We start from the raw sequence: 68,160 nt of genomic DNA, 5'->3' as shown, positions 1-68,160 counted from the left end.
GAGAAGTATCTCTCCCCTAATGAGTACTCTCAAAGTGCCCTGTCTTCTTCTAGCTTAGACATGGCTACATGGCCCAAACTAGGCCAGTCACACTTTCTTCTGGGACTTTGAATCTTGAATAAAACTCTGCAAGGATGGAGCTCATTAATTTCCTCATGAGAATACATAGTCCCTACCAACGAGATCTCTAAATGAACGTGGGTCCTTCCAAGTTCTCCAATTTATGCTATCCTGCCAAGAGATGGGAACTGTTAACTGCATTCAAAAGCCCTATGCTTGTTTACCTTCCCCTTCCCACAAATACTCTGACTTTTAATCATTTGTAATAATCCATTGTAATTCCCTAGCATACCTTGGGAGTCTTTCATGCCATGAAGACTTTGCAGATGCTCTCCTTTCTGTCTTGGAATGCCTCCCTCTCAAGCCAAGCAGTGCCTCAGACTCCGTGTTTCTTTTCTTTTTTTTTTTTTTTCTATTATACTTTAGGTTTTAGGGTACATGTGCACAATGTGCAGGTTTGTTACATATGCATCCATGTGCCATGTTGTTTTGCTGCACCCATTAACTCGTCATTTAGCATTAGGTATATCTCCTAATGCTGTCCCTCCCCCCTCCCCCCACCCCACAACAGTCCCCAGAGTGTGATGATCCCCTTCCTGTGTCCATGAGTTCTCACTGTTCAATTCCTACCTATGAGTGAGAACATGCGGTGTTTGGTTTTTTGTCCTTGTGATAGTTTACTGAGAATGATGGTTTCCAGTTTCATCCATGTCCCTACAAAGGACATGAAATCATCATTTTTTATGGCTGCGTAGTATTCCATGGTGTATATGTGCCACATTTTCTTAATCCAGTCTATCGTTGTTGGACATTTGGGTTGGTTCCAACTCTTTGCTGTTGTGAATAGTGCCTCAATAAACATACGTGTGCATGTGTCTTTATAGCAGCATGATTTATAGTCCTTTGGGTATATACCCAGTAATGGGATGGCTGGGTCAAATGGTATTTCTAGTTCGAGATCCCTGAGGAATCGCCACACTGACTTCCACAATGGTTGAATTAGTTTACAGTCCCACCAACAGTGTAAAAGTGTTCCTATTTCTCCACATCCTCTCCAGCACCTGTTGTTTCCTGATTTTTTAATGATGGCCATTCTAACTGGTGTGAGATGGTATCTCACTGTGGTTTTGATTTGCATTTCTCTGATGGCCAGTGATGATGAGCATTTCTTCGTGTGTTTTTTGGCTGCATAAATGTCTTCTTTTGAGAAGTGTCTGTTCATGTCCTTTGCCCACTTTTTGATGGGGTTTTTCTTATAAATTTGTTTGAGTTCATCGTAGATTCTAGATATTAGCCCTTTGTCAGATGAGTAGGTTGCGAAAATTTTCTCTTATTCTGTAGGCTGCCTGTTCACGCTGATGGTAGTTTCTTTTGCTGTGCAGAAGCTCTTTAGTTTAATTAGATCCCATTTGTCAATTTTGGCTTTTGTTGCCATTGCTTTTGGTGTTTTAGACATGAAGCTCTTGCCCACGCCTTTGTCCTGAATGGTATTGCCTAGGTTTTCTTGTAGGATTTTAATGGTTTTAGGTCTAACATTTAATAGCACAAGTTCCCTGATTGGGGTGGTTAGCCCATTCTAGTAATTACTGTCAGTCTTCTTTCCTAGATTGCAACCTCCTTTGTTTTATATGATGCCTGGCATGAAATAAACAAGATTTATTATTTATTTTTAATTTTTATTTTTTGAGACAGGGTCTCACTCTGTGTCCCAAGCTGGAGTGCAGTGGCATGATCTCTGCTCACTTCAACCTCTGCCTCCCAGGTTCAAGCGATTCTCATGCCTCAGCCTCTTGAGTAGCTGGGATTACACGTGTGAGCCACCATGCCCAGGCTACAAGAATTATTAGATGAATGAATAAATAAAATGACAGTATATTTTGTAGTTCATACATGGGAATTTATGTTATAGATAACAAATAAGGCACATCTCCAGAACTGAAGAAAAGGATAGAAGGTTTAAGATAATAGAATCAACATAAAATTCATGAGACTGACTATAGGAGAATTGCTGATGAAATCAGGGCAAATTTATTAAAATAGGAGTGATGATGATGGTAAAGTTACGTGACAAACACAGAGCATGTATGTTACTAGCTAAGTGGTTTCTAATTAGGTAAGTAGGTTTAACATATCATTTAAATTTATTTACTTATTTATTTTTAGAGTTGGTGGTCTTACTCTGTTGCTCAGGCTGGACTCAATCTTCTGAGCTTCAGGAATTTTCCTCCCTCAGCTTCCCAAGTAGCTGGGACTACAGGCATGTGCCACCACACTCAGTTCAAAATGTTATTTTTAATACAGCTTGGTTAAATAGTAGTGGTTGAGAGCACAGAATCCAGAGTCAGACAACCTGGGTTTAATCTCCATACCTATATTTTTTCATTTTTTGGATGGAATAAATTGTACCTACCTCATAAGTTTGTCATTATGAAAATAAAATAATATAGGTAAAGTACTTAGCACAGTGCCTGGTGGTTCTAGTCATTCTTCCTTTGCCAGCACCCCCCTACAATCCCAATCCAAATCTGCCTCTCTTAGACTCTCTGTTCCTGGGAAGCTGAACCCTTACGGGCAGCATTCCATTCTCCCTCAGTGCCTGCCTTCTGCTTGGGCTTGGCCAAGGGTAGGCACCACCAAGAGATCTGAGAGTAGAGAGAGAGGTGAAGGTATTGGCTCTACACCCATTCTGATGCCTTGTCTCTGGGAATAAACTATCTTCCTTCCCAATTCCAGCCCCCTTCGGGTGCTGCTAGCCCAGGCCCTGGGCACACGAGGTCTTCCCTTTGTCACTGAAGCCCCAGGAGCAGTAAAGGCTTCCCACTGTCCCTCAGCTTTGGGTGCCTCCTGTTTATTCTTTTGACTCTGCCCACATTGCTATAAAGTGTTTTTCCCTTAAGATTTCTTTGACTATCTGGGATGAATCCTGTTTCCTACCCAGACCCTAATATACTGTACATAGTAATTTCTTTAAAATGTGAGCTTTGGTTATTGTATTAAATTATTAATATTAAATACTTAAATTGTTAAATTATCAATTATTTGATAATTGTTAAATTATCAATTATTTGATAATTGTTAAATTATCAAATAATAAATATTTAAATTGTTAAACTATCAACTAAATTTTCATATAGTTTCATTAACTATGTAAAAACAAACATGGATATCGAGAAGGCAGGATTCAGAAGCATCTTCAAAATAAAGCAGGCCAGGCATGGTGGCTCACGCCAATAATCCCAGCACTTTGGGAGGCAGAGGCAGGAGGATCACTTGAGCCCTGGAGTTTGAGGTCAGCCTGGGCAATATAGTGAGACCCTGTCTACACATCCCCCAACACACACACAATTAGCTGAGTGTGATGCTGCCTGCCTGTAGTCCCAGCTACTTGGGAGGCAGAAAAGGGAGGATCGCTTGAGACCAAAAGGTTGAGGTTGCAGTGAACCAAAATCATGCCACTGCACTCCTGCCTGGGCAACAGAGACTCTGCCAAAAAAAAAAAAAAAAATCCGAACTAACCAACCAAACAAACAAAAAACATAAACCAGACGACACATTTCATATCTACAGCAAGTTGCTTGCCTATGGTTCGGAATAACTCCCAAGTACTTTGATGGAAAAGTGTAAGTAGCTCTGCAATGTGGTAGGTGGTAGGAACAGAGATGAGTAAACCATTCTATGTGAGCCCAGCCTGGGGTAGGGTAAGTAGAGGATAATTAATGTATCCTTTTAGATTGCTTCTGTCTGCATTGATTCCAGTCTATGTTCAAACTGTTATGAAACTGTTTGACTACATTTTTTTTCCTCAAGGGTATGTTTTTTCCTGTATAACTTTTACTTTCATGGATTAGTTACCATCTTCTAAATTACTCCCAAGAAATCAAAATTGCAGCCTGTTGAATAGATAGATCTAAGGTGACCATATTTGCCAAATAAACATTTTTACTTAGTGAACCAGTGGGCAAAGTCTTTGGACTACCTACAAATTTTAGGCAGGATGGACCCTGTACATAGAGTAAAAGTCATGCTCTTTCTCTTACATCATGTAATGAAGAGAAGAAGGCTAAAATGGAACACTTTGAGCTGAAAAACTGGTGCCGTCTGAAACTTTATGTAATACATCTAAATCAAATACTTACGCAAAACACATTAAAAAAATGGCACTGTTTCATAAAAAGATTTGATTCACTCATCTTGTGTTTATTTTTATATAGTATTAATCTACTCCACCTGTATTTTCACAAGAAGAAATTGGATCCATTGGTACATTTGAACTCCACACCCTGCCTTTAGTAGTAAGTCCTTCTTCCTTAATGATGACACTGTAGATCGTGTAAACTGAATTTGTAGCACATATGATTCTATGGGTGGATTTAAAATGTGGGAAATGACTTTAAAGTGTCTTGGACACATGCAGAAATTTTCTCTTCCTCTCCTTCAGTGCACTTTTGAGAACCTGCTACATGCCAAGCACTCTGCTGGAGCCTGGTATAAAGCTTGGTAAGCACAGCTGGAGGTCCTACGTTATGTGTAGACCCTGGACTCACATTGCCTGTGTCTGCCTCTGTCCCAGCCATTTTGGTGCCCTCCAACTTTAGGCACCTCTTTAACCTCAGGAGGCCTTAATTTTCCTTATACATAAGAATATGCACATTCTAGGCCAGGCACGGTGGCTCATGCTTGTAATCCCAGCACTTTGGGAGGCCGAGGCAGGCGGATCACGAGGTCAGGAGATCGAGACCACGGTGAAACCCCGTCTCTACTAAAAATACAAAAAATTAGCCGGGCGTGGTGGCGGGCGCCTGTAGTCCCAGCTACTCGGAGAGGCTGAGGCAGGAGAATGGTGTGAACCCGGGAGGCGGAGCTTGCAGTGAGCCGAGATTGCGCCATTGCACTCCAGCCTGGGCGACAGAGCAAGACTCTGTCTAAAAAAAAAAAAAAAAAAAAAAGAATATGCACATTCTGTATAATTTTATGTTTCTGATTTCCACTTTCATGAGAATTTAGAGTGATGGTTCAGAGCAGGGTTCTCTGTAGCCTGGTCACCAAGATTCAAACCTCAGCTTCACCTCTCACTATGTGATTGAGGGCAAATTATTCAGCTTCTCTCTAGTTCATTTTCATTATAGGCAAAAGGCAGGTGATAATAGTAGAACCTACTTCTTGGGTTTCTTGTGAAGCTTTAAATTAGCGTAAGAAGTCAGTCCTCAATGTTAGCTCTCCTCAGTCTTGAATCGTTTTTCTAAAGTAGATTGGGAAGAGCACAGGCTTAATAATCAGCCAGATCAGGCTCAGAATCCCACTCCATCACTGACCCATCGAGTGACTCAGCAAGTAACTTAACCATTCTGAACCCCACTGTCCTCATCTGTAAAGTAAAGATAACAATACTTAGCCAGGCTGGGCACAGTGGCTCATGCCTATAATCCCAACACTTTGGGAGGCTGAGAAGGGAGGATCGCTTGAGCCCAGGTGTTCGAGATCAGCTTGGGCAAGATGGCAAGACCAAGTCCCTACAAAAAATTTTTTTGAATTAGCTGGGTGTTGTGGTGCATGCCTGTAGTCCCAGCTACTCAGGTGGCTAAGGTGAAGGATCCCTTGAGCCCTGGAGTTCAAGGGTGAAGTGAACCGTGATCATGCCACTGCACTCCAGCCTGGATGACAGAGTAAGACCATGTCTCTAAAAAACAAAACAAAACAATACCATTGATTTATCTTCCCCATTTCCCCTAAATTAAAAATCACTTGAGCCAGATAATGTGATGAAAGATAAAGGCAGGAAAATATGAAATGATATTCTGGAGAATGCAAGTAAAAATACAATATAGTGTATCTTTAAGGTCACTTTTAACATTTGAAAATTTGTCCTTTTAAACAAAAGCTCTATAAGCATAAGAGAATGATTTATCCACTTTTATTATTTTCTGACCGTTTATCTGTTAGAGTGTGAGAGAATAAATTGGAATTAATAGAATGGTTTATAGACAGATCTCCAAGCCAACTGCTATAAAAACCACAAAATCAGTTCTCTTTAATTGTTTTTAATACAAAGTGTAGTGTCTTTGTAGCTATGCTGTCATTCATAACAGGAGAAGAACATCATGTCAAAAGAAAAGAAACCTGCATAGTGTGGTAAGTCAGGGAGGAAAATCTGGTCAGCCAGGCAAGCACTGGACCAGTGACTCAGGTGCTGGTCAAGTGTACCACCTTCCCCTGACCTGATGACACCTTGCTCTGCCCTCTGTGTTTCATGTTTCGGCTTCCATGCTGGGATAAGGACCAAAGAACAATTTTAGGTTAATTTCTCCATCTCATTCTCTAAAGGACTAAGGTGGCAAATAGCTTAAGAAAGGGAAACCTTAGAACATTTCACAAATTATGAAGTTCTTAATAAATGCTTAATAATAACAATGCAAAGCAAAAAATGAACTCTTTTATTTAGTTGACACCTCTGTATCAACTTTTCTTTAAAAGCATTTCTCAGGTTCCTTTTCTTCCAAAGCCGGGTTCATTTAAATCTGGCTTATGTAATAGCCTGCCTTTTTCCATCTTGTTGAAACTATTTCTGAGCCTGGAGAGTGACCCAAAAGGCAGATGCTGGCCAGAGCTGTAAAGCCAGCAATATCTAACTTATCTGATTCTCACTTTGCAAGCGCAGCTTGCATTTTTTTTGTCACTGGGTGAAGTGGGGGCATAGAGAGGTGGTTTTAGCCTTGTCTCTGCTGACTTATCTTCCTGCCTCACCCCCAGGGTGATCTGGAGCACATCTTGAGCTTCTCCCGGTCAAATTCCATTTGGAAGTAAAATGTCCCGGTCAAATTCCATTTGGAAGTAAAGTGTCAGGACTCAACTAGATTTCTGAGTTCTTTTACATGTCTTAATGCTCTCCTGCAGATGATGGGGACAATTTTCACATTCCAGCCTGGCAGCAGTCCCCTTAGCCAAGTGTCCACTGCCCCAGGGCCGATTCTAGCTCTCTGATTCCTCCAGGCTCCCTTCTAGCCACTTCATTCATTACATTAGAAGGCTGGCCCTGCAGCCATCTGAGTTTATGACCCCTGAGAACCAGTCTTTCTCTCTAAAGCTGGGAGCATGCCTGTGTGTGAGCACAAGCTCATTTTTGGTTCTTAGTTGATAGTCAAGGGCTGGCCTGAGTAGAAATAGAAGTGCTGGCTATATACTCTTCTAAAAGAAATCTGGGAAAACTTGGTGCAAGTGATAACAGGCATGTGTCAATTTCAGAAACCAGTTGCTGGATGTAGAATATTTTCCAGGCACAGTTTCCTTGTCCCCAAAACAAAAGTTCATATACGTTGATTGGTTTGAGCAACAATCAAGATAACGTGCTCTGGTGCTTAGGAAGTATTTGAATCGAAGACAGACTTTCTAAAATTACCTTTCATTGGCTGGGTGCAGTGGCTCACGCCTGTAATCTCAGCACTTTGGAGGCCAAGGCAGTGGATCACTTGAGGTCGGGAGTTCAAGACCAGGCCAACATGGTGAAACCCCGTGTCCCCTAAAAATACAAAAATTAACCAGGTGTAGTGCTGCATGCCTGTAATCCCAGCTACTCAGGAGGCTGAGGCAGGAGAATTGCTTGAACCTGGGAGGTGGAGGTTGCAATGAGCTGAGATCATGCCGCTGCACTCCAGCCTGGGCAACAAAGCAAGCCTCTATCTCAAAAAATATATATTTTATTGAAACATAGAGAAAAGAACACAAATTATCAGTGTATAGGTCAACGCATTACCACAAAGTGAACGCACTTGAGTAACCATAAACCAGGTAAAAAATACAGTCTAAGAATCCCCTATTTTGTTCCCTCGCCTCTTTAGAAGTAAGTTTTTTATGGTGTTGACAGTACAGTTTCTCCATTTTTCCTTCCAGAACTTATTCTTGGGACCACGTTGCTCTCATTCTCACTGTTACTTTCCCCCTCTTCTCTTTTTCCTTCTTAGAACAAAACAAAATACTATTGACTAGCAGTGGTCATTCTCTTCTCTCTAACCTGAAAGTCAGTAAATTGAGTAGAAAGGACTGATGGGGGCCAAAAGGGCTGAACCTCCACCACATGTGTGCTGTAAGAAAACATGACATGGTTGCCTAGGCTCCACAGGTTTTTTAAACTCTCATCTCACACAGACTCCATGATACAGGCAAGATTCTCGTAATTTCATAGACAAGGAACCGGAGGCTCAGCAGCTTGATCAGCACTTCTGAAACCAAGCCTTTGTCAGGTGTAGAGTCTTCATCTAGGCCAGGACCAGTCACTTTCAGTGTATTAAGCGAGTTCTCATCAAGGTGGTTGATGGCCCCAGTCCCCTTTGAGAAGTAGAAAGTGTGGTGCGGCTTCCCAGAAAAATGCATACACTGGGGAACACAAAAAATGCATATCACTTTGGAGGGTTCCCACGGCTGGCGAACCACTGGTACCTATGGACAGCCCCCAGCTGCTGCAGTGACTCTGAGGGATAAAACAGCCATCCATCTCTGCGCGCAAGCCCATTACCAAAGATAGTATTGCCAATGGTAGTATTGTTAGTGCAGTTCAACTGCGGGACAGACTGAACGTCCTTAGAAGCAGCCTCTGTGTGTGTGTGTGTGTGCACCGCGGGACGCCCTCCTCTCCCGCGGAGCTGTCACAAAGGACTGTATTTGGCATCCTCACTCCTCACTTCCCAGGATCACGGACTCCACAAAGTTCTGGTGCCCGTTTCTCCGGGACCACTGCCAGCTAAGCATACAGCTCCGGCCAGGAGGGCGCCAGCGGCCCCGGGAGCCAGGGAGACCAAGGACGACTCGCATTCATTTCTAGACCCCGGCTCCCCCAAAATGCGCACGGTCCTTGGCGGGCTCGGCCAGGGCACGTGGTGGGCGGAGGGGGCACAGCGGCGCCTGGGGATGCGCGTGTGTGCGCACCGAGAGGGCGCCTGGCCGACGGCGCCCACCTCTCTCGTGGCTTTGGTGGCTCCAGGCCTGGTAGGGCCGGGGCCGCGGCTCGGGCTGTGCCCTCCCTACGCCTGGCCGGGCCGGGAGCAGCGGGAGCAGGCGCAGCGCCCCTACCGCCCGCTTTTCCGCCTCCATCTCCTCCGCCTCCTCCTCCTCCTTCCCCCAACCACCCGCGCAGTCACAACCGGTTCAGACTGGCCGGGGTGCCCCGCAAAGAGAGACAAGGGAGAAAAAGACAACAGGGAAAACCCCGGGGAGGAGGAGGAGAAACAGAAGGTGGAGCCCAGAGAAGGGGGCCGGCTCCCCAACTCCATGTGGCCGCCGCCGCTGCAGGTCTGTGGGGGCAGAGGGCGGCGGCTCCCGGGGCAGCGCGTAGCGGGACCGATTGCCTAATACTCCGGCAGGGGCCGGGGCTGCAGCTGACTCGGGTAAATAGCCGCCCGGCTGGCCCGGAGCTGCAGGGGAGAGCGGCGGCCGCGAGCCCCACTACACCACCAGCCCGGCCGCCCGGGGCACTGCGCCGAGTGCTGAGCACCGGAGGCCCAGCCGAGGCCGGGACTCAGGTAAAGGGCTGGAGCTTGCGGGGAGGGTTCCAAGAGTGGGCAGCAGCCCCTGCTGCCCAGCGTCCTAGAGACAAGAAGTAACTCCGACTCCGAGCAGTAGGAGGGGGCGGTGGAGCAGCATGGAACCGGGCTTTTGTCTGGGGTGTATGCCGGGGGCTTCGAGTGTCCACGGTGCGCCCGCCCCTCACCGCCCCCTTTTCGATGGGGTGCTTCTACAAAGTGGGCAAGTTTTCCCGGGAATCTGAAGGCGGCATTTTGCACGAGTTTAAAGAGAGGGAGGGGGTCCTGGGGGTGGTACGGTGACCCCCCAGAGAGCCGCCTCTGGACTCCTGAGAGAGCTTCTAGGGTTACTGGTGGAAGAGCAGGGAGAGGTGCATGTGATGCAGGTGGGCCTCCATTTCCCAGAGGACCGAAAGGCCTCCAACTGCCTTGGTCGGGAGCGCGAGCAAGCAGGTGTCCCCGGAGGGTTGGGATTGGGGCGCCGGGGGTACTCCTGACCTACGTGGAGCGCAGCGCGCAGGGCCGGCGGATTCTTCACGGTGGCGCCAGGTTCAGCACCACCCGGCAGCCCTGGGCGAGCGCGGGAGCCCAGCCTTCGCCACCGCCGCTGGAGACACTGGCACCGCGGCCACCTGGACCCTCAGCCAGAACTTGGGAGGACTTGGCGCTTAATGCCCCATCTTTGGTTCTCCCTAGGTAACCTGCTCTGGCTTCAGCAGCGCCCAGAGGCTTTCCAGAAAGCTGATAACCACGAACAAACTTGGCCGTCAAAAGCAAATCAATGCTTTACCTTGTTTTCTGGGTGCCTAGCCTATCCAACACAAACTATCCTAGAAGTTTAGTCAGGATTTACACTAAATATATTACTTATATAGTAAGTTATTCGATATAACATTTTTGATCAATTTTCTAGGCTACATTTTTGATCAATTTTCTAGGCTACAATTTTGATGTGTTTTTTAAAAATCTTGAATTAACTGAGTAATAGTTCATATTGAAGGTGGATTCTCCCATTCCCTGCACCCAGAGTAGGATTTTCCGTTGTTCCATCAAATTCTGTAAATTGGTATGCCCTAACAGTTTCTTATATTTGAGTTGGCTTCAGCTTCGAGAAATTCTTCAGGCAGGTTTAGGCAGAGGGCTAAGGAAGCTAGAGAAGATTCCGAAAAGAAAGGATGATTATTTGTTGCATGATTATAGCGTCTTTTAAAACTTCTAATAGGAAAATACTTCCACTTTCCTGTACCAAATGCAGAGTAAAGCCATTTTCTATTATCTGTTGCAATAATTAATAATAAATATGTAAATGCAGAAAACATGGTTAATACCCATATCATTGCCAGAAACCAGTCCCGCTCTCCCCCCCCTCAAAAAAAAGTCCTCGGAAGTAGCAATTAGATAAAATAATTTAACCTGCAATTTTGCAGCAACTCAGACTTTCAGCACCACTGATCCTCTAATAAGATCCTTACTGGTTTCTTCCATTTTTTGTGTAGGCGAGTGGAATAACAGGTGTCCTTCATATCCATAGGATGAGCATTGGGAGGAGCCAAAGATATGGGGAGGTAGATCAAGACATTAGGAAATCTTTTCTGGCTTCTGACTTTGAGTCTGAAAAGGTGGTGTGAATTGGTTGGTGTCTGAATGTGTCAGGGCACATTATGGTGCTCTGGGGTGGATCTGGCCATGGAACTCAAGCTAGAGGATGACAACTATACAGATGTGGTCACATTTTCAAGTTTTGCTTCCTTACCCCAATCTTTCAAACCCCTAATTAATTAGGTAATAAAAATTGTATATATTTATGATGCACACAACACGATATTTTGAAATAGTAATATATTGTAGGATGGCCCAACCAACATAATTAACCTATGTATTACGTCACATTTTTATCCTTTTTTTTTTTTTTTTGGTGTGGTGAGAACACTTCAAATCTACCATCTTAACAATTTTCAAAATTGTGACTATAGTGACTATAGTCACTATGTTGCACAATAGATCTCTTAAACTTATTGCTCCTGTCTAACTGAAATTTTGTATCCTTTGATAAACATCTCTTCACCCCAACCCTAACTACTGGTAACCAGGGTTCTACTCTCTTCTCTGAGTTCAGCCATTTTAGATTCAAGTCTCCCTCCCCTCCCTCCCTCCCTCCCCTCCCCCTCCCCTCCCCTCCCCTCCCCCTCCCCCCCCCCCCCCCCCCCCCCCCCCCCCCTCCCCTCCCCTCCCTTCCCTCCCCTCTTTTCCTTCCCTCTTTTCTTCTCTCTCTTCCTTTCTTCTCACTGCAGCCTCGACTTCACCAAGCTCAGGTGATCCTCTCACCAGGCTCCCAAGTAGCTGGGACTACAAGCGTGTGCCACCACACCCAGCTAATTTCTGTGTTTTTTGTAGAGATGGGGTTTCGCCATGGTTTCCAAGCTGGATTACAGGCATGAGCCACTGTGCCCGGCTGATTTCCTTTTTTTTTTTTTCTTTTTTTGAGACAGAGTTTCACTCTTTTTTTTGAGACGGAGTTTTGCTGTTGTCACCCAGGCTGGAGTGCAGTGGCACAATCTTGGCTTACTGCAACCTCTGTCTCCTGGGTTCAAGCAGTTCTTCTGCCTCAGCCTCTCAAGTAGCTGGCATTACAGGTGCATGCCACCATGCCTGGTTAATTTTTTGTATTTTTAGTAGAGATGGGGTTTCACCATGTTGGCCAGGCTGGTCTCGAACTCCTGACCTCAGGTGATCCACCTGCCTCGGCCTCCCAAAGTGCTGGGATTACAGGCGTGAGCCACCATGCCTTACTGATTTCCTTCTTTTTCAAGTCGAATTAGTCGCCTATTGTATGTGTGTGTGTGTGTGTATCACATTTCTTTATCCATTCATCCACTCATAGACATTTAGGTTGATTCCGTATCTTGGCTATGGTGAATAATGCTGCAAGGAACATGGAAGTGCAGCTATCTCTTCAATATAATGCTTTCCTTTCCTTTGGGTATATAGTGAGATTGCTGGATCATATGGTAGTTCTATTTTTTATTTTTCTGAGGAGCCACCATATTGTTTTCCATCATGGCTTTCCAAGATAGTATCACTTAATGACTTCGATTTTAATTAATGATTGCAAAAATGTATATATTTTGAGCTACTTAGCCTTTTCTTTGGGAGGTTCTTGGCAGACACCAAAGTAACCCTTATGGATGATGATATTGAACTATAACAAAAAACCAATTTCCAAAAAAAGAACACATGGTCCCTGCCTCCAAATGTTTAGTGAGAAAAGTAGACTTACAAATATCTGTATTACAAGATAGTATAAATGGATTCATAGGGTAGTAACATCAGTAGTGTGCTACTAAATGACAAAGAAAAGGAGAGGTTCATTCAAGGCTAAGTATGAAGAAAAGTTGTGGGGTGGGTGTAGCAATTTAGGAAGAGGATTTCCTTGATGTTTCGAAAAGAGGCCTGCTGGAACAAGAGAATAGCACAGAGATAAGGAAGTCTAGTGTGTTTATAGGAAGCAAAGCAGTTTGGAGTAGCTGAAGCCTGGAATTTAAGACAGATAAGGCTGGGAGGTGGGATGGGGCTAGATTATGGAGACTATGACATGTCATGCTAAGAAATTAAAATGTGATTGAACATTATTGGTATATTTACATAAACAGTATCAACATCCTTAACTGTACTTTTTGCCTTAAATTTCAGTTTTATGAGTTTCCTTCTAAAATAAGTAGTTGATTAAAATCTCAATATTTACTTCCTATCAGTTTCTTTCAATTAATAAAAGAATAATGTATTCCTAATATCCTTCAATGCTTTATCTAAATCCAACAGTGTTTTACCCCCAAACCTGCATTCCTATGATATTAATAGCTCTTAGCTTGATTAAAACTTCAGATAGAAAAACACTTCCACTTTCCTGGGGCAATATGCAGTGTATAGTCATTTTCTATTCTCTGTTGCATTTAATAATCATTAATTATAATAATAATTAATGTTTATTAAACATGTTATGTCAAGGGAGCCACATAGCCGTATGTTATCTAGGGAGGCATTATTTTGACCTTAGACAGAATTTTTACAATGTCACACAACTAAGTAAATGGACCAAGGAGGCTACGCCCAGAGCCTGTCCTTTGAACTATTGTACTATTATGTAACAGGGGCATAGTGTATGATAATTATTATTAATATTAGATAGAAACTGGGCCTGATTCCTGTAGCAGGACTGTTTCTCTGCTTTTTTTTTCTTTGCATCTTCATTTTCATCATTTGGATTAATTTTACCTTACACGTTCAGTGACGGGACATATTTTAATGTTTTAATACACTTTTAAACTACTCATGGGATCTTGTACTTTTATGACCCACCCAAAAGAAACTCTTAAACTCTGAGAAGAGACAGGATGTGGGATGAAAAAAGATGTTAGCAACAGCGATGGCACAAAATGTGAAGACCAGGCCTCCGGAACATGTTGATTGCCAATATTCTCATGATTCCCAATAAACTCCCCAAATCACCAGATCTTTTTGCATTTCAGCATCCCATATATTTTTCTGTGTGTCTTGATTTTTTTATTATGAAGGTAATACAGTAAACATACTACTTTGTACATGACATACTAAAGTATGTATTTAGACAACAGATCAAACATCGTATGATCATGTATAAATTGTGCAAAACATTTGCTAACTGAAAGAACACGTCAGTGTTGTTATTATCATAGATTTCTTCACCAGAACACTATTCTCAGGCCACGCTCTGCAGGAGAGGGTTGTGTGGAGTAGACAGAAGCTGAAATGAGAGCCCGGCAGTCCAGTGACCCTGGTAACAGTGTGGGACACAGGGAGATGATGATACCAATGTATCTCAGTGTCTGGCCCTCACTCTCCCTAAATTTAACTGTTACATCTTTATTTTTGTATTTACTTTGTTAAATATTTGGACCTTTCCATCTTTTCTCAGGCTCTGAGTGGTTTACAGATCCCTATTTTCACTTTTGAGTTTGAGAGTAGGACTTAGAAATAGATGACTCTTCAATGGATTGGTGAGTAAAGGATCCTGAAACTGTTCTCTCCTTTAGCATGACGTCTCTCAACTTCAGTTTCCTCATGGGTAGATTGAGGGATTGAATAAGATCAGTGGTGGCAATCACGATCTTCACAAGGTTTACCCAGATGAGACAGGCATCATGAATGAGCAAAGAAGACTGGGGTCAGTGGTTGGGTAGTAGGTGTGTGGAGGTATGGGGGATAGCGCAGGTGAAACTAAATGCAAGGCAACGTTAGTCCTGTGTCAGGGAGATATTAGGGAGTAGAAGGACCTGGAAAGAAAATGCCTCATTCAGTAAGAGCCAGACTTACTCAGTTCCAGTTAATCGTTACGTAAGAATGAGGGCCCAGTGTTATCAGAACTTTCAATGTTTTGAGAGAATCCTGAAGTTCGGATTTTTATGTGAAATCTTCTAGTGTTAAAACATCAGCAATTTGGCCGGGCGTGGTGGCTCACGCCTGTAATCCCAGCACTTTGGGAGGCAGAGGCGGGCGGATCACGAGGTCAGGATATTGAGACCATCCTGGCTAACAGGGCGAAACCCCGTCTCTACTAAAAAAATACCAAAAGAATTAGCCAGGCATGGTGGCGGGCACCTGTAGTCCCAGCTACTCGGGAGGCTGGGGCAGGAGAATGGCGTGAACCTGGGAGGCAGAGTTTGCAGTGAACCGAGATCTCGCCACTGCACTCTGGCGTGGGTGACAGAGCAAGACTTCGCCTCAAAAAAAAAGAAAAAAAAAATCAGCAATTCATTCAAATTTACTAAAAACAAAACCAAAAACATTGAGTCTGCCAAACAAAACACATGAAGAGACCAGATTTGGCCTGAGTGGTGCCAAAGTTTCCAAAATTCCTTCTGACTTCAGACTTTTGTGATCCTATATAACCAATTTCTTCCCCTTTTGCTAAAACATGTGGTAGTACTCCCTGTATCCAAATTATGACAGCTTTGGAGGAGCTCTTCGGCAAATGCTATACTATGAAAAATCTACAAGGCCTTGAAGGTTAAAAAATATCCTTTTTCATAGCCGCACTATTGATAAAATTCAGAGGCCTCATACCATGGGAGGCCATGGTAGGAGAACTGCTTCAGCCCAGCAGTTTGAGACCAGCTTGGGTATCACAGTGAGACTTCGTCTCTACAAAAAATGAAAAATTAGCGGTCATAGTGGCACCTGCCTGTAGTCCTAGCTATTTGGGAAGCTGAGGTAGCAGGATCATTTGAGCTTGGGAGGTCAAGGCTGCAGTGATGAGCTGTGATTGCACCACTGCACCCCAGCCTGGCAACACAGCAAGGACCTGTCTCAAAAAATCAGAGGCTCCAGAAGTTAATTACCTGTATTTATTGTCCCTTTCAGGAACAATTAGTGTGATTTAGTTCCAAGATTCAGAACTGCTCCTCTAAATATTTTACTTCCTGTTCTGCCTTTCCATCTCAATGTGAAAGAATCGATTTTGGTTTCCACTTGGATGAGGGGTATTTATAGGCTTGGCTGACGGTGTTCAGACAAAGAAATCTTCATTGTCTTTAACCTGGCAATATTTCACCACGTATTCTGTCCCTCTTCCTTAAACAGAGCTATCTGGGGATGTTCTTGAATTTCAACTAGGTGGATAAATTAAGGGTTTGACTTTTAGAAGTTAATATGGCAATTTTGATTTTTTTAAAAAGCTATTTATATGGATCCAAAAAATAAAAAGTAAACATAATGAATGGATTTGCAGTGAAATTCTTTAATACAAGTGTGTTTTTAAAGCTGAGTTTCTTGGATTTGACTGGCTAGGATGTGTTATTTGCTTTATGTCAATGAGCTATTCTACAAACAAGTGGGCCTGACTTTAACTTAAAGTTCAGAGCAGATGTTGACAATGAGAAGGAAGCATCTGAGTATATAAAACAAGAATGACATGTTCAGAGAAACCACATACCTTACTGTGACTGAGGTGACTACAGAGGACAAACAAGAGGCTCTGAATGACAGTTCTGAGCCATGATTTGCCCTTGTCCTAGCCCCAGTAATGAGTCAGCCCCCACCCTTTCACATCAGAGAATATGTTAACCATCACTGAATGTTTAACATTTAAAACTGAATCGGAAAGAATCAGGTAATTATTTGATCATTACAGCCATGTCATCTGATGTTATATTGGTAAAAGATTTGGATTTTAATTTTTTTACTCATGTATTTGGCTAGCTTTTCAGATTCAATGGTGGAGACAGACTCTAAGCTCCAGAGAGGAAGGGGCCACATCTCCTTCACCTCACAATGCCTTCTAAATGCACTCAATTCATTTTGTTGAATGAAATATATTTGATTAATCGTTTGAATATATAGGAGATTTTAGGTAAGTAGGATTTTAATGCATTCATTCATTCATTCCATACAGATTTGTTGAGCTTTCCCTATGTGCCAATCATAATTCTTAGTGCTAGGCATATGGGATAGACTTGTGGGCTAGTCCCTTAACAAATAACAATCTATTGTAATAAGTGTATGGCAGAGATGCTTAAATTGGTGTGACACCTTGGAGGAGGAATGACTGATGTAGAGTTTCACAGATGGCATCAAGATGAGAGAAACATTTGGGCTCAGTCTTGAAGGAAGAGTAGGAATTGGAGAAAGGCATTCCAGCTGCCTCCAGCTACTAACAGGAACTGAAGAGTCAAAGCTTGGACAAGAGAGGGAGCATAGCTAAAATGCTGAGTCACGAGCTGTGGGTTGGAGGGCACAGATTTGTGGGACATCCTAGCATTATAGACTTTTAGAAGAAAGAATCAGGTAACTGGCTAGTTATTTAAAGATCTGGATATCTGATGTCATATGGACAAAACATGGTTTTATAAAACCAATGCTTTCATTTTTGTTTATAATTTTTGAATAACATTATAGTTTTAGTGATGGATGACTGTAAGCTTCATGAGGGAAAGAATGATTGTCATTGATTTCTTAGTGTCCTTTTGTAATTAATGAAATAAAACTTTGTGCTCTGCTAATGGGTAAACTGTGGGTAATGAGGAACCATGGAAGGATTTGAAAAATTGGAAGCAGAATTGAGATGACCAGAAAGCCACGGTTTAGGAAGATGGATCTGGCAGCAGCTCGGCAGATGCCCTGCAGCAGGGAGACAGTGTAAGCTGAGGGATCCACCTGTAGGCAGTTGTGATGGTCCAGGCATTCGCAGAAAAGATGGAGAGGAAGAGTCTGATTGCAGAACTCTTTGGGGGACCCTAGGATGCTGGAGACGAGGAGCTGGGATTCAAGGAAGAGCTGGAATGCAATGAAGTGGAGACTTTGTGCTTGGGCAAATGGAAGTATGGTCATGACAGTTTTCCAGATAAAATTCAGGGGGAGAAATTAAGAATTGAGTTTGAGGGGCCTGGGTACATCCAGTTGAGATCTTGACATGGAAAATGGTGAAAAATTCTTTAGAAATGTGGATCTGGAGTTCTGAAGAGAGGTCAGGGCTGGGGATGGAGACTTCAGACTTCTTGCTTGAGTATCTGTGATCACTTGGTGGCGTTAGAGAGAGCCTGGGAGAGTCTTGTGGGAGTGGGCTCACGAAAGCCAAGGGGGCAGTGGTTCGTAAAAACAGAGAAGTAAACAGTGTCAAGAATGAGGAGGCTGTGCTGATGAACTGTGAGGATGCAGGGAATGCCATAGTGAAAACACTTTTTCTTGTTTGGATGCATCAGAAGCCAGAAATCACTGAGTAGAGGAATGATGAGAAGGTGAGGAAGCAGAGGTAGTGAGAGTACCCTTTCATGTTTTTCTAAGAAAACCTTTGAAAGATGCAACTACAGTAACTATATCGAACACTTACTAGTTACTTTATGCGAAGCTCCATGCCTGTGCTTCATGGCCAGGCTTGAAATCCCCTGTAGGTTTTAGCTTATGCTTGGATGGTCACTAGAAACATGCTCATGTGAAATACAAACTTAAAATGGAGTTCTTCATTTGCTTTTTGATGCACATTGAATTACCACCTTTTTTTTGCAAACTGGTTTTGAAAGGGAGATCCTAGGAGTCTTGGGGATAAGGAAGGGGTCTCTGAACGGGGGAAAGAGCAGCAAACTGGGGTATGAAGAATGCAAAGATGAACTTGACTGTGCAGTGCTTAAGAGACAAAGTCAGCATTTGTCAGCTTTCATTCTACCAACAGGTACCCTAATAACTGTACTGCAACATCTGGAAAGGGAGTGGTAGCCAGCTATGTGGTTTCCTGATTTGAGGAGAAAAGGAAAGAAGGAAAGAAAGGAAACAAAAGCAAACCTTGTTTGGACTTCAGTGCCTCTTGATTTTGTCTTTTTTTTGGCTGTCAGTGACCTGGGGGCTTTTCAATGCTCTAAGAGCAGCCTATGATTGTCATTCTGGTCTTTCCTCACTGAGACTTTCTTCTTATTTGCTGACTTTTCTTTCCATCAGGAAATTATTCTAAGAGATGTTGAAAAATGCCATTACCATATCCTGTTATTATTTTTGGGTGGGGGGAGAGATGTGGTACTAATGTGTGTGTGTGTGTGTGTGTGTGTGTTTTCAGTGCAGCTGAATCTGAAATAATGAAAACCTAGAACCAAGTATCTGACAGAAGATGTCCTATTGTGGCAGGGAAGGAGGAGAGTCGAGGATGTTCTGGCCAGAGGTCTTTATAGGGAAAGTACCTTAAAGATTTTGGGGGGAGCTATATGAGGATAAAAAATAACTTTTTGTGTTACGTCTAAAGGGATTTAAAAAACAAAAACAGTGATACTTCATATTGAGATTTTTACGTGCCAGGCACTGGGCTAAGTGCTTTACAGAAATTAACTCATATAATTATTACCACAATCTGATGAGGTAAATACTGTCATTCCCCTCACTTTTCAGATGAAGAAAAAGAGGCACAGAGCTATTTAAGTAACTTGCTGAAGGTCACACTCTTGGCTGGTACCAGAGCTGCGATGTACACTCAGGTTATCCAGGACACCAGCCAGTGTGCTTATTCCTTATGCGAAATTTATGAGAAATTTTCTAGAATAGACGTTCTCGTCTACTCATAGATGTAAGTATCTGTGTGTGTACTTGTATGAGACTGTAGTTATTGAAAACACAGAGAAGTGGAAATTCAACCAGCCATTCTTGTGAACCACGTAATAACCTTTACCAAATGATCACAGCCTCTCTCCTGCTACCTTTCCCACACTGAGAGGTTGTTTTGTTAATTTGAGCAAATTAATAGGTGACAGTCATTATCCTGACAGCCTTATGATTATCATCATTCACACCATTATCTTTATTAGAATCTTCTCAGGGGTTTTCCTGCCAGCCCCATGCCTGTTCTGTTGGGGACTGCGGATAAAGCAGAACTGGGGAAAGAGCAGAACACTGGGGTATGAGAAATGCAAAGATAAACTCGACTGTGCAGTGCTTAAGAGACAAAGTGTTGTAATCCCAGCACTTTGGGAGGCTGAGGCAGGCAGATCAACTGAGGTCAGAAGTTCGAGACAAGCCTGGCTAACATGGTGAAACCCCATCTCTACTAAAAATACAAAAAAAAATGAGCCGGGCGTGGCGGCGGATGCCTGTAATCCCAGCTACTTGAGAGGCTGAGACAGGATAATCGCTTGAACCTGGGAGTTGGAGGTTGCAGTGAGCCAAGATTCCTCCATTGCGCTCCAGCCTGGGTGACAAGAGGGAAACTCTGTCTGAAAAGAAAGAAAGAAAAAAAAGAAGAGACAAAGCATTGGCTTTTGTCAGCTGAGTGTGGCTTGGACACAAAGAATTGGGGCAAGTATCTGGGCACTGACTGCCCAGAGATTCTTGGAGCTGCTCCTCCCGGGTCTTTTCCTTGGCTGCTGCACAGCAGAAGGGTGGCATTTGGGGTGGTTGAACCTGTGCTTGGCTATTTGGGACAATGGGAAAGAGACAGAACAAGACTTTTCTCTCTTCTGGCTGGCAGTGGTGTGTTCTTGCTTTTTCCGGAGCCATAAGGGTGAAACTGTGCTCATTCTCTAGCCAGAGACCAGCCAACAGATTCTGGGGATTTGCCACGTCAAAGTGTGGGGTTAATAGCATTGCCACCACCAGTGGGGACAGAGTCAAATACTGCAAGTCAAGAAGGAGCAGGCAACTGTACATTCCTTTGGTCTTCCTCTATGGTCCAGTGTGCTTAGGAAAAAAAAGTCATATTCTCCTGAAAGGATCTAATTATTCTGCTCTTTTGTTTTGTAAAGTTTTGTTTAAGTGTTCTAAGTATTAAGAAATAACTAAAGATTTAAAAGTTTCCAAAGCCCTAGATTTCTAAATGATCCAGTAACCAGTTGTTGTTCTAGAACTCTGGGGTAACCAGTAACTACTCTTTAGACAATGGCTATGAAATTACCAGAAATCCCTTAAGTTCCAGATTCTTCAATACCAGAAAAAAACCCTCAGGTTGTGAAAGTAATAGCTAATATTTATTGAGCTTTTTTTTTTTTTAACTGTATGCCCAGCAGTGAGCTTTGAATTTGCAACCCACTCTTATCCTATTTTACAAATGAGAAAACTGAGGCTCAAAGCCAACAAGCAATTGGCTTAAAATCCCACGCTAAGTAGCACAGACTGGACCAGAACTTAGATACAAACTTGATTTAAGAAGCCTCTGATCTTAACCATTACTCAGTTTCTATCATTCTGGAACCAGATGCTGGAAAAATGTGACTTCTTCCTGTCTACCCCATCTTCATGGTAAAACTAAGAATAAAGGAAAGCTAGGAAGTAATTGAAAAAATTGTTAACTTGCTTAAAATAGTTTTCTGTTATCTCCTTCCTCCATATGTACCTAAAGCAGCCCAAGGACACTGATGTTGACCTCAGAAACCCTGAATTTATGTTTTTTTTCTCATTGTTCAGATTCCTCTTTCAGGATATTTAGGCATTCCTGCACCTGAGCAGAAGCTTTGCTCTGTTGCTCCTTTGTTTGAGGAGCCATAATACCAATGAAATAAGCAATACATAATTTCCTGATTTTATTTCCCTCATACAAACCTGTTACTAGGTTAAAAATTTGGGTGTAGGTATAGGTGGGGAGAGTGGATGTGGACAGCAAGGAGGGCCATTGACCCGGTGGGGGGGCTCATATTTATGAAAAGTCTCATGCAGCTGTTGCTAATTTTATCTCTAAGTCAGGCCATATATTTGGTCATTGTAACTGTGTGTTTATAGCATTCATCTTTTAAAAAGTAAATTTGTTGCGTTATAACTTATGTCCAGTAAAATTCAACAATTATAAGCATACAGTATGATGAGTTTTGACAAATTCACATAGGGTTTACATTAATTTTTTTGGTAACAGATTTACTAAATTACAAATTACTTATAATTCACTTATTTAAAGTATATAGCTCCCTTGATGGCTTTAGTATATTCAGAATAGTACAACCATCACTACTATCAATTTTAGAACATTTTCATCACCCCCGAAAGAAACCTCATGTGCATTAGCATTTCTCCCTACCCCAAAACCTCCCAGCCCTAGGCAGCCACTAATCTACTTTCTGTTTCTACAGATGTGCCTGTTCTGGACATTTCACATAAGTGGAATCATACAATATGTGGTCTCTTTCAATTATGTTTTCTCACTTAGCTTACGGTTTTTAAGGTTATACATGTTGTTGCATGTATAAGCATTTCATCCCTTTTGATTGCTGAATAATAGTCCATTGTGTAGATATATATCATACTTTATCCATTCATCAGTTGATGGGCATTTGGATCCATTATCTATATATGTTTATCAGTTTTCATCACATATAATATATAAAATATCTAGTGTATATATATAAAATATATACTATATTTAAAATATATTTATACTTATATTTATGTATATATTTAAAATATATATATAATATATAATATAAAAAAATTTAGTGTATATATATGTATATATATGTGTATATATATATAAGTGTATATGTGTGTGTGTGTGTGTGTATATATATATATATATTTGAGATGGAGTCTCACTCTGTCACCCAGGTTGGAGTGCAGTGGCACGATCTCAGGTCACTGCAACCTCCACCTCCTGGGTTTAAGTGATTCTCCTGTCTCAGCCCCCGGGTAGCTGGGATTACAGGCACCCACCATCACAGCTGGCTAATTTTTGTATTTTTAGTAGAGATGGGGTTTCACCATGTTTTTTTTTTTTTTTTTTTTTTTTTTTTTTGGTTTCACCATGTTGGCCAGGCTGGTCTTAAACTCCTGGCCTCAAGTGATCCACCCACCTTGGCCTCCCAAAGTGCTGGAATTACAAGCATGAGCCACTGCACCTGGATGAATATTTAGGATATTTAATGTATTCGATCTATAGTCTATCTTAATATATAGACTATTTTCTATATATATTCATCACTGTTTGGCTAATAGCATTCATTTTTAAGATGTAGATATTTAATCGAAACCTTGATTTTCATATCCTCTTTTTTGTTTTCTTACCTTCAATATTTAGCATGCTAGTAGTCAGAAACATGAAAGTAGCTTAATCCCATCTTGATTTCTGAGACAATCTGATCAAGACCACCACAACTGGATTTACAGTTGTACTAAAATTATTATTTGGAGGCCGGGCGTGGTGGCTCACGCCTGTAATCCCAGCATTTGGGCGGCCGAGGCAGGCGGATCATGAGGTCAGGAGATTGAGACCATCCTGATTAACATGGTGAAACTCCATCTCTACTAAAAATGCAAAAAAAAATTACCCAGGCATGGTGGCGGGCACCTGTAGTCCCAGCTACTTGGGAGGCTGAGGCAGGAGAATGGCATGAACTGGCGAGGTGGAGCTTACTGTGAGCCGAGATGGCACCACTGCACTCCAGTCTGGGCGACAGAGTGAGACTGTGTCTCAATAAATAAATAAATAAATAAATAAATAAAATTATTATTTGGAGTTCACGCCCTTGAATAGCTATTTCAAACTGTAGGAAATTCTTATAGAATTGTGTGTGTGTGTGTGTGTGTGTGTATATATATATATATATATATATACACATACAGAATAAAGATGACTCAATATGATTTTACAAAGAGTTTTAATACTTTAGAAGCACAACAGGGTGGATTCTTTTTCTTTTCCGTAAAAACTGATGTTGATATATAACTGTATTTATTTGACTTTAGAAGAGAAATGATACACTGACATTTTAAAATGTCACATTGTCACATTGGAAAGTGACAAAATTGATCTAGTGACTACAACTTTTAAAGGACTTACGTTAGTGTTAACGTGATGACATTTGCTAGTATATAAATCAACAAAGAGAGTAGATTTACTTGACAGTTTAGGTCTTTGACCCAGAGGAGACTTATTTTAAAGTTCTATCCTACTTAAAAATTGTTATAAAAATCAGTTATAAGTGTGTTGACACTGTTGCAGCTGATGACTGCAGATGCACTTTTTACCCCTTGAACAGTATAAAATGAAATTGCTTAAGAAATGGGAAAGCAAAAGTAAAAGTAGAATATTACATGTGGTATGGAGAAGGCAGACTCAAGAACTAGAGATATGATCACTTGTGTTATGCCTCTCATGAAATGAAATGTAATTAATTTGTATTTGAATTGAGAGCTTCAGTTTGTATTAAATATATTTGTTTACCTTTTGTTTTAGAATTCCCAAAAAATTATCTACATTTTTGCTTACATTTCATTAAAACACCCAAAGAATGACTTGTTTACCTACATTTTTTTTTGTTGTTTTTAGGTATTGGTTAATTATTTCTCAATTCCCAGGATTCCTTCACCCAAACTGAGGTGGTATAGAATAAATGATACATGTTTGGAGGGATAAAAGTCATTGTTTGAGGGAAAGAGTGATATCAGTATTACAACTGCTTCTGGCTGAACAGGTTTGCTTTTTAGTTTATAAAACTTGTTACCTACATTGGAGTCAGAGCTAAAACATAATTTTCAGTAGCTTTTGAAGTGTTTTATTTTAACAGCTTTATTGAGGTATAACTCATACATGATAAAATTGATCCATTTAATGTGTGCAGCTCAGTGATTTTTAGCATGTGCATAGAGTTGTGCTACCTGCACCACAATCTCATTTTAAAATGTTTTCATCATCCCACAAAGAAGCCCTTTAACAGTCATTCCCCATTTCCACCCCTCAAACTTTTTTCCAAAGTGGCTTCAGCCTTTTCATCTGCACCAGCAGCATGTGAGGGTTTCAGTCCACCTCCTCGCCCATGGTTTATAGCCTTACAGTGTCATAAATGTAACTGTAGGAAGGTCATGGAACCCAGCATGATTTAGACTTTTGACTCACCTCACAGATAACTAGGTCAAGGCAAAATCAACCTGGAATCAGGTTTTCTGATTTTTCCCAAGATAAAGTCACAGGATTCTAGGCTCTTAAAATAAAGTGCTTCAGCACCAGACAATCTGGTAGTGATTGAGATTCAAATAAAAATGTGCTACTGTTGACCTTTTATATCTCAAGTGAAAAGTCTATCTATGAATCTTTAAGGAGATATTTATAGACAATGCTCGAATGGGGGTTATTAGGGAAAGATAATTTTGGGGAAGGGAGCAAAGGCAACAGGAAACTGTCAACTGGAAATAAGATTAAATACTTGTAAATCACTTTGTATTTGGCAAAAATTAGTATAGTGCATATGTATACATTTCAGGGATAGAAATACTCAGTGTTCTTAAATGTCACACCTGCAGTTCTGGCAGCCTATATCCAGAGCAGAGATTTTCAGCCAATGTAAAGAGTTGAAGAAACAAAGGATTGGCATTATTTGAGCAGAACTAAACATAATCGAAGGCATTGGAACTTAAAGCTTTATTGTGAATGAAATGTAGTCTTTCATCAATAGTCTTTTTCGTTTCCCAAAGGAAGTGATTAGAACTTGCCAACTCTCCTTTCCCCTTAAACAAAACAGGTTCTGGCTTTAGGAGATATACTATCCTTTCTACTAATGATAATCTAATTTTGTTGAATAGTGATATCTTCTTATGGTTAATATTATTTCATGCTTTTCTCTCTCCTCCAAGGGAAGTTCATAATACATGTACTGTATTTAATTTTTTTAAGTTAAAGTTAAGAAAGATGCTTACAAGTTCAAGTTCAAATTCAAATTAATTCTGTGAAACTTCTTTTAACCCTGTAGTATAACAAAACTGCCCCTAAATTAGTGTTCTTCAAATGATCTCTCAAAATGGTTTCTAATTTTGAGTTTTAGAAGGTGTCTGGCCACTCAGAGTCCTGGTTTGTTAACACTCTGGTTAAAGGAGATTCCAATTCTCAAATAGTTTACACATTTTCATACAGTTGTATGAATAAGACTCCAAAACGTTGAATATATACATAGATCGTAAGTCTAAATAACATAGTGCCTTCTGATACTTACAGATCTTGTTTCATTTATTTACTTACTTATTTATTTAGAGATGGAGTCTTGCTCTGTCACCTAGGCTGGAGTGCAGTGGCGTGATCTCAGCTCACTGCAACCTCTGCCTCCTGTGTTCAAGCGATTCTCCAGCCTCAGCATCCCGAGTAGCTGGGATTACAGGTGTGTGCCACCATGCCCAGATAATTTTTGTATTTTTTAATAGAGACGGGGTTTTGCCATGTTGGCCAGGCTGGTCTTGAACTCCTGACCTCAGGTGATCCACCCACTTCGGCCTCCCAGAGTGCTGAGATTACAGGTGTGAGCCACCCCACCTGGCCTTTTTTTTCTTTTTTTGGAAAAAAAATTCCACCACTTAGATAATATAAATGATTTATTCTAAAATATGTAGAAACAATTATTTCTTGTGGTTATAAACACAGACTTCTTGAAACACATTCTTCTTGAATTTACATGGAGAGTACCATTTTTCTAATCTTGTTTTGCTCTGTGAGCCCTGTAAGAACTGCCCTCTCCAACTCCACCAAACCTATCAGGCCTATCCTGATTACACATGTATGTTCATGTTGTTCCTCTTGCCTTGTCCGCCCTTCTATGAATCTCTTCATTGTTCTTTACAACTAACCTACTTTATGAGGCCCTTCCACTCCTGCTCCCACCTTGAGTGCTTTCATTTCCTTTGACTCCTAAACATTTAATATCCTCCCACTTGTTTGTCACCCAATCGTGTACATACTCTTTTGCACATACCTTTCCACGTGGACACACCTTCCCATGTACACATATCTTACCTTCCTAAGTGAGTTAAAAGAGTTCCTGAGGTCAGGGGCCATACCTTACGTGTCTTCTGGTCTCCTTTAGTAGCTAGCGCAATATAACTTAAATGTAAGTGATCAAGAACATTTTGAATAAAGACCACTTTCTTCTTCTTCTTTTTTTTTTTCTTTTTGAGACAGCATCTTGATCTGTTGCCCAGGGTGGAGAACAGTGGCATAATCATGGCTCACTGTAGCCTTGACCTCCTCGGCTCAAGCTATCTTCCTGCCTCAGCCTCCCAAGTAGCTGGGACCACAGGTGCATGCCACCACACCCAGCTAACTTTTAAGACCACTTTTCTCTTACTGGATTTCTGTAAACATTAGGATAAATGGGCTTAGTGGAAATTTTAGTTCATTTGGAATTTTTATTAAAAAGAATGCCAAATAAGGGAATGTATCATATTAGATCATAAGATATGAAGAAGGGAGGATAATAAGAAATTTTCATAAAAATAGATATGGCACATCTATATTTCTTATATTGTATGGTCATCAACAATATTCCTCAGCTTTACCTTTGTCTTAAATGGGACCAAGTGAGGTATGGATGGTTAAAATAATCAACTTGAAATTACTGCATACTCACAATATATTTATTCAGTTGCAAGTAAAGAAATGAGTACCGATAACTTAACAAAATCATTTACTGGGTTAGCTCACAAACGTGGAAGCCTGGAGAAACCAGAATTCGGTGTCTCTTGGAGGTCACGGTGGTAGGACTGACAGAGGTCTCTTCAGTGCACTTTCATGGGGATCCGTAAACTCTGCAGATTTTTCTTTCCTTATATAGCATTTCACTCAAGATTCAGGCATTTCAATCAAGATTCAGAGTCCTGAAAGCCTACTGGCTTCTCTTGGGTTAGATGCCCTTTATTGCTCAAGGTCAAGGAAACTTAATTAACAGTCCCACAAGCCCTCTAGCCATAGGACTGATCTACATCCTCAAAAAGGAAGTTGAGCACCATTACAAAAAAGGAGAATGAAGGCTAGCCTATTCATAAAATCACCTTATGCAGTACAGAGTATCAGAAAAACAGCTGGTGAGAGGCACCTAGGGAATAGAGGAAGCCATGGGAGGAGGGTGCTAGAGTGACAGAATACAGGAAATCACTAAATGGTAGTTTTCACTGTGTTCTATTGACACTACATGTATCTTAAACTCTGAGATGATGACAGATCAGAAGCTATTAGTCATCGCTATAAAAACTTGCCTTTCTAGTCAGAGTTGATGTGCATGGGAACTTTGTATTTCCAAGTTTGCTCTCTTAAATATTTACTGTGAGAATTTCTTTGGCTCTTGTCCTACATCCTGAAATGTCACCGAAGGCAGGGCATGGCAATGCAAGGCAGGGTGGAGGTGTGTGGTGTAGAAAGGCATTTTTGTCTACTTAGGTTTGAAAACTGGTAAGGGAGATAGTTCTCTTCGTCCTCCCCCATTGCCCGCAACCTCCCAGGAATACTGGCTTTATTCATGATTCTGGTGCTTTGTCTCTATAAATGTGTACTTTTCCTGAAGTGCTGTGATTGGAGCATTTGAATGAAGGGCAATCTCATATGCATTTGTCTTCACACAACCTCTTAGTCTGTTTAGATGTTTGGCTATTTCTATCATATCCTATCTAGTTTGAGGAGTTCAGAGAATATTTTCTTTAAAGAGGATTCTGAACAGAAATTGTAAAGTACTAAATTGTCATTAGAAAGACCAGAATTGCATTGTTTACTTTTGCAATAGAGTAGGTACCAGAGAGAGGAAATTTCCAATGGAGGGACATATTTGATTACTACAAAAGTTTCTGATTTGGAAGTTTGGATAATTCTGTCAACACAATCATGTGGTTTGAATGTCTAGATTTTATACCTACAGCTTTGTTCACTAATTGTAACATCTTTGTGTTTTTGATTATTAAATGTTGAAAGTTAATTTGTATAAAGACTTATGGCACATGGTGACATGAGTTCTGCCCAGTGCTCTGAAATCAAAGTGAAGAAATAAATCCATGGAAGCCCAGGCAAATGATGGGTATAGCTATGACTCTCTGAAGGTAGCCAAATGCCTTGTCATCTGATGAGGCTGCGTGTGAATGGATAATTGATATTCCTACTGTCTTCAGATATTATCTGTTGAAACCACAGCCAAGTGCATGGTGGGAAGAATCTGTGGGCAAAGACTCTGTTGCACCTGACTGTAAACCTGGCATAGTGAAGAGACATGGAAGGTGCAGGTTAAGTGGGAGGCCCTGCTGGGGACCTGAAGGTTAAGCCTTGGATCTCCAAATCCATTGCCATGTAAGCTGTTTAGAAAAAGAAGGAAAATTTTTCTTTTCTTTTCTTTTCTTTCCTTTTTTTTTTTTCTTGTTGTTGTTGAGACAGGGTCTCACTGTGTCACCCAGGCTGGAGTGCAGTGGTGCAATTACTGCTTACTGTAACCTCAAACTCCTGGACTCAAGCCATCCTCCTACCTCAGCCTTTTGAGCAGCTGAGACTACAGCTGCACCACCACACCAGGCTAAATTTTGTATATTTTTGTAGAGATAGGGTTTCACTATGTTGCCCAGGCTGGTCTCGAATTCCTGGGCTCAAACCATGCCTTGGCCTCCTGAAGTTCTGGGATTACAGGCATGAGCCACTGTGTCCAGCCCAAAGTTTTAAATAAAGTAAACACCATTTGGGTACCAACACTAGTAGAAATCAAAAACAAAAACAGACAAATTTTGCCTATAAATTAAAAAATCCCTCCGCCAAAATAGACTAACATAGCCAAAATAATCCATGAACCAAGGAAATTTAATCCAATAATTCATGGATGCTTCAGTAGTAGAAAACATATATTTTATCATATTAAAAGTTATAAAGGGAAAATTGTATGACCATCTTCCTATACACTGGAAATACATTTGATAATATGTAATAACAATTATTTATAATAACACTCAAAAATATAAAAATGCAAATTACTTTCTTAACTTTGTAAAAGAAATCTAACGTAGCACCAGAGGCAACATCATGGTATTTGAGGGCATTCCCACTAAAGTTAGGAACTAGACAAAAATGTATACTTTTCTTAATTGATGTTATTCTGTATGTACTGTTCAATGCAAAGACAAAAGAAGGAAATTAGGGGCCGGGCATGGTGGCTCACGTCTGTAATCCCAGCACTTTGGGAGGCTGAGGTAGGTGGATCACCTGAGGTCAGAGGTTCAAGACCAGCCTGGCCAACATGGTGAAACCCCGTCTCTACTAAAAATACAAAAAATTAGCTGGGCATGGTGGTGGGTGCCTGTAATCCCAGCTATTCAGGAGGCTGAGGCAGGAGAATCACTTGAACCCAGGAGGCGGAGGTTGCTGTGGGCCGAGATTGTGCCATTGCACTCCAGCCTGGGCAACAAGAGCGAAACTGATTAATCAGCTTATGTGCCTGACGCTGGTCTTGCAGTACGATTGGAAGCCAAAACAAGGTGGAGGATGTCCTGAATTAAGATGTTTTCACCTCACTGTATAACAGAGACAGCCAATAAATCTACCATTTGATTTCAAAAAAAAAAAAAAGGAAATTGAAAGTATAAAAATTTAAGACATATAAGGAGATAAAAAATTGTAACTGTAGGTGACTATATGACTATATTGCATTGTGCATTGTATATACCCAAGAAAATCACCTGAAAATCCACCACAAATAGGAGAATTATGTAAGGAAGTGGGATGTAAAATTAACATACAGATATCAATAGCTTTTAAGCATACAAACAGAAGACAAATAAAAGAAATGACCCCAATTACAATATTAGCAGTGAGGATAAAATCTATAAAAATGCAATACAATGAAATATTGAGAAACATTTTAAACACAAAGAACATGGATGGAGACTTGAACAAATGCAAAACATATTATGTTCTTAGAATGAGTTGACATCATAAAAGGTCAATTCTCCTTACATCAATTTTTAAATTTAACTCAGTCCTAATGAAAGCATCATCTGATTTCTGTTTGAACCAGACAGGCTGATTCTGAAGTTCATATAGAACAGAAAACATGAATAGCTACAAAATATTGCAAACGGAGTGTAATTACAAGGACAGAAAAAGCCCCATTAGAGATTAAAATATGGTAAAAGGACTTTTATAAAAAAGATTCTGTGATGAAACAAATGTGGTAATGATATGTGAATAGACAGACCAATGGAACAGAACAGAATATCCATATACACCTAAGAATTAGGAATTTCAACTGGCTTTTCATCTCCAAAATGGTACACGACATTTATACTGTAAGAAATGAAAGTTGAGTGAGCCGAGATCGTGCCACTGCACTCCAGCCTGGGCAACAGAGCGAGACTCTGTCTCAAAAAAAAAAGAGAAATGCAAGTTGAAACTATGATGAAATGCTATTTTAAAACCAAGAAATTTGCAAAAATCCAAAAGTTTCACAACACATTCAAAATCCTGGAGACAACATGAATTAGTTCAATGCTCTTGAACTTAATTTGGTAATACCTGGCCTCAATGATCCTCCCACCTCAGCCTTTTTCAATATTTTCTGAAATTACAATTACAAATGTATATTCCCTTTAACTCAGCAATTCCTCTTTTGGATTTTACCTAACAGATATGCCTGTAAGCAAAAAGATATATGAATATGTAAGGTTTTTCACTGCACATTGTTTTTCATTGAAGCCATAGAGACAGGTCGAACAAACTAAGATAAAGTCCCATACTGGAATATAGTGCAGAAGTAAGAAATGAATGAGGAAGGCGAGTATGCATTGATGTGGAAGATCTTCCAGATATTTGTCAAGTGAAAGAGAACAAGGCACATACCAATGTATATAATATGCTATTTTTTTGTGTGTAAAAAATAGAGGAAATCTATATTTGAGTTTGCCAGTGTATACATAAAGAAACTTTAGAAGGACATACAAGAAACAAGATGCATTGGTTACCTGTGGAGGAGCTAAGGCTTAGATGGAAATAGTTAGACAGGGGACAGTTTACCTTTGGTCTTTTTTTCATTTTGAACCATGCAAGTGTTTTTGCCTATTCAATAAGTAAATAAATAAGCAAGCATACAGCCATATGCATACATCCTATGTACTTATAAAAATGACTAAGGATGCTGTCTATGTATTGATAGGCAAAAATCTCTCAGGATGTTAAGTGGACAAAGGAAGGTGGGGAATGTAATATATAATATACTATTTTTTTATGAAAAAGAGAGACATTGAGAATATTTGCTTGGTTTTGCTTATAAATGCATAAAGAACCTGGAAAAATACTCCAGTTGGTGAACATTGTGGTGTGCTGCCAGTTCCCTTCCAGGCTCCCTTCAGGAATGACAGAGTCCTTGCCCCAGCTGTTGAGAATGCTGACAGCCCTTATGGGGATAGATTGCCTCCTTTGAAGGGAGCCACCTTACCTCAGATCGCCACCCATTCCTGGGTAGCCACATCCAGTGCATGATCAACATGGAAGTGTGGATGGGCAGCTCCCAGCACCCAGCTCAGCACATCTCTGAAGGGTCATCCCAAGTTTAGAAATCTCCTTTTTTATAACTGCAAGGTTATCTGCAGCTAATCTTCTCCCTCTGCCATCTGTGCCCTTCCATAGGCATCAATTCGAGAACGTTCCTAATCAGTCTCCTTCTTGCTAGGAATCTGCTTCCTAGGGAACCCAAGAAACTAAAAACTAAGAAACTAAAGTTAGTGGTTCTCTGTGGTTGAGCAGGGTGGGAATCTGGTGAAGGTGGACAAGGTTGAGAAGGCTTATTTCACTTTATGCCTTTTTATAATTTAAAAGAATTGTACCGTGTGTATGCATCATTTATTCAAATTATAAATGCAAATGTATTGATAACTTGCTATGTCAGTGATATTTTATGCTTTTCCATGTACGTCTTTGGAGAACCTTTTTTTTTACTTTAGGAGGAGATTTTTTTTTTTTTTTTTTTTTGAGACAGAGTCTCGCTCTGTCGCCCAGGCTGGAGTGCAGTGGCACGAACTCGGCTTCCTGCAAGCTCCACCTCCTGGGTTCACGCCATTCTCCTGCCTCAGCCTCCCGAGCAGCTGGGACTACAGGCGCCCGCCACCAGGCCCGGCTAATTTTTTGTATTTTTAGTAGAGACGGGGTTTCACTGTGTTAGCCAGGATGGTCTCAATCTCCTGACCTCATGATCTGCCCGCCTCTGCCTCCCAAAGTGCTGGGATTACAGGCGTGAGCCACCACGCCCGGCAGGAGGAGATATTTTAATCCCAAGTGCTGTGCCCTACCACACTCTAAATAAGCTTTTCTTTTCTGTTCGTTTTTGTTTAGGACCTGCAGAGAAACACCTCCTGATTTTGTCTTACGATGGAACTGAAAAAGTCACCTGACGGTGGATGGGGCTGGGTGATTGTGTTTGTCTCCTTCCTTACTCAGTTTTTGTGTTACGGATCCCCGCTAGCTGTTGGAGTCCTGTACATAGAATGGCTGGATGCCTTTGGTGAAGGAAAAGGAAAAACAGCCTGGGTTGGATCCCTGGCAAGTGGAGTTGGCTTGCTTGCAAGTAAGTAGATAAATTTATGCCTCTCTTTACTCTTTAATCATTTAATTACATTTACTACGTCATGAACATTATGCAAGGCAGAGAGGGCTTTCTTTTCAAAGTATAACATATCTTTTCCTGCCTTCATTGCAATGATTGTACTTTCACTGTAATAAATCTGTGTGAAAATATAGGCACTCCCTAAGATGTTAAATCATCCATCCATTCATTCATTTCTTTATTACTTTATTTTCTACGATGTGTCAGGCATTGAACTAGATGCTGGAAATGAAAAGATGAACAGCAAACACATGGTTCCTGCCCTTAAGAGGCTCACAGTCTTGTAAGACACACACATGTGTGACTAAGAATGAGTCAGGGAGATGAAGGTAGTGATCCAGGTATGCTCAAGGTACATTGGTAAGGACCAAAGGACCAAATGGCCCTCAGCAGCCCTCTAAGCAGCTTCTTTTTTTTTTTTTTGAGACAGAGTCTCGCTCTGTCGCCCAGGCTGGAGTGCAGTGGCGCAATCTCGGCTCACTGCAAGCTCCGCCTCCCGGGTTCACGCCATTCTCCTGCCTCAGCCTCTCCGAGTAGCTGGGACTACAGGCGCCCGCCACCACGCCCGGCTAATTTTTTTTTTTTTTTTTTTTGTATTTTTAGTAGAGACGGGGTTTCACCATGGTCTCAATCTCCTGACCTCATGATCCGCCCGCCTTGGCCTCCCAAAGTGCTGGGATTACAAGCGTGAGCCACCGCGCCCGGCCCCTAAGCAGCTTCTACATGGCTTGTGATTACTCTTCTCTGCTTCAGATACACGGTGGTCAAATCACGTGTCCTGTGGTCATGAGAACTTCACAAGAAAAAGCTGACATAGCAAAGAGTCTTACAAAATCCAGTCATCAATCACAAAAGTAAAATCCTCATTAAGGATTTTATTATATTGTTATGTATAAGATATACGTGATATATTTTGTGTGTCTCCAAAAGTGCTATTCTTGATGAACAGTTACATACGATGTAATAGTGATTCCTGTCATCTTTAGAGAGAACAGTAGAGACTTTTTATTTTCCTTTTCACCATTAAAGTCATATGCCACTTGAACTTCTAGAGTCATAGTTGGAACTCTGCAGTAATATTTAGTGACCATTACTCCAACATATTTGGAACTATTTAAGCACAAAAGATGGTGATCTAGATAGGGTCAGTAGCCCTGGGCTCTCTTCCTGTGTGCTATGAACTCACCATTATTCATTGAGCAAATCACAATCTCTATTCTTATGGGGAAAATTAGGACATTAAATATGATTTGTAAGGTATTTTTCAGCTCTAAAATGGTTTCATGAAAAATGCATTAGTCATTCCTTCTTTTAAATATGCTTCTCTCCTGAATTTTAAAGGGGATGTCTTTCAAAAAAAGCAATGCCTCCAATTGTTGTATTACCTTGTTAAATTATAAAAAAGACAAAAAGGTTTAAAAAACAATGCAGGATCATCTCGCTATGTCAGATAAGATGATTAAATATAAGTAAACAAATAAAAATAATATTGCCATTATGAGCTCAAGGAAAACAGGGAAAGTTTGCCCTAGATTTGTTTGATAGAGTTTCTCAAAATAAGGATTGTTTGTAAAGCCATCAAAGTACAAGTGGATGATAATTGATATGTTAATAATGTGATTTGAATGTATTGATTTCTAAAATAAGACCTGTAGTAGGGAGGAAATAATTTTTTTAATGTTCTCTAATTAGTCACCATTTCTATTAGCAAATACTAAGTTAAACAGAAATGTAATTACTTTGGCTTCCAGCAAGGGTCAAAGGATTATTGAAATGCTAACTCAGTTAGCACATGCTTGAAGAATGAAGCTTCTTTTCACAAGTCTGTCCAGGTTGGAGTAGAGGGCTGAGGCAAGCTGAGATCTCCTTAAGGATGGGCGTTGGTGGTCAGAGCTGAAGCTGACTGTTTTTGACAATTCAACTGCAGCTCTACATGTTTTCCAAGTTTCTAGGTGGATGATCACTCATCTCAAGAGCCAGGAGCAGCCCTCTTTACTCTTAGGCAGAACTGGTTACATAATTTGCAGGCCCCAGTGCAAAATGAATATACAGAATCCTTGTTAAAAAATTAAGAATTTAGCGACAGCAGAGCACTAAACCAAGTGTGGAATCCTTCTAAACACTGGGCCCTGTGCAACTTGCATAGGTCACAAATCCAACAAGCCAGCCCTGCTTGTAGGGACCAGAGAGTTAGGGTATCTTATCAAAATTCTGGGAGACAGCAAGTACTTGAAGGAGCTTGAGGGTGGAGTCAGAAGCTAATTCAAGTCCTGGCTCTACCACCATTGAGCTGAGTGACCTTATGCAAGTCACTTAACCTCTCTAGGTCCAACGCCTTTAGCTAGATGAGGAAGTAATTGCACCTGGTGAGCAAAGCTTTTAAAGATAAGCATAGAAAAATGAGGACAAATAATTCAAGAAGGAAAAGTGGGGAAAAAAAAGGATGGCTAAATAGCTACAACTTATGCCTGCGTGTGTGTATATATACATATATATGTGTATATATATATATATATATGTGTATATATATATATATATATATACACTTTAGATATTGTGTACAAGTTTCAGCATAGCTGGCTCCATTGAACATATTGTATTTGATGTTGTCCTCTTTGGGTTCCTCATAGCATAAATTAAGATGCAAACCCTGAAACAGTGTTTATATAGTATTAGCAAGCAATGTCTGGCAGTGTGCAAGCCACATTGACCATCTGCTTTATGACAACTTTGCTCTATAGAGAAACAAGTAGATCATTAGTACCTTGGAAGTGGAATAAGTATTTTCATGTTGGTGATTCAAATTGTTATCAGTGGTTCTTAGCCAGGGAGATAATTAGGGTCATCTATGGGACCATTTCAGCATATAATTGCATGGATTTGACACTCAGACATTCTAATTCATTTGGTCCATGATGGGGCCTAGATTCATGAATTATTATTATTATTATTATTATTTGAGATTGGGTCTTGCTCTGTCGCCCAGGCTGGAGTACAGTGGCGCTATATTGGCTCACTGCAACCTCGACTTCCTGGGTTCAAGTGATCCTCCCAACTCAGCCTTTTGAGTAGCTGGGACTACACGTGCATGCCACCATGCCCAACTATTTTTTTCTTATTTTTTGTAGAAACAAAGTCTCACCATGTGGCCCAGGCTGGTCTCAAACTCCTGGGCTCAAGGGATTCTCCTGCCTCAGCCTCCCAAAGTGTTGAGATTACAGGCATAAGCTACTGTGCCTGGCCTCATGAATTTTTTAAAGTCCCCAAAGTGATTTTTAGTTAGGAACTACCACTGGCTTAAGCCCTCTGTATTTAAATTTTAATCTTTCACTTTTTGATAACTCTCTCATATATGATTTGCTTTGACATTTTTAAAATAAAGAGAACTATTGCAGATTTCTCCTTGTGTGTGGCACTACTCATGCCGTGTAAATCATGAAAAGTAAATTGTCTGTAAAACCTGCAAAAGAAAGGGACCATTCAGGATGAAAGATGAAGACAGTTCTTGGAAGGATGGGCAGGAGAGGGAGTTGGAACTTTGCCAAGATTGTGCCTAAGCATGTGAAATATAAACTCCTACCCCTGGGCTTTGGCAAACCTAGATTTGGACAGTAGCTCATAATAGCATATTACAACTGTGAAAAGGCATGAAATTCTGGACTTTATACTCTTCATAATCTTAATTCCTAATTCCTTTTCCTTGAAACTTAAATAATTGAGAAGAAAATACTTCTTCCCCTTGCCTGAATTCTTTGTTTGTCCAGATAATCCCTGGGATGAATAAAGCTGGGTAGGAAGGATCCTACCTTCCTGGGTTATACATTGTGAATGAGCTCATCCTCATTACATATATTCCTAAGGTCTCTGAGCTAGGGATGCCAATATAGAAAACACCATCTATGTTTCTAAGAGGTTTGTAGTCTCAGGGAAGAGACAGAAAAAAAACGGTAACTAATAATTTGAGAATTCACAAATATCAAGGAGAACAGCAATGGCAAAACAATCTCTGAGGTTTTAGAGGGATAGCCTTTGAGGAAGCTATTGAGATGGGCCAGATAGGAAGATGGACTTTCATAGGCCGATAGACAGGGAGAGGGAAGTCCATGCAAACTACCTTTATGCAGAGGCCTGGATTTGGCACTGCAGAGGCTGTGTTCTCATGGAGTAAATTTGGCTGGAAAGGAGGGATTGTGTTGGGAGTTGTGACGGTCAGTTTTATGTTTCAACTTGGCTAGGTTACATTCTCCAGTTGTTCAAACACCAATCTAGGTGTTGCTGTGAAGTTATTTTGTAGATGTGAATAAAGTGCATAGTCACTTAACTTTAAATAAGGTAGCTTATCCTAGAAAATCTAGATGGATTTGGCTCAATTGTTGAAAGGCTTTAAGAGCAGAAATGAGCTTTCCCGAAAGAAGAAATTCTGCTTGTAATTGTAGCTGCAGCCTATCCCTGAGAGTTCCAACATGCCCTTCCTAATGGCCTCCCCTGCAAATTTTTGACTTGGTTAGCTAGGCAGGTATTGTCTGGCTGCCTAGTATGGTTGTGCCAAACGTGTAAGCCAATTCCTTGCAATAAATGTCTTAATATATACTTCCTACTAGTTTTGTTTTTCTGGTTGAAACTTGACTGATATGGGAGGAATGGAAGGTAACTGAACTAGAGAGCTATCATGGCCTTGCATTGTTTTAAGATGAGCTAACACACCCTTTGGCTAGATATTGTTCCCCAAATTCAAGGAAATGGTGGTTCTGTTTCTCACACTACCCAAGTGCTGAAACGCAGGAAATAGCACGGGTCTGCAGTTTTGTACTCAAAGCAGATTTGAGAGTCCTTGCCCTCTCCCTTTTGTCTTCACTTCCTCCAAAGGTGTTCAAACTCGTAATATGAGTCAGTAAACATATCACCATGTTAATATAATGAGTCAGTATGGCCAGGCCCACTTGCTGAATGAGTTATGAGTGCTGGCAGAGCTGGGTTTCGGCATTACCCCTAAGCACTGTTAACTCCATCAAGGAGTACTGAATTCCTGCTTCTCTCAAGGATTCTGTTGCATTGGCAGGTTCCCAGTGTGCCAGACAGTTTTAAGATTGGTAGGAATAAAGACGAGGTTTTGGTTAAGCTTGCTGCCATCTCTAAATACCACCAAACCAACTAAAATGAAAGGCAGTCAGGGTATATGAGATCAACAATTTGAGCGGGTGTGGCTCCTTAGTGCCTTTTTCTTTTTCAAGGAGATGAATTTGAGATTTACAGTCTTTGCTGGAGCAAGGATTGAGGAACCTGCAATTTGGAGGAGCTCACACCTTGGGCTCCCTGAATTTTAGGTGGAAAGGTAGGACCTTCACAGGCCCAACTGATCCACTCTGTTAGGAAATCTTTGCTGCATGGCAGGTCCATAACCTGCTTACTGCTATATCCTGTTTCTCACTGTAGCGTCAGCCAACTTATGTATTCACTGCAGCAGACCTGGCCATCCTTCTACTCCTGGGACTCTTTGAAACTTTTTAGGAAAAAGAAGTGTGTGGAGGTTGAGTTTATTTCCTAAAGGGAATAATTTCATTCCCAAAACTATCCTATAATAAATTAAAAACTGAAAAATCACATTATGTTTCTGTTCCCTCCATTTAGAATACATGTTCATCCCTTTTGTTGACATAACCATACTTCACAGCCTAGTTCACGGCTTAGTTATGTGGCCTTGGTTGTTCTTCCTCTTATGAAATCCCCAAACAAGCCATCTGAACCTTTCTTTTGGTGCTTTTGGCCTTGGGTTTTATTTTAACCCTTGATGCGAGTTTGTTTTGCCTCTTGTCTAAGTCCTGGATTGTGTTTGATTCCTCTGTGTCCTTTTCTAACATGATATGAGATTCTAGTACAGTGCTGTCCAGTAGGGTGGGCACATGTGGCTACTGGGCACCTGAAATGTGGCTCATTCCAGTTTAGATGAGCTATAGGTATAATAAATACACACTGGGCTGGGTGTAGTGGCTCATGCCTATAATACTTAGAGCTTTGGGAGGCTGAGGCAGGAGGACCACTTGAGACCAGGAGTTTAAGACCAGCCTGGGCAACATAATGAGACCCTGTCTCTGTAATTTTTTTTTTTTTTAATTAGCCAGGAGTGGTGGTAACTTGGGAGGCTGAGGCAATAGTGGCTTCTAAACACCAATACTGACAACAATAATATTGGCTCTTGAACACTAATACACAGGCAATGGTAAGTTCAGGAAAAACTTTCACCAAAGGCAAAATGAATATAAAGGCAATGACAGATGAAATGTATGAGTGTGTGTATATGTGTGTGTGTGTGTGTGAAGTTCCCATTATCTTCTTACTGTCTTGCATTTTATTCTGAAATTACATCCTTCTCACTATTTGCTTATGTAAACATTTCTTCTTCTCTAAGCAGTAATAATAATTAGATGGTTATTACTTTTTTTTTTTTTTTTTTTGAGACAGAGTTTTTCTCATTGCCCAGGCTGGAGTGCAGTGGCGTGATCCCAGCTCACTGCAACCTCCACTTTCCCGGTTCATGCAATTCTCCTGCCTCAGCCTACCGAGTAGCTGGGATTACAGGCATGTGCCACCACGCCCGGCTAATTTTTGTATTTTTAGTAGAGGCAGGGTTTCGTCATGTTGGCCAACCTGGTCTTGAACTCCTGACCTCAGGTGATCCACCCGCCTTGGCCTCACAAAGTGCTGGGATTACAGGCTTGAGCCACCATGGCCGGCTGGTTATTATATTTTTAAAGTATCTTGTGAAAATAAAAAATTAGGAACCCCCTCCCCTTTTACCCCCTTTTTGTCCCTAAAATTGTTCAGGTTCAAAGGTGTGGAATCACTGGTTCATGTCATAGGTAAACTAACTTTTGTACCAAAGTTCCCTTCTGCAAAGTTTTCACTTTGCATTGTAAGAAATCTCCTGAAAGTAACCCTTTGATTTAATCTGTCTCTTGAAACTCATCCAGTTCTGAGGAATAATAGATGGTTTATCATCTTGAGGCCTTGCACAGTTACTACAAAGAGCTAAACACATAAATGTATCACATTTTGCAGATGTGACTTGATGGTCACTTTGATGCATTTTGTCTTGTTATTGCTGAAATATGAGGCTATTGTGTTTTGAATCTATGTAAATAGAATCTATAAATAAACCCAGGTTCTAAGGATAAGGGTAAAATAATTTGCTCTAAACTATTGAACACCAAGTGATTATAAATTTTATGTTTTCATCTAACATAAGTTCATAAAGCTATGTTATCTATAAGACATTAACAAAAGTACCATTACCAGTGGTGAATCCATAAAAGTACCATTACCAGTGGTGAATCCATACAGGTCTTCTTCCTTGGAGGAAAGAATTTGGCCAGGGGGCAGAAGTGGGTTTAAAGCAGAGAAAGAGACCAAGGCAAGTTTTAGAGCTGGAGTGAGAGTTTATTAAAAAATTTTAGAGCAGGAGTGAAAGAAAGTATTTACACTTGGAAGAGGGACATGTGGGCAACTTGAGAGATTCAAGTGCCCCATTCAGTCCTTGACTTGGGGTTTTACAAGTTGGCATGGTTCTGGGGTTTTTCCTTCTCTCTTGATTCTTCCCTCATGGTTGGCTGTTGCTCAACTGCTGCATGTGCAGTGTTGGTCATTTGGGAGGGTTACCACGTGCCTAGTGTGTTTACTGAGGCTGTGCTCATGCTTCGTAGGGGCAGTTTTCCTTTACCAGTCAAATGCCCCCAGAGGAAGGTCGTACATCCACCATTTTGCCTCTTAGTGAGCCATGCCCGAGTCCACTTGCTCAGCTCCTGAGATCTTACTGGGAAGCTGCTGATCTCCAGCTCCAGGTGTTTTCTGTCTACTGGGAGACGCCCTTCCCCTGGTGTTGGCTGTGGCCAATTATCATTTCAGAAAAACAGTTTAATAAACACCTGACCATCACCTGATGGTTACCGGAAATTCCTGGGTGAGGCGAGGGCTCTCCTGCCCTGCTCATGTCTGCCTAACTACCTACTCTAACAGTACATTGATGTTCTTTACTAATAATTTGATTTCTAGGAAAAAATTAAGATCCCAGTTGAACTATTTCTCAATCAGGGAGAATGCTGGTCTGACTTTGGCCTTAGACCTGTCATTGGCCAGCTATGGACTCTTGGTCAAATCACATGATCTTTCTGAGTTCCAGTTTCACCATTTTTAAATTGAGGTGTTTAGACCATTTCCAACTTCCAAAATTTCAGCTCTAAAATTCTTTGTCTTTAATCTCTGACCTAATGATATATTTCTCTAAATCAGCCGCAGATGGCAGTGTGAAAGTAGAAACTTTAAAACCTGTTTCCATTTGCTGTTTTCACCTGTAGGAGAATTTCTGTTCATTTTTTCCTAATGCTTAAATTGTTTTTCAAAAAATCATTTGTTAGGCAAAAAAAGTGACTTAAGAATTTATCACATAGTTGATAACAACGCTGTATATTTCATACAACAGTGGCTTTGGTTGTACATGCTATGAAAATTATTACTCCTCCATCTTGTCCCCACACTCCCAGGCTCTGAGGCTTCCTCGTGGAATTAACAGGCATTAAGGAGCATAAAGTCCTATTTTGAGGATGAAACTTGAAACTTTTCAAGTATGCCGGGAATAATCTCTGTGTGTTTCAATTCCATTGTGTTGTAAAATTTGCGAACACTGAAACTCAATGTCAATGTAGTTTGGTAACAACAGAGAAGGGTCATGCCTTATGCTGTCAGACATCCATTTGTAAAATTAGACTCTTAAAACTGTTTCTATTTTTGAAGTATCTAAGCATTTCTGATTAGATGTACAGACAGCCCAACTATTGGATGATAAGTTTGGTCTTTCAAATGGATTTTCCTTTTAAAATACTGGCACAGAATATTTCCCTCTATTTGTTGTGTAAATGTATCAGTCTCCTCTTCTGCATCAGTCTCCTCTTCTGCACTGACTTGCACAAGAGGGCCTGAAAACAGGAGGGTACAATTTATGGCCAGGAAGGAACGTGGGAGAGCCTTAAGCACCAGAAGCTATGATCTCAGTATATCTCAGGGGCCATGAACTGGTCTTAAATATGTGTTTAAGAAGTTCTCTGGTATTGGGAAGAATGTAAGAACACACAGTGCATGGGTTATTGGAACCAACCTCTGTCATTTACAAACAGTGAGACTGTGATGGATTTCACTGTTTCTCTGAGGTTGCTTCAAAAAGGGGTAAAAGACACATACATACTGAAAAGTGTATGTATCATGACAGTATAGCTTGATGAATGCTCATGAACTGACCACACTCATGTAATCATTACATTCATGCCAAGAACACCCTGCAAGTTTGGCTTTGCACTCTTCTGATTATAACTCCCCAGCCCCTACTAAAGATAGCCAGTATTCTGACTTTTAACACAGATTAGTTTTGCCTGTTTCTGTAGTTTTTATAATTGAAAGTATATAGATTGTACTTTTTATGTTGGGTGTCTTTCATTTACATTGTGTCTTTCATTTACATTGCGTTTGTGTGATACACCCTTAACGTGTGTAGTTGTAGATCATTTTCACTGCCATATAATTAGGTATATAACTCCAGGTGTTTATGTGGAATTGAATTCCACATAGAATTGAAACTTCTGGGTTTTACAGCGTGCTGTGTTCGGCTTTAGTAAACACTGCCAGCAGTGTGTGAGAATTCTGTTCCTACCGCTTTCTTGCTAACAGTATTGTCTGTCTTTAGCCATTCTGGTAGGTGTGGTTTTGAAAATTGGAGATCAACTGGAAAAGTTGTCAACTCAATTCAGATATACTTCTCTTTGCTTTCAAATCCTTGGTCTTTCTTCTACCATAGACTTGAACAGCCTCTTTGAGCTTCAGTTTCCTTCCATGTTAAATGAGACTATTGGGCTAAATAACCCTTAACGTCCTTTTATTTCTAGTACATTAAGTTCTGTACTTCTGAGTACAGTCCTAGTAGGAAAGAATTTCACTATCACTTAAATTCTGTTACATTAGCAGTTGCCCACTTATTTGTAGAACAATTCCAGGTGAGGGTCACTTTTGCCCGTCAGTCAACAGGGCACAGTAACACTGTCAGGTGGGTACTATTATAATTCCCATTTTCAGATGAGGAAACTAAGGCACAGAATGATCAAATAAGTTGCCCAAGACCAAATAGCTACCAAGTAGTAGGGCTAGAATTTGAATAAAATCTGACTCCAGAACCTCCATTTTACCTATGTGACCTTATCATCCTTTAATTTCATTATCAAAAAGAATGGGACTAACAATAGTATCCACCTCCCAGGGCTGCAGTAAGATTAAAATGAGATGAGATTGTTCACGTGAGCTGCCTCATATAGTGTCTGCATATCATAAATACTCTGCATTTTATTTTTGTTTTATGATGGGAAGAATCATTTTGAACTTATGATGGATGGATCATATGATAATAAGTGAAGGTTTCATTTCTTTTTTTAGGTCCTGTCTGCAGTCTCTGTGTCTCATCTTTTGGAGCAAGATCCGTCACAATCTTCAGTGGCTTCATGGTGGCTGGAGGCCTGATGTTGAGCAGTTTTGCTCCCAATATCTACTTTCTGTTTTTTTCCTATGGCATTGTTGTAGGTAAGGAACCTCGTCACTGTGACTTTCCTAACCTTCAGGAGATACACATCATTTCGCCAGTGCCAGATTTATGATCCAGTTAATGTAAAGGAGTGAAAATGCTCACTAATAATTTACTTTCAATAACCACTTCTCCAAAAATTGTTGCTTTAGTGAAAAAAACCTGCCCAGTGAATCAAAATGTTTGAAAGAACAAACAATCCATACTCTGTCTCCTTGCAAGGCACAGGGAAGTTTTTCATGTCAGCCCTTGTCTCTCTATAGTACACATGGGAAAAGTGAGAGGGGAACATGAAACTTGGATGTTATTGACATCTGTCACTTCTCACTAAATTATGAAGTGGCCCTTTTCCTATTGGGCAGTCAAGCATGATTCTTTGGAGCTGTTTGTGTTCACAAACAGCTGTTTGCATTCCACAGCATCTGTTGCTGTGGACCCAAGTCAAAAGTCACAGCACGAGTAAAAAGTAGATTTGAAAGCATGTATTAGTATTACTATTTTTTTTAGAGATAAGACATGAGTGAAGAAAGCTGAGTGGTGGGATGATACTGGTTACAGGGGAGGAAAGTACAGGAGGTGCAGGGCCTTAGAGTACTGAAAATTTGGGAAGATATCCTTGTCATGTCATTACACTAATTGGGGTCAGTGTTAAAAATCACCAAACTTGGTATTTCTAGGAGCTGTTGGTAGGGACTTAGAAAAAGATGGCCTCCAGCTTTCAAGTTTCTTCTTAATGCCTGAAAGGAGCTAATTTTATTGACTACCAATATTCCTTTTTTCTGCCTGGAAATATTTCTCCAATAATAAATAATAGAAAATGTAGCAATTAATATTCACTGAGTACTTATCATATGCTAGGGACTGTGCTAAATGCTTTATATGATCTCATTTCCTCTTCACAAGAACCCATTTTATAGAGAGGGAAAGTGAAGCTCAGAGAAGTAAAAATATCACTAACTAAACTAACAAAGCTAGGAGACTTGGTCTGATACTTAGAGACACTCAGTCTGATACTCAGTAGTCCATTTATATGGGATTTGATACTGGCTTAGGCTTACACTTACGGCTATTGCTGCTGATGGTGGAGTTACAGGGCTTTCACTTGGCTTTCCTCACTGTGATGGCGTTGTAGGGAATGATAACTCTTATTGCTTTGTCCAAGGGACCAAAGAACAATGTAGGGAGTTCTATCAGCTGTTGTGTATATGTACTATAATTAAATATCAGGGACTGGGGAAAGGACCATTGGCTGGGCAGCTGGGGCATAATCCCATGTATTACCTACCCCATGTAAGCCCACTCTAACGGGAAGCCATGCAAACTCTTCATGTCTCTAACAACAATGTTCAAAATGTATTTCACTTTCCTCAGTGTGCAGTTACTTAAATAGATGGCCATAGTTCTCTCTGGGGAAAGACTCACATTATCATTCCATATATACAAACTTGTCATCATGTTTGTTGTAATGTCCTTCCTCCTAGAGGCCTGGCCTTTCCTTCAGTTAGTGGATTCTGGGTCAGAAAACAGGCTCAGGTCTGGGATGTACATAGCTCTGATTTGACAATAGGTTCTGATTCTCAGTGACTAAGAGGAAACTGTCAGCTCATGGAGGGAGCACTGGACTTCAGGTCAGCAGACACAGGTTCTGTGAGTTGGAGCAAGCTCCTTCATCGCCACAAATGACTGTACCCTCCCTCATCTGTGAAGGCAGGCTAAGAAACCTACCTCATATGGGTCTTGTGAGGACTAAATGATGTCAAGCAAGGTAACAATAAAATAAAGAGTTGAGTTAGATTTCAATTAATAAAAATATCTCTCACCACGGTAATTATTGGGGACCTGTGAGTTACTGCTTGCTGGCAAATTATTAATATTTACCACCATCATTGATTTCTTACAGTTTTATTTCATCAGTAGGCTCATAGTATAGGGCTCATGGAATGTTTGTGGGATAAATAAATGGGATAATAATGAACACTGGCACTTTCATTCTGTTACCATTTGAAGTAGAATCTCATTCCTGTATCATGAGCTCTTTAGAAAAATAAGAAGGGTTCAGTCTAATGGTAACATTTATAAGATGCAATTCTGTGCAGAATCATATCCTAAGGACTTTCATTTGTCTGGAATGAGCTAGATGGTCTCTTAAGCTAGACAGTATGATCAAGGGAAAGATCAGACCCTGACTAGCAGGCAGGCTCTGGGGTTGGACCATGTGGGTTAACCTTCTTTTATCCACTTGCCAGCTGTGTGACTGTAAACATGTTTTATAACTTCTGTTTTCTCATTTTTAAACTGAGCATAATAATAGCACTCATCTTATAGGAGTTTGTGAAGATGAGTGACATAATGCAATGAATGCTAGCTAGCATAAACCATTATCATTTGTTTTATGACCTGAAAAATTATTCAGCCTCTCTGAGCTTCCATTTTTATTTTTTATAAAATCGCATTGATATGAGTTCACAGAGGTATTGTGACTACTCATGAGATAATGTTTATAAAGAGGCATACAGAGATGTTTAATAAATATTTGTTCCTTTCTCCTTAAATTCCTTTCTGACCCATACAGCAGTAGTTTTTGGCTACTGAAGAAGCTCTATTGAATCAGAAATATTTGTGTAAGAGATTTAAAAATATAGGAAAAGAAATTAAAGTTATATTGGATATTACAACCCAAAATGTCAAAAGAATACTAAAGTGTATTAAATGATATAATTCTGTTTTACCACTTAATTGATTTTTTCCAAAACTAACAATCTGAAAACATGATGTTGTTTTGTTAGGTTTTTGTAGCTCAAATGAAAACCTGTACCAACTTGTCAGATTGCAGGATTAATTGCAATGAGGAACCTGATACCATATCAGTATAGCTTTTGTACTCTGTTATAGTAAATCCATTTGTTTATTCTGTACTTTTTTTTTTTTCCGAGACGGAGTCTCACTGCAACCTCCACCTCATGGGTTCAAGCGATTCTCCTGCCTCAGCCTCCCGAGTAAGCTGGGACTACAGGAGCATGCCACCACCCCTGACTCATTTTTGTATTTTTAGTAGAGATGGGGTTCCGCCATGTTGGCCAGGCTGGTCTTGAGCTCCTGACCTCAGGTGATCCGCAGTCTTGGGCTCCCAAAGTGCTGGGATTATAGGCGTGAGCCACTGTACCTGGCCTCTGTTTATTCTGTAGTTTAAATAGATCTTCATTCAAACCCGATTTTGTAGCATCATGCATTGTCTATTTGAAAAATATTGGTTTGCTGAGTTATGTAAGAACTTAAAAATGTTAACACATTTCCTTGTAAAACATCACTTTGGTTAATATTGCCAGCAAGCTCATTAGAAATCTTTATGTATTGGCAAGTGATTGTAAGCCACACAGCCAAATCTGGTAATTGAGGCTCCTGTTTTCTCAATAAATTTGCTAAATCGGGCAAAAGGCAATACAGTGGGTAGGAGGTGGTGGTGCAGGGAACATGCCTGTAATGATTTGCTCAAGCCTCTTTCTAATAATTTCTCTTTGCTTTTCTGAAAAGCACAACTCAAAATCAATTCGTTGTATTCTCTTTTCTTTAGAATATGTTGTTATTTAGCTAGCTGATTATGGTTTTCTTATTATTCTCTTCCTGATTTTTGGAAGAATTCCATTTTCTTCCCCGCACCTCCCGCCACTGCCCTTTTTTTTGGTAATATCTGCGTAGTCCACTGAGAGTGGGGAGGGAAAAGAACATGTTTGTAGACAGTCTGATTCTCTTACTATAATTCTGCCAAATCAGATAAAGAGCATTTCCTGTATATTCGCTTTAGCAGAAATAGAGATTTACAAGTCCCCCCTTTCAAAATTGTTATATAATTGAAGATAATCTTTAACTGTCATGGATATGCAGGTGTAATAAGGTACTATGATTTTTTAATGTAGTCTGAGGCAGTATCTACATAATGCCATAATACTCAGGTGAAAAATGAAAAAAGTATACAAATATAATGGATTTTTTTTGTACTCATGATAGTGTAGGGACAGAAACTAAATCTTTACATTTTTTATGTCGCTTAATTTTTACAACTATCTTACAAGATTGTTTTACAGATAAAGAAACTAGGAATTAGAGAGTTTAAATGACTTTGCCGAAGTCACACAACCAATTGTCTAGTTGGAGGAATAGACTTGAAAATATATAACTTGTAGCACAGCATTGTAAGTGCAATGATGAAAGGAAGCCAATGTATGTGTGTGTGCAGGGGAGACAGGGTGGAGGCTTCATGCTTAATTTATGCTTGAGCTAAGTCTTGAAGAACAGGCAAGAAGTGGTTCAAGTGGATACGGTTGGAAGGGCAGTGGGGATGGTGTAAGGAGGACATTTCAGTAGCCTAAGTACTCAGAGGCGCAAGATAGAATGGATAAACAGCAGTCTTTTTATACGTGTTTGTTAAGGAATGCACAGATGGTGTGAGGAGTTGCAAATATGTCAAAGCATGGTGTGTAACAGAGGCCAGATGCTAACAGTTTTATGTGGTCTTTATTGCAGTAGTATGATATGATGAGAACTGTATGACAACAGTTTAGAAGACAGATTGGTGGGAAAAGTACTGAAGGTTGAGACAGCTATTAGGAGGACTTAGATGAGATAAAAAAAAAAAAAAAAGATGAGGAGGTGGTGAACTGAGGCAGTGTTAGTGCAGAGAGAGACTGAGGTTGACAATTTAGGCTGTGGGTGTGATAAAGAGCTTGATGTCTGGTCTGAAGAGAGGAGATGAGGGGAAAGAGGCCTCTGAAGTTGTGTCTCCAGTGTGTGAAATGGAAGGTAAAGTGTGGAAAAGAAATGTTACAACATGTAAATATATTTAGTTTTCACCATTTAAAGAAAGGGAAACAACTATACCTTACTAATACTGATGCTGTGAATTGTCAGTAGTACAAGTATTTAATTTTAAAATTGTTATACTTTTACTGGAGGTTGGTACATAGAATTTTTTCACTGGTAGGGGTCTGATCCAAACTGGTTGGAGGCCAAGGAATGCTTTAAGGCAGTGGTTTCCAAACTGTTTAATCTTGGAACCCTTTACATTCTTCTATTTAGGACACCAAGAAACTTTTGATTATGAGGATTATACTTAGATTTAGTCTATTAAAATGTACTGTATTAAGAGATAAGACATTTAAAAATATTTGTTTAGCTATTCATTTCAAGATAACAAATCCAGTAGATGTTAACATAAATATCATATTTATTATGAAAAATAACTGTTTTCCAAAGCAAAACAAAATTTGGTGAGAAGAGTGCCATTGTCTTACATGTTTGCAAATCTCTTTAATGTCTGGTTTCATAGAAGATAGCTGTATTCTCCTATCTACTTCTGTACTCAATATGTTACAATATGCTTCTTGATTGAAGTATATGAAGAAAATCTAGTCTCATACAAAGGTGTAATTAGAAAACAGAAGAGTGTTTAAGAGTCTTTTCAGGTAAACATAGATATTCCTCTACCGAAATTTGTTAAGTGATAGTTTCCTAAGGATTAATTGCAATGAGGAACCTGATACCATATCAGTATACTTTTCATACTCTGTTATAGTAAATCCATTTGTTTATTTTGTGCTTTGAATAGATCTTTATTCAAACTTAATTTTGTAGCTTCATGCACTGGCTATTTGAAAAATATCAATTTGCTGAGTTATGCAAGAACTTAAAAATATTTATTAACACATTTCATTGTAAAACATCACTTTGCTTAATATTACCAAAAAGCTCATTAGAAATCTTTATGGATTGGAAAGCTGTCAAATGCATGGTGACAGATACAAGTTTTCCAAAATTCTGGGTTTTTTTTTTTTGCTGAAAAATATCAATTTTATCATTGGTAACAATTACTGTCAGTTGTTTCCCAGCATTGGTTCATTTCCAAGAAAATATCAGCCAGACACCCAAAGTTAAATAAACGTAGTTTGTCTGTCAGACATTGTTTCAAATGAAATGATGTTATATTTTAAAAGTGGTTATTTCAGCTAGCTATAAAACAATTACTTAAGTGCTTATCTTTGCAGCAATTATTGTAATTCAGGTGAAGCATTGAAAACAAATGTGTTTGTTTTGACTGTGAGGGTGTGGTTGTGAAGCCTATGAAGTGTCAAGTTCCTTAGGAATACCTTAGTTTGTGGTAGGCTTTTTGCAGTTTTATTCACCATCTCTTTTGCACCATCAGCATAAATGTGAACATAGTGAAAAAAGCAGAGAACATCTCAGTATTATTATAAAAATAGTTTTGACTTGACTAACTTCATGAAAGATCTTAGGGACTGTAGGTACACAGACTTCTCTGTAACAACTGCTGGTTTAAGGTTGTCCTGATGCAGATGAAGAGAGGAATCATGCCACCTTTTGCTTTCTTTTCTTTCTTTCTTTCTTTCTTTCTTTTTTTTTTTTTGAGACAGAGTCTCGCTCTGTTGCCTAGGTTGGAGTGCAATGGCACCATCTCAGCTTGCTGCAACCTCCGCCTCCAGGGTTCAAGTGATTCTTTTGCCTCAGCCTCCTGAGTAGTTGAGACCACAGGTGCACACCATTGGGTGCCTGGCTAATTTTTTGTATTTTTAGTACAGATGGGATTTCGCCATGTTGGCCAGGCTCATCTCAAACTCCTGACCTCAAGTGATCCTCCCACCTCAGCCTCCCAAACTGCTGGGACTACAGACATGAGCCACCATGCCTGGCCTCACCTTTTGCTTTCTGACAAATTTAAAGTAGATGCATTTCAGATTTCTGCTATATTAAAAAAAAAGTGAGGTAATCCTATCTGATCACCTAAGGCCTTTAAATCATTTTTAAAAATTCATTTTAGTATAAGATTTAAAGTTTAAAAGTTGCTGTTTCAACTTTTTTGGCATTGACACTTAGTAATCTGAAATGTCTTTTTTTCATGTCTTCGATGCTTAACCTTTGACACAGCTCTGGCAACGAAACCACAGAAAGCATGAATGAATAATGCAAATGTAAATTTGCTTGCATTATTTACAATAAAGCCGCCTCCAAAGGCTTTCAGAAATAGTCTTAGTTAAGGGTGACACTTTTTGGCTTCACAAAATTGATTGGTTAGAAACAGTTCTTATTTCATGTTTTGAAGTGTCCTCTGTGTAGTAATGACAACTATATAAATTAATCCAACTCATGTCTTAGATTTTGAGAGTATTTTTGCCCCATAAATGACATGAAAGGGCATTCTATTTTTAAAGGGTTATTTAAAGTCTAATTGTTTTAATCTCTCTCATTTCATTAATAAGACTCTGTGTGCAATCATGGATAATCATCTGAGTCATGGGTTAAGTGCTGATTTCCTAAAATGTTTATGCAGTGTATTTGTTAAACTCATGTATTCTTTTAAAACATAGTCCAGATAGCTATTTTAAGTAATGAAAATGACCTTAATAATTCACATAATAGGACATAGTTAAAATTCAGTTGTTAGACTATGGCTTATGTGTTGTTTTTAGAGTGATCCTCAAGAACAGATAATGTTGTAGAAGAAAGGCATAAAGTAAATGACTGAGGGCCAACGGAGAATTATATGAAAAACAAACTGGGGTTGCCAGATTCTTAAAAAGGAAGAAAATATTAAGCAAACAAATGAGAGCCTTGGAGATGATCTGGAGATAAATATTACCCTTTGGATTCAGGAAGAGAAATTTAGTTGTAACATTTTTTTGTTGTTAATTATAGAATAATTTCAAATTTACAGAAAAGTGGAGAATAATATAGCAGACAACCATATGCTCACCAATAGTTGTTAGTATTTTGTTGTATGTGCTTCCTTTTTTTGGTGAAAGTATTTTAAAGTAAAGGCATTACTACATTTTACTTCTAAATAAGGTAATATGCACCTCTAAAAGATGAAGACTTACAGATATAAATTTCACTGTGGTGACATGATATGAGAACCCCACAGGGCCTTCGTGTTGCAGACTGGGTTGTGCAGGCTAAACTCCAACAAAATAGCTTTGAGTGATCAAGTGTATTTTAAAAGTTGTTTAGAGGACTTAGAAGAGGAAGAACACTGAGCTGGGGGCAAGGACTTGGAAGAGGCATAGATCTCTAAGGGGCAAACTTGATCAAATTTACTATCTGGTATGTGAATTTAGCCATTTTCTTTCTTTCTCCATAATGTCTTAATTTACATTGGCATTATTCATTCATGCTTTAGAAATTGGATGATTTTTTACTTGACCCTGATCTTAAGGTGGGTGTGGGGTGAAAAATGAGGCTGCCCAATGGTATCTATTGGGGCTACACACATGGAAGGAATCTAGGAGTCTGTACTTGTAACAGTTTTAGCCAGTGAGTAATGGAATGTCTTATTGGACATACTTGTTTTTCCTTTTTTCTCTTGCATTGAAGTAATGCAGTGTCTTAATTTGTGCAATGTCTTCTCATGCTTAGGTCTTGGATGTGGTTTATTATACACTGCAACAGTGACCATTACATGCCAGTATTTTGATGATCGCCGAGGCCTAGCGCTTGGCCTGATTTCAACAGGTATATTTTCAAAATGAGTACAGTATTGTCACCATTCAGTCTTCTAAACAAAGTAAAAAGTTACCAAGCACAGACATGTTTAACCAACCATTACCCAGCTACCAATCAGGTAGCAAAATAATTTCTTTACTTCTGGAAGGAAAGTTTATTTTACACCATAAATATGGCAGTGGCTTTCTTTTCTTTTCTTTTTTTTTTACATTTTACATTATAAATTTTTATGTCTTATATGGGATGTTTTCTAAAGTATATAGCTCTTCTAAAATGGTAAACTGATATTTAGTATAACATTAATAAATTTTTACATGGACACCTATGATTGTCAAAGCAATTTTAGAAACTTAAATTTAAATGACCCTAAAACTTGAAAAGTTGTCTTTATGATATCTCTTAAAAGGCTATTTTTTCCTGCCATTGTGTTTCCTTCCTGAAAGTCCAGAGTAAACCGTCTCGTTATTTATTATTTATTATTATTATATTTTAAGTTCTGGGTTACATGTACAGAACATGCAGTTTTGTTACATAGGTATACATGTGCCACGGTGGTTTGCTGCACCCATCAACCCATTATCTACATTAGGTATTTCTCCTAATGCTATCCCTCCCGTAGCCCCCCACCCACCGGCAGGCCCCAGTGTGTGATGTTCCCCTCCCTGTGCCCATATGTTCTCATTGTTCAATTCCCACTTATCAGTGAGAACATGTGGTATTTGGTTTTCTGTTCCTGCGTTAGTTTGCTGAGAATGATGGTTTCCAACTTCACTCATGTCCCTGCAAAGGACATGAACTCATTCTTTTTTATGGCTGCATAGTATTCCGTGGAGTGTATGTGCCACATTTTCTTTCTTTCTTTCTTTTTTTTTTTTTTTTTGAGATGGAGTTGCGCTCTTGTTGCCCAGGCTGGAGTGTAATGGCACCATCTTGGCTCACCACAACCTCTGCCTCCCGGGTTCAAGTGATTCTCCTGTCTCAGCCTCCCAAGTAGCTGGAATCATAGGCACATGCCACCACGCCCAGCTAATTTTTTGTATTTTTAGTAGAGATGGGGTTTCTTCATGTTGGTCAGGCTGATCTCGAGCTCCTGACCTCAGGTGATCCGCCCCCCTCGGCCTCCGAAAGTGCTGGGATTACAGGTGTGAGCCGCCGTGCCTGGCCTATACATGCCACATTTTCTTTATCCAGTCTAACATTGATGGACATTTGGGTTGGTTCCAAGTCTTTAATATTGTGAATAGTGCTGCAATAAACATACATGTGCATGTGTCTTTATAGTAGAATGATTTATAATCCTTGGGGTATATACGCAGTAATGGGATTGCTGGGTCAAATGGTATTTCTAGTTCTAGATCCTTGAGAATTCCCACACTGTCTTCCACAATGACTGAAGTGTAAAAGCATTCCTATTTCTCTACATCCTCTCTAGCATCTGTTGTTTCCTGACTTTTTAATGATTGCCATTCTAACTGGCATGAGATTGTATCTCATTGTGGTTTTGATTTGCATTTCTCTAATGACCAGTGATGATGAGTTTTTTTTTCATATGTTTGTTGGCTGGATAAATGTCTTCTTTTTTTCTTTTCTTTTCTTTTTTTTTTTTTTTGAGATGGACTTTCGCTCTTTTGCCTAGGCTGGAGTGCAGTGGCACAATCTCGGCTCACTGCAACCTCCACCTTCCAGTTTCAAGTGATTCTCCTGCCTCAGCCTCCTGAGTAGCTGGGATTACAGGTGCCTGCCACCACGCCTGGCTAATTTTTGTATTTTTAGTAGAGACAGGGTTTCCCTACGTTGGCCATGGAGGTCTTGAACTCCTGACCTTGTGATCTGCCTGCCTCAGCCTCCTAAAATGTTGGGATTACAGGCGTGAGCCACTGTGCCTGGCCAGATGTCTTCTTTTGAAAATTGTCTGTTCATATCCTTTGCCACTTTTTGATGGGGTTGTTTGTTTTTTTTCTTGTAAATTTGTTTATGTTCCATGTAGATTCTGGATATTAGCCTTTTATCAGATGGATAGATTGCAAAAATTTTCTCCCATTCTGTAGGTTGCCTGTTCACTCTGATGATAGTTTCTTTTGCTGTGCAGAAGCTCTTTAGTTTAATTAGATCCCATTTGTCTATTCTGGCTTTTGTTGTCATTGCTTTTGGTGTTTTAGACATGAAGTCTTTGCCCATGACTATGTCCTGAATGGTATTGCCTAGGTTTTCTTCTAGGGTTTTTATGGTTTTAGGTCTTATATTTAAATCTTTAATCCATCTTGAGTTAATTTTTATATAAAGTGTAAGGAAGGGGTCCAGTTTCAGTTTTCTGCACATGGCTAGCCTGTTTTCCCAGGCTATTTATTCCTGGCTATTCCTATTAAAGCAATAGGGAATCCTTTCCCCATTGCTTGTTTTTGTCAGATTTGTCAAAGATCAGATGGTTGTATATGTGTGGTGTTATTTCTGAGGCCTCTGTTTTGGTACCAGTACCATGCTGTTTTTGTCACTGTAGCCTTGTAGTATAGTTCGAAGTCAGGTAGTGTAAAGCCTTCAGCTTTGTTCCTTTTGCTTAGAATTGTCTTGGCTATACGGGCTCTTTTTTGCTTCCATATGAAATTTAAAGTAGTTTTTTCCAATTCTGTGAAGAAAGTCAATGGTAGCTTGATGGGAATAGCATTGAATCAATAAATTACCTTGGGCAGTATGGCCATTTTCATGATACTGATTCTTCCTATGCATCAGCATGGAAGGTTTTTTCATTTGTTTGTGTACTCTCTTATTTCCTTGAGCAGTGGTTCTTAGTTCTCCTTGAAGAGGTCCTTCACATCCCTTGTAAGTTGCATTTCTAGGTCTTTTATTCTCTATGTAGCATGTGAGTGGGAGTTCACTCATGATTTGGCTCTCTATTATTGATGTATAGGAATGCTTGTGATTTTTGCCATTGATTTTGTGTCCTGAGACTTTGCTGAAGTTGCTTATCAGCTTAAGGAGATTTTGGGCTGAGACAATGGGGTTTTCTAAATATACAATCATGTCACCTGCAAACAGAGATAATTTGATTTCCTCCCTCTCTTCCTATTTGAATACACTTTATTTCTGTCTCTTGCCTGATTGACCTGGCAAGGACTTCCAATACTATGATGAATAGGAGTGGTGAGAGAGGGTATCCTTGTCTTGTGTTGGTTTTCAAAGGGAATGCTTCCAGCTTTTGCCCATTCAGTGTAATATTGGCTGTCGGTTTGTCATAAATAGCTCTTATTATTTTGAGATATGTTCCATCAATACCTAGGTTATTGAGAGTTTTTAGCATGAAGGGGTGTTGAATTTTATTGAAGGCCTTTTCTGCATCTACTGAGATAATCATTTGGTTTTTGTCATTGGTTCTGTTTATGTGATGGATTACGTTTATTGATTTTGCGTTATGTTGAACCAGCCTTGCATCCCAGGGATGAAGCCAACTTGATCGTGGCGGATAAGCTTTTTAATGTGCCGCTGGATTTGGTTTGCCAGTATTTTATTGAGGAAATTCTCATCAATGTTCATCAGGGATATTGGCCTGAAATTTTCTCTTTTTGTTGTGTATCTGCCAGGTTTTGGTATCAGGATGATGCTGGCCTCATAAAATGAGTTAGGGAGGAGTCCCTGTTTTTCTATTGTTTGGAATAGTTTTAGAAGGAATGCTGCCAGCTCTTCTTTGTACCTCTGTTAGAATTTGGCTGTGAATCCACCTGGTCGTGGGCATTTTTTTTTTGGTTGGTAGGCTATTAATTACTGCCTCAATTTCAGAGCTTGTTATTGGTCTATTCAGAAATTCAACTTCTTCCTGGTTTAGTCTTGGGAGGGTGTATGTGTCCAGGAATTTATCCATTTATTCTAGATTTTCCAGTTTACTTGTGTAGAGGTGTTTATAGTATTCTCTGATGGGATTTGTATTTCTGTGTGATCAGTGGTGATCTCCCCTTTATCATTTTTTATTGTGTCTATTTGATTCTTCTCTCTTTTCTTATTTATTAGTCTGGCTAGTGGTCTATCTATTTTGTTAATTTTTTCAAAAAACCAGCTCCTGGATTCATTGATTTTTTTGAGGGATTTTTCATGTCTCTATCTCCTTCAGTTGTGCTCTGATCTTAGTTATTTCTTGTCTTATGCTAGCTTTTGAATTTGTTTGCTCTTGCTTCTCCAGTTCTTTAAACTGAGATGTTAGGGTGTCAATTTTAGGTATTTCCCGCTTTCTCCTGTGGGCATTTCGTGCTATACATTTCCCTGTAAACATTGCTTTTGCTGTGTCCCAGAGATTCTGGTACATTTTGTCTTTGTTCTCTTTGGTTTCAAAGAACTTATTTATTTCTGCCTTAATTTTGTTATTTACTCAGTAGTCATTCAGAAGCAGGTTGTTCAGTTTCCATGTAGTTGTGCGGTTTTCAGTGAGTTTCTTAATTCTGAGTTCTAATTTGATTGCACTGTGGTCTGAGAGACTGTTTGTTATGATTTCTGTTCCTTTCCATTTGCTGAGGAGTGTTTTACTTCGAATTATGTGGTCTATTTCAGAATAAGTGCTGTGTGATGCTGAGAAGAATGTATATTCTGTTGATTTGGGGTGTAGAGTTCTGTTGATGTCAATTAGGTCTGCTTGGTCCAGAGCTGAGTTCAAGTCCTGAATATCCTTGTTAATTTTCTGTCTCATTGATCTGTCCAGTATTGACAGTGGGATGTTAAAACCTCCCACTATTATTGTGTGAGAGTCTAAGTCTCCTTATAAGTCTCTAAGAACTTGCTTTATGAATATGGGTGCACCTGTATTGGGTGCATATATATTTAGGATTGTTAGCATTGATCCCTTTACCATTATATAATGCCCTTCTTTGTCTTTTTTGATCTTTGTTTCTTTAAAGTCTGTTTTATCAGAGACTAGGATTGCAACCCCTACTTTTTTTTTGCTTTCCATTTGCTTGGTAAATCTTCCTCCATCCCTTTATTTTGAGCCTATGGGTGTCTTTGCACATGAGATGGGTCTCCTGAATATAGTACACTGATGGATCTTGACTCTTTATCCAATTTGCCAGTCTGTGTCTTTTAATTAGGGCATCTAGCCCATTTACATTTAAGGTTAATATTGTTATGTGTGAATTTGATCCTGTCATTATGATGCTAGCTGGTTATTTTGCCCATTAGTTGATGCAGTTTCTTCATAGTGTCGATGGTCTTTACATTTTGGTATGTTTTTGCAGTGGCTGGTACTGGTCGTTTCTTTCTATATTTAGTACTTGCTTCAGGAGCTCTTGTAAGGCAGGACTGGTGGTGACAGAATCTCTCAGCATTTGCTTCTTTGTAAATAATTTTATTTCTCCTTCACTTATGAAGCTTAGTTTGGCTGGATATAAAATTCTGGGTGGAAAATTCTTTTCTTTAAGAATGTTGAATATTGGCCCCCACTCTCTTCTGGCTTCTAAGGTCTCTACAGAGAGATCCATTTTTAGTCTGATGGGCTTCCCTTTGTGGGTAACCCAACCTTTCTCTCTGGCTGCCCTTAACATTTTTTCCTTCATTTCAACCTTGGTGAATCTCATAATTATGTGTCTTAGGGTTGCCCTTCTCAAGGAGTATCTTTGTGTGGTTCCCTGTATTTCCTGAATTTGAATGTTGGCCTGTCTTGCTAGGTTGGGGAAGTTCTCCTTGATAATATCCTGAAGTGTGTTTTCCAACTTGGTTCCATTCTCCCCATCACTTTCAAGTACACCAATCAAATGTAGATTAGGTCTTTTCATATAGTCCCATATTTCCTGGAGGCTTTGTTTCTTCCTTTTTATTCTTTTTTCTCTAATCTTGTCTTCATACTTTATTTCATTAAGTTGATCTTCAATCTCTGATATCCTTTCTTCCACTTGATCGATTCGGCTATTGATACTTGTGTATGCTTCACGAAGTTCTCATGCTGTGTTTTTCAGCTTCATCAGGTCATTTATGTTCTTCTCTAAACTGGTTATTCTAGTTAGCAATTACTCTAACCTTTTTTTAAGCTCCTTAGTTTCCTTGCATTGGGTTAAAACATGCTCCTTTAGCTCGGAGGAGTTTGCTATTACCCACCTTCTATAGCCTACTTCTGTCAATTCATCAAACTCATTCTTCATCCAATTTTGTTCCTTTGCTGGCAAAGAGTTGTGATCCTTTGGAGGAAAAGAGGCATTCTGGTTTTTGGAATTTTCAGCTTTTTTGTGCTGATTTTTCCTCATCTTCGTGGATTTATTTACCTTTGGTCTTTCCCGTTGGTGACCTTTGGATGGAGTTTTTGCTTTTGCTGATGTTGATGCTATCACTTTCTGTTTGTTAGTATTCCTTCTAACAGGACCCTCTTCTGCAGTTCTGCTGGAGTTTGCTGGGGGTCTACTTCAGACCCTGTTTGCGTGGGTATCACCAGCAGAGGCTAGAGAACAGCAAAAATTGCTGCCTGCTCCTTCCTCTGGAAGCTTCATCCCAGTGGGGCACCTGCCAAATGTCAGCTGGAGCTCTCTTGTATGAGGTGTCTCTCTATCCCTGCTAGGAGACGTTTCCCAGTCAGGAGGCATGGGAGTCAGGGACCCACATGAGAAGGCAGTCTGTCCCTTACCAGAGCTCGAGCGCTGTGCTGGGAGATCTGCTGCTCTCTTTAGAGCTGGAAAGCAGAAATGTCTAAGTCTGCTGAAGCTGCGCCCACAGCTGCCCCTTCCCCCACATGCTCTGTCCCAGGGGGATGGGAGTTTTATCTATAATCCCTTGCCTGGGGCTGCTGCCTTTCTTTCAGAGATATCCTGCCCAGAGAGGAGGAATCTAGAGAGCGGGAGTGGCTTTCAAAAGTGTCTAAGATATCTAAATTGCGGGCATTCTATGTCCAACATAACATATGAAAAGAAAGCCTATGGGCCCAGTAAATTGAGAGTCACATGCTGGTGAAGACATTGCTAAAAGAAAAAGAAAGTGCTTCTAGAAAGCACCTTATCCCTGAAAAAGAGAGGAGAAAAGGAAGGAAAATGAACATCCCTAAGGCCACTGTCAGAAAGACTGATGCTGATCATGTCTCCACCTCCTTGTAGTGTGGAACTTACAATTTTTCTAAAGTACAGGTTTCTCAATACCTCTCAATGGCCTACGTGCGTATCCAAATGACAAGCTGTTTACTCTTGTTATTCCTTTAGTAATCAAGACATGATCACTGAGGGGGAAAATATAAAATATAATTTTTAAATATAAAAGCATTCTGGACATATAAAAGTGGTTTTTCAGTTTTCAGATGAATTTTTTAAAGTTATGTACGGTTCTTATCAAAATTTATGTGGCCAACATTTCCTGAGTTTTTTAGGACACACAGTTGCCAAGTTATCAGAAGTTGTAAATTTACATATGCCTCTTGCTGGTAGGTGGGTAACCCTGGAAGGTCAGGTTTTTTTAAGAATAACACCTGAAGAGTGAAACAGGTCCAAGTAAGGCTGGTAAGTGTCTGGGGAAGGGATCAAACAGAAGATGGAATCCAGAGTGAATGCAGTTGCAAACTGAGATCTTCCAATGTGGGAGGAGTAGGTGCAGCTGAAGTGGTCCACCTGTACTATGTTTTCTGTAGAGGCAGGATGACATCAAGTTAGAAGCACAACTCTGGATCCACACTGTTTAGTTTTGAATCCTCTGCTGTCACTCACTAGCTATCTGGTGTTAGACAAGTTACTTAACTGTTCTGTGCCTCCGTTTCAGAATTGCAAACTGGGATAATAGTATGTTGATGAAAAGAGTCAAATTCTTTAAAATATTTGAATTTTTATGAGTAACAAATGGCCTGTGACACAGTCCCACGAGACTCTGTCTCAGGTGGTCAGGCTAAACTTGATTTTATACATTTTAGGCAGACATAAGACATCAATCAATGTATGTAAGTTGTACATTGGCTTGGTCTGGAAAGGCAAGACAACTGGAAACAAGGGCTTCCAGGTTGTAGGTGGATTCAAGAATTTTTTAAGTGGCAGTAAATTGAAAGGATTAAGTTACTGTCTAAACATCTAGGATCAATACAAGGGAATGTCTGGGTTAAGACAAGGGGTTGTGGAGACCAAGGTTCCCATTATGCAGATAGAATCCATAGAAGGGAGCATTTTTTATCAGACTTAAAGAGTCTGTTCTATCAGTCTTAAGGTGCCTGTTTTAATGTTAATACTGGTCAGCTGTGTCTGAATTCCAAAGAGGGGAGAGTATAATGAGGCATGTCCAGCCCCCATCCCCCTGACCTTATCATGGCCTGAACTAGTTTTTCAAGTTTACTTCAGAATACCCTTGGCCAAGGGGAGGGTCCATCAGCTGGCTGGGTGGCTTAGAATTTTATTTTTGATTTACAAATAGTACCCATCACATTGGGTTATTGGACATATGAAAGGGATATATGCGTAAGGCACATGACAGGGGCTCTCAAGTGTTAGCAGTTATAATTCTGACCTAGGTTTCCCTAATGTCCAAATGTATTTGTGTTGAAGGTGTTGGGAATTGCATGCTGTGACAGATGATCTTGCTTTTCACTCAGGCTTGAGAGGAGGGCACAGGGGCCTGGTCCATAGCACACTAAATAAAAAATGAAGCAACTATGGACAGTCAAGATTTAAAGGAGTTTTCAGTTTCAACTCACAGGGAGCTAGGTGAAGGGAAATTAGGGAGAAGTATGAATCCACCTTCAGTCAAAGATATGATAAGCAAAACAAAAGTCACAGCAGAGTTCTTTAAAAATTAAAAAGAAACCCCGCATCAAAACACTTGAAATATTGTGACCTAGTTGAAAGAAAGGAATGTGGGCATGAAATGAAGGTTTGGGGGAAGCGATCTTCCTCTATAGTGAACAGGGGTTGGTCCACAAATGCCCATGGGCCAAATCTGGCCTACTGCTGGTTTGTGTATGATTAACAAGCTACAATTGGTTTTTGCATTTTTAAGTGATTGAAAAAATCAAAAGAAGAATATTCATAATATGTGAAAACTATGTGCAATTTACATTTCAGTGTGCATAAATAAAATTTTATTATAACAAAGCCATGCTCTTTTTTTATGGATTATCTCTGGCTGGTTTCATGCTTCAAGGGCAGAGTTGAGTATTTGCGACAGAGATTGTACACCCTCTATGCCTTAAATATTTACTCTCTGATCCTTTCCAGAAGTTATTGACCCCTGGTATTAGTGAGTTAAAGCGTGGCTGTATTTCTCACTGCTTCATGTTCCCTGAACACCATTTAATATTTTCTCTCTTTGTAATAATGTATAACATGCATGGAAGCATAATTAGTGTTTTATTTCACTTAACCCTTTACAATGATTATTTTAAAATTAGGATGCTCTTTTTAAAGATTAAAAATTACAGTTTTAGCTATTGCGTGCAGGGCTTAATTCCTAGGTAATGGGTTGATAGGTGCAGCAAACCACCATGGCTATATTTGCCTATGTAACAAACCTGCATGTCCTGCACATGTATCCTGGAACTTAAAATTCTAAAAAATCACAGTTTTGTAGTTTACAAAATTCCACCAGGAAACTCTAAATTACTCTTCAGTACCCTGGGGGAAAAAAAATCCTGCATCTTTCTAAACCACACACATGTTCTTGTGGGGTGAAGGCTGAGGAAACCAGTCTCCACTGTGTAATTTGATTTTCCCCACTCTCTCCTATCTTATGTGTTCAATGAATATCTGTTGAATTGATTTTCATCATGTTGACAGATAAACTTGGTTGGCAAGAATAGGAAAGTTGTTTATTTATTTGTTCTATGTGAAAATGTAGAACTTTCAAAACACCAAGAGCATTTTTAAGTATCTAATGATGTGGCACTTTGTTAGAATCTGTACAAAGAAATAGGCAAAAATCACAAACTTATGGTTAATGGGAACTAATGCAGCCAGCAGTACATGAGGTCACCCAACTGTTTTTAATTCTGTCAGTGTGTTTTCTGTAGCATTTTTAACTTTTACAGTATATGCCACATTTAATGAGAGAAGGAAAGGATTACATTTGTCTACTGTTATTACTTCTCAGTAGTTAGCAAAGAGATACTCTCTTAGCAGTCCCAAAAGATACTATTTTAGCTGCCATTACATTAACATGAAACATTAATATTTGCATGCAAAGTTTTTTTTTCCTTTGGGAATGAAGGGGTTAATTTTAAAAATGTTAAGAAGGGACAACTGAGGTCCCAAAGAAAACATTTTCTTACAACTCTAACGCAGAGCCATTTGGCTATTTGGAAGAATTGTTTTATAAGATGGGTTTTTATAGCAATCATATCCATGCAATCAGTGATGCCTCTGAGCTTGGTCCTATTGGCATCCTGATGAGTTTATAATGTAATTTAATACTGACCATTTTAAACATATGATCAACCTTTTCAGACTATTTTTTCCTGATTTTTCACATGACATTTCCCAATGACATTTACATTTTAAAATGCTCAGTTTATTAAAGATTGAAATCAGAACCAGATGAGAAGAGTACCAATTGATTAGGCTACCATAACTTGGCAACCCTGTGTGTTTAGTGTGATCAGTGCTAAAAAGGTGAATTATTCACAGTGTTACCCAGATGTATAAACCAGCATACTTTGTAATTTAAATACCCTAAAATATTCTACTTTTCTCATAATTATATTAATGCATGAAAAGGATGAATCACTCATTCCGGTGATTCAGCAATGGATTTGAACTATCAAGCCATTATAAATACCCTTAAACTGCAATATACTATTTTTAAAAAGTAAAATGTGAAAATTTACTTTTCTGGAATAAATATGTAGCGTGAAGCCTGGCACATAATAACTGCAGAGAAAGTAGTTTCATGATGATACTTGGTTTTGGGGGCTTTTTGTTTGTTTGTTTGCTTGTTTGAGACGGAGTCTCACTCTGTCACCAGGCTGGAGTGCAGTGGCACAATCCTGGCTCACTGCAACCTCTACCTCCTGGGTTAAAGCAATTCTCCTGCCTCAGCCTCCCAAGTAGCTGGGACTACGGGTGTGTGTACCATGCCCAGCTAATTTTTGTATTTTTAGTAGAGACGGGGTTTCACCATGTTGGCCAGGATGGTCTCGAACTCCTGACCTTGTGATCCAGCCACCTCGGCCTCCCAAAGTGCTGGGATTACAGGCCTGCGCCACCATGCCCAGCTGATGATACTTGTTAAGAATATGGGCTATTGGGGTCAAACTGACTGAGTGTGAATCCTATTTGTGTTTTTTACAGATTTTTGATCTATGGCAAATTTCTCAACCATTCCAGCCCTAGGTCACTTCATCTCTAGAATGGGAATAATAATAGGACCTACTCAACGGGATCAGTAAAAGCATTAAACATGATCGTGCAATGTAAAGTGCTTAACAGTGTCTGAGCTGCAAATTCTAATTCTTAAATGTTCTATCAGTATTGCTATATTATTGTTATCTTCTATCTTCTTACTATGATTTTAATATAAAGTTACATATAAATGCCAGTATAAAACATAAATTGAATTGTGATACTACAAATTCTAATCCTGAAGAGCCTCAGATTACGAGGTTGAACAGTTCCCGTTCCCTTTTTAGGTTCAAGCGTTGGCCTTTTCATATATGCTGCTCTGCAGAGGATGCTGGTTGAGTTCTATGGACTGGATGGATGCTTGCTGATTGTGGGTGCTTTAGCTTTAAATATATTAGCCTGTGGCAGTCTGATGAGACCCCTCCAATCTTCTGATTGTCCTTTGCCTAAAAAAATAGCTCCAGAAGATCTACCAGATAAATACTCCATTTACAATGAAAAAGGAAAGAATCTGGAAGAAAACATAAACATTCTTGACAAGAGCTACAGTAGTGAGGAAAAATGCAGGATCACGTTAGCCAATGGTGACTGGAAACAAGAGAGCCTACTTCATAAAAACCCCACAATGACACACACAAAAGAGCCTGAAACGTACAAAAAGAAAGTTGCAGAACAGACATATTTTTGCAAACAGCTTGCCAAGAGGAAGTGGCAATTATATAAAAACTACTGTGGAGAAACTGTGGCTCTTTTTAAAAACAAAGTATTTTCAGCCCTTTTCATTGCTATCTTACTCTTTGACATCGGAGGGTTTCCACCTTCATTACTTATGGAAGATGTAGCAAGAAGTTCAAACGTGAAAGAAGAAGAGTTTATTATGCCACTTATTTCCATTATAGGCATTATGACAGCAGTTGGTAAACTGCTTTTAGGGATACTGGCTGACTTCAAGTGGATTAATACCTTGTATCTTTATGTTGCTACCTTAATCATCATGGGCCTGGCCTTGTGTGCAATTCCATTTGCCAAAAGCTATGTCACATTGGCGTTGCTTTCTGGGATCCTAGGGTTTCTTACTGGTAATTGGTCCATCTTTCCATATGTGACCACGAAGACTGTGGGAATTGAAAAATTAGCCCATGCCTATGGGATATTAATGTTCTTTGCTGGACTTGGAAATAGCCTAGGACCACCCATCGTTGGTAAGATATTTATCTTAAAGTCATCCCATTTTACTGTTCTTCCTTGTCATATCTCCAGATATAGAAGTCCAGATTGTAATAGTAGCACAGATTTGTGCAAAATAAATCTGCATGGAACATCTCGTGGTAATGATTTATTCAAGACTGCTTTGATATAATTGAGAAAGCGAATATGCATGCTCTGGGATTTGTGTTCACTCTTTATTTGGGAGAAACTCAAAATGCCTGCTTTTTTTTTTTTTTTTTTTTTTTTGAGACGGAGTTTCGCACTGTCACCGAGGCTGGAGTGCAGTGGTGTGATCTCGGCTCACCGCAAGCTCCGCCTTCCGGGTTCATGCCATTGCACCTGCCTCAGCCTCCTGAGTAGCTGGGACTAAAGGCATCTGCCACCACGCCCGGCTAATTTTTTTTTTTTTTTTTTGGTAGAGACAGGGTTTCACTGTGTTAGCCAGGATGGTCTCCATCTCCTGACCTTGTGATCTGCCTGCCTTGGCCTCCCAAAGTGCTGGGATTACAGGTGTGAGCCACCACACCTGGCCTCCCTGCTTATTCTTATCCAAATATTTGAGAGATTCTCTTCTTCTAACTCCCAGTAAACCACGTTGGAAGTAGTGGAGTAATATATATACTAATTATAACTATATATAAAACTGATATAATTAGGGTATGGGATGGATGTTCACACTATTTCCATGAAACTTACTTTTTTTCTTACTGTCTTTTCAGGTTGGTTTTATGACTGGACCCAGACCTATGAGATTGCATTTTATTTTAGTGGCTTCTGCGTCCTGCTGGGAGGTTTTATTCTGCTGCTGGCAGCCTTGCCCTCTTGGGATACATGCAACAAGCAACTCCCCAAGCCAGCTCCAACAACTTTCTTGTACAAAGTTGCCTCTAATGTTTAGAGGAATATTGGAAGACACTATTTTTGCCATTTTATACTATATAGCAATGATATTTTTTGATTCTCAAGCAAATTTTCTAGAGTCAAGACTATTTTCTCGTAGCAAAATTTCACAACGGCTGACTCTGAATGAATTATTTTTTTTTTACATATCCTATTTTTTATGTAGTGTATGCGTACCCCTATCTTATGTATTTTTTTCTCTTTCTCCTCCCCACACCATCAATGGAACTATTCTGTTTTGCTGTTATTCACTAGTTCTTAACATTGTAAAAAGTTTGACCAGCCTCAGAAGCCTTTCTCTGTGTAAAGAAGTATAATTTCTCTGCTGACTCCATTTAATCCACTGCAAGGCACCTAGAGAGACCGCTCCTATTTTAAAAGTGATGCAAGTAGCATGATAAGATATGTGTGAAGCCCACTAGGAAATAAATCATTCTCTTCTCTATGTTTGACTTGCTAGTAAACAGAAGACTTCAAGCCAGCCAGGAAATTAAAGTGGTGACTAAAACAGCCTTAAGAATTGCAGTGGAGCAAATTGGTCATTTTTTAAAAAAAAGATATTTTAACCTACAGTCACCAGTTTTCATTATTCTATTTACCTCACTGAAGTACTTGCATGTTGTTTGGTACCCACTGAGCATAAACTGTTTCAGTTCCTAAGGTGTTTGCTGAGATATGGGTGAACTCCAAATGGACAAGTAGTCACTGTAGACTTTCTACTCCAACCTTGCTCACTTTTGTTTCTTGGCCATCCACTCAGCTGATGTTTCCCAGGAAGTGCGAATTTCACCTGTTTCCAAATTGGAAACACATTTCTCAATCATTCCGTTCTGGCAAATGGGAAACATCCATTTGTTTTGGGCACAGTGGGGATGGGCTGCAAGTTCTTGCATATCCTCCCGGTGAAGCATTTATTTGCTACTATCAGATTTTACCACTATCAAATTTAATTCAAGGGCAGAACTAAAAGTGAGTGTGTGTGTGTGTGTGTGTATGTGTGTGCTATGCATGCTCTAAGTCTCCATGGGATATGGGAATGGAAAAGGGCAATAAGAAATTAATACCCTTATTCAGTTGTATTTAACCTTAAGAAAAATATCCTGGGGATAAACTCCAATGTTTAATACATTGATTTTTTTTTCTAAAGAAATGGGTTTTAAACTTTGGTATGCATCAGAATTCCCTATAGATCTCTTTGAAAATATAGGTGCCTGGGTATCATGCATAGAGCTTTTAATTGTGCTGGTGTAGGCTGTTGCCCAATCATCTATAATTTTACTGAGCTCTTCAAGTGATTCTGATAACACAGCCTGGATTGAGAATTTTTATAAGATTGGCAATGGAAAAACATTTATTCTTTTAAATAATAATTTTTTTAAAACCCAAGAGGTCAGGGGTTTTTATAAACAAATAGCCAAGTGTTCTTTAAATAGGAGGCACCCTTCCCATTGTGCCAAAATCATCTTTTCATTTATTTTGAAATATGTATGATTATTTTATACTTGTATGTTGCCTTTCTTCGAAGGCGCCTGAAGCACTTTACAAACACGAATCCTCACAACACCTCTGTGAGGTAGGTAAATAGTAGTTTTCTATGTAGTAAACCTGGAGTATGGAGAATTTCATTACAGTTCATTCTACTTAATAATGCAATAATGGAGCTCCAAGATGTCTTGGACTTTTACACCACACTCAGACTTCTGGAAAGTTTTCTGTACCTCATTCTTTAGTCCCTGTCAAGGTTAGTAAATAAAATAAGTGACATAAAAAAAAAAGCTAAACTACATGTTGTGTTGAAAGTTCCTTTTTGCCAATGTTATGTTCAGGAAACCCAATAACCTGAAAAAGTTTGACTTTGATATGACATCTTCATGTTGATAAATGCTGATAATCGTCCAAAGGCATCTTCACTATGTCTACTAAATAACATCCAATGTGGGCATTTTCTGTTATCTAGGGGATGAATTTTAAGTTACAATAAAATATTTTTCTTTGTTTTGCATCAGTTTGGTTGCTTTCTCTCCTCTTAGTCAGTTCTCCACCCAATTACAGTGACATGTCACTTGAATGTAAAACTATAAATTACCTGGCATAATTCAGACTCTGGAACGTAGTTATTGGACAAAAGCATATTCAAAATACTTAGCTACATTGACCATTGCCTTCCAAAAAGCTAATATATCAGCTTTACCTCTTGTGGTAAAGAGTACTCTGCAGGTCTTAATTCTTAATAATAATTTATAGAATTCTTAATATGTTTCAAGCTTATGTTGTTTAACCCTCATAATAACCTTGTG

General features: G+C 39.7%; 1 protein-coding gene across 2 annotated transcripts; it reads left to right on the top strand.

Moving 5' to 3' along the window:
- Nucleotides 1-9,150: 9,150 nt before the first annotated feature.
- Nucleotides 9,151-67,865, top strand: SLC16A9 (solute carrier family 16 member 9). Of its 2 annotated transcripts, none has more exons than XM_030798601.1 (6): nucleotides 9,151-9,339; nucleotides 33,103-33,334; nucleotides 43,841-43,984; nucleotides 52,407-52,502; nucleotides 64,042-64,956; nucleotides 65,683-67,865. In XM_030798601.1, exons 2-6 carry the CDS (start codon nucleotides 33,139-33,141, stop codon nucleotides 65,859-65,861), a joined length of 1,530 nt encoding a protein of 509 aa, XP_030654461.1. In that variant the 5' UTR covers nucleotides 9,151-9,339; nucleotides 33,103-33,138; the 3' UTR covers nucleotides 65,862-67,865. The 2 variants fall into 2 exon arrangements, with proteins under 2 accessions (XP_030654461.1, XP_003258292.2); XM_003258244.4 differs by having other exon boundaries at nucleotides 9,151-9,569.
- The last annotated feature ends 295 nt before the right edge of the window (nucleotides 67,866-68,160 follow it).

Source organism: Nomascus leucogenys, chromosome 18 (assembly GCF_006542625.1).
Source record: "Nomascus leucogenys isolate Asia chromosome 18, Asia_NLE_v1, whole genome shotgun sequence".
In the NCBI taxonomy this organism is placed as follows: Eukaryota; Metazoa; Chordata; class Mammalia; order Primates; family Hylobatidae; genus Nomascus; species Nomascus leucogenys.
The sequence above is the reverse complement of the archived record's forward strand: the minus strand, read 5'-3'. Positions and strand labels throughout refer to the sequence as shown.

Bases quoted from the DNA above. Each gene is read 5' to 3' on its own strand.
- SLC16A9 (XM_030798601.1), top strand. From the start codon at position 33,139: ATGGAACTGAAAAAGTCACCTGACGGTGGATGGGGCTGGGTGATTGTG. The intron at 43,985-52,406 runs GTAAGGAACCTC...TCTCATGCTTAG, and splicing joins TTCCTATGGCATTGTTGTAG to GTCTTGGATGTGGTTTATTA. The intron at 64,957-65,682 runs GTAAGATATTTA...CTGTCTTTTCAG, and splicing joins CCTAGGACCACCCATCGTTG to GTTGGTTTTATGACTGGACC.